The sequence below is a fragment of the Phlebotomus papatasi genome, chromosome 3 (genome assembly GCF_024763615.1).
Source record: "Phlebotomus papatasi isolate M1 chromosome 3, Ppap_2.1, whole genome shotgun sequence".
NCBI classification, from domain to species: domain Eukaryota; kingdom Metazoa; phylum Arthropoda; class Insecta; order Diptera; family Psychodidae; genus Phlebotomus; species Phlebotomus papatasi.
In genome coordinates this window covers 65676415-65748503 of record NC_077224.1, presented here as the reverse complement: position 1 = coordinate 65748503, position 72089 = coordinate 65676415, and the positions used below count along the sequence as shown (strand labels likewise).

The 72089-nt window shown below is 31.8% G+C and overlaps 1 protein-coding gene across 2 annotated transcripts; it reads left to right on the top strand.

The window, feature by feature from the left end:
* Positions 1 to 24911: 24911 nt before the first annotated feature.
* Positions 24912 to 58570, top strand: LOC129807626 (ATP-binding cassette sub-family G member 1). 2 transcript variants are annotated; one of them, XM_055857014.1, is made up of 11 exons: positions 24912 to 25203; positions 29654 to 29772; positions 37413 to 37530; positions 37592 to 37775; positions 40969 to 41114; positions 49880 to 50118; positions 53421 to 53701; positions 54054 to 54222; positions 54295 to 54395; positions 54486 to 54641; positions 58008 to 58570. In XM_055857014.1, exons 2-11 carry the CDS (start codon positions 29697 to 29699, stop codon positions 58350 to 58352), a joined length of 1815 nt encoding a protein of 604 aa, XP_055712989.1. In that variant the 5' UTR covers positions 24912 to 25203; positions 29654 to 29696; the 3' UTR covers positions 58353 to 58570. The 2 variants fall into 2 exon arrangements, with proteins under 2 accessions (XP_055712989.1, XP_055712990.1); XM_055857015.1 differs by having other exon boundaries at positions 24912 to 25348.
* Positions 58571 to 72089: the final 13519 nt, after the last annotated feature.

Sequence of the window (72089 nt, the reverse complement as noted above, 5' to 3'; positions counted from 1 at the left end):
CTATAAATGCATGATTTGTGTGATAGAGGCTTTTCCTACAAAAATACAAACACTCTAGCTTAGAGCAAAATTCACTGGAAATTGTCTAGAGCGCACTGAAAATGTAATTCTATGGAAACTCTATCAAGTGGAATTCTTCAGGGGGCCACCTTGATTAGAATCAAGCGTCAATTTGATCTTTAACATCTACTTATTAAGCACAAAGGAAATTTCTTGAGGACATAGGACGTTCCAAACATTTTATTTTCTTTTTTTTCCTCACTTTTTAAATTGCTCTAAAAAGTAACAAAAAATGTCCTAATGTTTTCTTATGTTTTCAGACATAAGAAAAAGATTGGGCGCTGTTTAAAAGTGGTACAATGGATTTTAAATTGGTTAAAAATTAAGAAAAATAAGTACGATTGTCAAGAAATCAATTTCTATACTGAAACTCAAATAAAATATTTAAGAAGTCTCTTTTTCTTCTTGTAAGGAACACATAGTACTGCATTTCGTTTGTCTATGAACTCCTGCTCTGATTATATAAAAGGTTCCATTTCAGTGATAAAGGCATGGATAGAGTCACCGGAGTTACCTTAAAAATAAAAATTGAAATCTGTCTTATCCCTTTTAGAGAAATTTTGTTTTCCACTTTACTTCAAGATATTTAAAAAGAATGCCTTAATTTCTAATTCTTTTACAGTGCTATTACACAAGGCTTTCCACAATTTAACTTTACATTAAATTTTGAGCATTAAGATGTTACAATGATAATGATTTTACAATTTAATTGTTTTTACAATGGCCTAAAACGCAAAATCCTTTCCTCCTAAGATCTGTCCTTGACAAATTTCTTTTAACCCCCAAAAGAAATCTTCATGTAAATTTTTTACGAAGCTTTTTTTTAATTTACCCAAGTGGCAAAATATTTTTCTTTTATTTTTCTTGACCCGGTCTTTACATCGTCCTAAAACACAATGTCCTTTCATCCTAAGACATATAATAATGATAAATTTTTTCTAGCCCCCGCAAGACGTTTTCAAGTAAATTTTTTACGAAGTTTTGTTTTTAATTTACCAAAGAAGCAAAATCTTTGTTTTTTTAAAATTTTTTTTTACCCTGTTTTTACATCGACCTAAATCACAAAATCTTTCCTCGTAAGACCTGTCCTTGATAATTTTTTTTAGCCCCCAGAAGACGTTTTCATATAAATTTTTTACGAAGCTTTTTTTTTTTTAATTTACCCAAGAAGCAAAATCTTTGTTTTTTTTAACACTGTTTTTACATAGACCTAAACAACAAAATCTTTTCCTCCTAAGACCTGTCCTTGATATTTTTTTTAGCCCCCAGAAGACGTTTTCACGTAAATTTTTCACGAAGCTTTTTTTTAATTTACCCAAGTAGCCAAATATTTTTTTTAATTGACCCTGTCTTTACGTCGACCTAAAACAAAACACAAAATTTTTTCCTCGTAAGACCTGTCCTTGATAATTTTTTTTAGCCACCAGAAGACGTTTTCATATAATTTTTTTACGAAGCTTTTTTTTTAATTTACCCAAGAAGCAAATTCTTTGTTTTTTTTTAAATTTTTTTACCCTATTTTTACATCGACCTAAATCACAAAATCTTTTCCTCCTAAGACCTGTCCTTGATATTTTTTTATCCCCCAGAAGACGTTTTCACGTAAATTTTTTACGAAGCTTTTTTTAATTTACCCAAGAAGCAAAATCTTTGTTTTTTTTAAATTTTTTTACCCTGTTTTTACATCGACCTAAATCACAAAATCTTTTCCTCCTAAGACCTGTCCTTGATATTTTTTTTTAGCCCCCAGAAGACGTTTTCACGTAAATTTTTTACGAAGCTTTTTTTAATTTACCCAAGAAGCAAAATCTTTGTTTTTTTTTAATTTTTTTACCCTGTTTTTACATCGACCTAAATCACAAAATCTTTTCCTCCTAAGACCTGTCCTTGATATTTTTTTAGCCCCCAGAAGACGTTTTCACGTAAATTTTTTACGAACCTTTTTTTTTTAATTTACCCAAGAAGCAAAATCTTTGTTTTTTTAACCCTGTCTTTACGTCGACCTAAGACAAAACACAAAATTCTTTCCTCGTAAGGCCTGTCCTTGATAATTTTTTTTAGCGCCCAGAAGACGTTTTCATATAAATTTTTTACGAAGCTTTTTTTTTTAATTTACCCAAGAAGCAAAATCTTTGTTTTCTTAACCCTGTTTTTACATAGACCTAAAACACAAAATCTTTTCCTCCTAAGACCTGTCCTTGATATTTTTTTTTCCCCCAGAAGACGTTGTCACGTAAATTTTTCAAGAAAGCTTTTTTTTTTAATTTACCCAAGTAGCCAAATTTTTTTTTTAATTGACCCTATCTTTACGTCGACCTAAACAAAACACAAAATTCTTTCCTCGTTAGACCTGTCCTTGATATTTTTTTCAGCCCCCAGAAGACGTTTTCACGTAAATTTTTTACGAAGCTTTTTTTTTAATTTACCGAAGAAGGAAAATCTTTGTTTTTTTAACACTGTTTTTACATAGACCTAAACCACAAAATCTTTTCCTCCTAAGACCTGTCCGTGATATTTTTTTTAGCCCCCAAAAGACGTTTTCACGTAAATTTTTCACGAAGCTTTTTTTTTTAATTTACCCAAGAAGCAAAATCTTTGTTTTTTTACCCTATTTTTACATCGACCTAAACCACAAAATCTTTTCCTCGTAAGACCTGTCCTTGATATTTTTTAGCCACCAGAAGATGTTTTCACGTGAATTTTTCACGAAGCTTTTTTTTTAATTTACCCAAGTAGCAAAATATTTTTTTTATCCTGCTTTTGAATCGTCCTAAAACGCAAAATCCTTTCCTTGCGAGAATTGAAATTTGACAGATATCTTAAGAGTCCAAATGTAAGTAATGCTGAAATCGAGAAATTAACCGGAAGGTGTGTCATACCACTATCTGAAAGATTATAATTCGGTTCAAGAATTTTATGACTGTTGCTGAGAAGCCAGGACTAAGTGGCCGAACCTCTAATATTCAGGACAAGAGGATGTAACAGAAAGTGCAAGAGGTTTTTGAGAAGCAATTCGATCTTTTCTTGTAAAATGTTGGCAAATAAATGGGAATACATTGGAGCTTCGTTCATAAAATCAAGAGGAGGAATGATTTAATAACTTTCAAACTTCAGGCTGTTCCCATTGGACCGACAAACAGCATCAAAATGCTAAAACAAGGTTGCGGAAACTCAAAGTTCATCTTTTCAAAGGTTTCAAGGCTATGGGAAACATATTTAACCCGTCCTACACTCTGGAAGATTAAGAAATACTGGGGAATTTTGAAGACAAAGCTCAGGAAAATGGGTCAGACATCTGAAAGCTTACCAGATTTTGATAGGAAGTGTTAGAAATCCGTTCAAAACCGTGGGTTTATCAAGTCCCTAATTGGGGGAATTAGGAAGAAGGTGTGATAATTCAATGAGAAATCATTGGATTAAAAAAAAACCAAAATTTACATGCTTTTATAAAACATTAGATATGGAGATCTGGTGCCAAAGATCCTTGGGAACCCACGCGAATTCGGTCCTGGTAAGAGTAATAAAGTAATACAGAATAAAATAAAATAAATAAATAAAAATAATTATTTCAATTCAATTTTTTCAATGTTTTTTTTTTATTTGTTCTCTTTTTGCTGCAAGAGCGCTTGAAAATTAGTTTCATTTTTTGTCATTGTATTATACGACTTGGAATTTTCAAGGCCAATGAAAAAATTCCGTATGTATTTTTAACTGATTTAGACGAAATGTAGAAATGTAGTTTTTTCTGATAGATCTTGAAGTTTTACACACGTTCGATCAATTTTAACTGCTCAAACGTCAAGAAAGAACAGTTTTAACAATCGTGTTTTATCAACATATCTCGATCCTGGTTACCAAACGGTAAGAGATATTGACTTCCGGCCTTCGCTGACCCCACCCCCACGAGTCAACATTTTCTATCGAACTAATTTACCAAAATTACCCCCACCCCTTTATCCTCTCCAAAAACATGTTTTTGACTTTGAAAACAATTGGCCTTGGCGATTTCGCTCATTTTTGGAAATGTTTTAGAGGTAGTCCAGCTAAAGATTTCGTCCTTTGACACCTTTTACCGAAAAAATCGTCAGTGTCAGTTTTTAAAGGTCAAAGGCCTAATTTTCACCCGATTTGGTCAATTAATTACTTAAAACTTGAATTTTGAAACCCTCTTCATGAACAATTTTCAACTTCAAGACGGTTTTGTGGTGATTTATAGACAAATTAAATTCGTCAATAATTTTATATGCACCAGAAGAATTTCGAAAATGCATAAAGGCAAAGCTTTTTCTCTGGTGTTCGAGCGGTTCGCCAAGCCTGGGACGCTCTGCCTCCCGTTTATTTGGTTAAATTTTTTATGCTGAAATTCACTGCTGTAAAAGTTTAAAAGCTTATCTCCTACATTCCAAATAGTATTTTCTGAACGATATTGATGTCTGAGGATAAAATGTTCGCCTTAGCTATATCTAAAACATATCCAAAAATGAAAAGGATCGATGGTTTCGATCTGAAGATATGTCCAAAATAGTGATCTCTAGAGGGGAAGAATAGACATTGGGATGAAACTGAAGTTACTGGATCGACTTATGGGGGGAACTCAGAATATTCCAAGTTGATATCTCCATTATATTGTCCATAAAATGGGATAAAATGATTTAAGTGAAAAATTTATGTGAAAATGTTTTTTGGGGATTAAAAGAAATTTGTCAAGGACATGTCTTAGGAGGAAAGGATTTTGTGTTTTAGGTCGATGTAAAAACAAGGTCAAAAAAATTAAAAAAAAAAGATTTTGCCACTTGGGTAAATTAAAAAAAAGCTTCGTGAAAAATTTACATGAAGAAGTCTTTTGGTGGTTAAAAGAAATTTGTCAAGGACAGGTCTTAGGAGGAAAGAATTTTGTGGTTTAGATCGATGTAAAAAAAAAGTAAAAAAAAATTAAAAAAAAGATTTTGCTACTTGACTAAATAAAAAAAAGCTTCGTGAAATTTACATGAAGAAGTCTTTTGAGGGTTAAAAGAAATTATCAAGGACAGGTCTTACGAGGAAAAGATTTTGTGGTTTAGGTCGATGTAAAAACAGGGTTAAAAAAACAAAGATTTTGCTTCTTGGGTAAATTAAATAAAAGCTTCGTAAAAAATTTACGTGAAAACGTCTTCTGGGGGATAAAAAAATATCACGGACAGGTCTTAGGAGGAAAGAATTTTGTGGTTTAGGTCGATGTAAAAACTGGGTAAAAAAATTAAAAAACAAAGATTTTCCTTCTTGGGTAAATTAAAAAGAAAGCTTCGTAAAAAATTTACGTGAAAACGTCTTCTGGGGGCTGAAAAAAAATATCAAGGACAGGTCTTACGAGGAAAGAATTTTGTGTTTTGTTTCAGGTCGACGTAAAGACAGGGTCAATTAAAAAAAATATTTGGCTACTTGGGTAAATTAAAGAAAAAAGCTTCGTGAAAAATTTACGTGAAAACGTCTTCTGGGGGCTAAAAAAATATCAAGGACAGGTCTTAGGAGGAAAAGATTTTGTGATTTAGGTCGATGTAAAAACAGGGTAAAAAAATTAAAGAAAAACAAAGATTTTGCTTCTTGGGTAAATTAAAAAAAAAAGCTTCGTAAAAAATTTATATGAAAACGTCTTCTGGGGGCTAAAAAAAAATTATCAAGGACAGGTCTTACGAGGAAAGAATTTTGTGTTTTGTTTTAGGTCGACGTAAAGACAGGGTCAATTAAAAAAAATATTTGGCTACTTGGGTAAATTAAAGAAAAAAGCTTCGTGAAAAATTTATATGAAAACGTCTTCTGGGGGCTAAAAAAATATCAAGGACAGGTCTTAGGAGGAAAAGATTTTGTGATTTAGGTCGATGTAAAAACAGGGTAAAAAAAAATTTTAAAAAAACAAAGATTTTGCTTCTTTGGTAAATTAAAAACAAAACTTCGTAAAAAATTTACTTGAAAACGTCTTGCGGGGGCTAGAAAAAATTTATCATTATTATATGTCTTAGGATGAAAGGACATTGTGTTTTAGGACGATGTAAAGACCGGGTCAAGAAAAATAAAAGAAAAATATTTTGCCACTTGGGTAAATTAAAAAAAAGCTTCGTAAAAAATTTACATGAAGATTTCTTTTGGGGGTTAAAAGAAATTTGTCAAGGACAGATCTTAGGAGGAAAGGATTTTGCGTTTTAGGCCATTGTAAAAACAATTAAATTGTAAAATCATTATCATTGTAACATCTTAATGCTCAAAATTTAATGTAAAGTTAAATTGTGGAAAGCCTTGTGTAATAGCACTGTAAAAGAATTAGAAATTAAGGCATTCTTTTTAAATATCTTGAAGTAAAGTGGAAAACAAAATTTCTCTAAAAGGGATAAGACAGATTTCAATTTTTATTTTTAAGGTAACTCCGGTGACTCTATCCATGCCTTTATCACTGAAATGGAACCTTTTATATAATCAGAGCAGGAGTTCATAGACAAACGAAATGCAGTACTATGTGTTCCTTACAAGAAGAAAAAGAGACTTCTTAAATATTTTATTTGAGTTTCAGTATAGAAATTGATTTCTTGACAATCGTACTTATTTTTCTTAATTTTTAACCAATTTAAAATCCATTGTACCACTTTTAAACAGCGCCCAATCTTTTTCTTATGTCTGAAAACATAAGAAAACATTAGGACATTTTTTGTTACTTTTTAGATCAATTTAAAAAGTGAGGAAAAAAAAGAAAATAAAATGTTTGGAACGTCCTATGTCCTCAAGAAATTTCCTTTGTGCTTAATAAGTAGATGTTAAAGATCAAATTGACGCTTGATTCTAATCAAGGTGGCCCCCTGAAGAATTCCACTTGATAGAGTTTCCATAGAATTACATTTTCAGTGCGCTCTAGACAATTTCCAGTGAATTTTGCTCTAAGCTAGAGTGTTTGTATTTTTGTAGGAAAAGCCTCTATCACACAAATCATGCATTTATAGTGGTCGGAACGGGGGGTCATATAGTTAATAAGTAATCCTAAGTATCCTTTACGATCAGCAAAAGACAGTACTTCAATATTTTGTTAAGTTTTCTATAGATGAATTTTCAAGTTACCAACTCTAGGGTAAAATTTTGGCAAATTTTACTGACATTTCATGTTTGAGCCACCTTGCGGTGATTTTCCAAACTTGGTATGTTTACAAACATTGTAGTACAACTCATAACCTTTCCAATGAGCTATCATTAATTAACTTCTGATCACTAGAAGATGAATTATTAGCGAATATGTGAGTTGGCACATTCTTATTTCTTAAAGTTTTGAACTTACCAATTGTTTTTTTAAAAATCTATTTCTTATCCGATCTCAATGAAATTTTGCAAAAACATTGTCTACTAAATTAGCAATATTCCACTAAAATATTGAGATAAAATTCTCAGTAGTTTTCCGTAGAGAAATTTATTCCGGGCGAATTTATGAATTTTTGGTGATTTTCACTGTACCTAAAGTGGCCTTGGAGCACCTCTAAACAACGTCCGATATTTTTCATGTCTAAGAAGCATTTAATTGTCTCATCATATAGAACATTTTTCCGCCTGGGCCAAAAAGATCTAAAAAAAAATTTTTATTTTGACACACCCTAATGCACAGGCTAGCCTTAAAAAAATTTTCCTGATAATTTCCTTCCGATATAAAATCTCCCTGAAAGAAAAATTATCCCTCTATTTTTTTTTACATTGTTGCTACATTCAATCAGACCGAAATCCTTCAATTTATACCTTCCATCTTTTATAATCTGCCTTTAAGGTGGAAATTGTGGAGAGTGATACTAAAACTAACATTTAGAAACAATAAAAGCTTCACATTCAATAAAAATAATTTCTTTTTAAATATTTTCGAACAGATTTCAAACAAAATTGAACATTTTATAAGTCGAAAAGTAGGTTAAATACACCAGTGAAGTTCAGTGAGTGATTTTAATCTGGAAAGGGAGATTTCGAATCAAAATATCCTCTTCTAAAGCAGCATTTATAGAGGGGACTTTTAATTCGAAACTGCACTTTCGAAATAAAAATTTCTCACTGAGTTTTCTCGAAATGTATTGCCTATTCTTAGGCGCACAAAAATCAATCTCTTCGAAAGCTCAATCAGCAGTATTTCAAATCTTATATATATTATTATCAAAAATTATATATTTGATATTTCTACACTCAAAAAAATCCACGGTTAAATGGGTATGTAAAACAGGGTTTGTCTATCAAACTGATGCCAAACCCTGTTTCAACCTAAACGTGGCAAGGTTTGACGTACAAGTATTTTTTAAACCCTGTTTCAACCAAACCCTGAAAAGGTAGAAAGTCAAATCCTGTTATGGATATTGATTTACCTTGCCGTCAGTAAACCTTGGCAGGAATGAAGACCAATCCTCGTCACGATTATATTTTAAACCCTGTTTTCGTCAAACCCTGGCAAGAGTAAACCATAATCCTTGTCAGGGGTATATTTTAAAACCTTTTTCTCAGTAAACCTTGGCAAGAATGAAGACCAATCCTCGCCATGTTTATACCTTAAACCCTGTTTCGTCAAACCCTGGAAGGAGTATGGCTTAACCCGTAACACGGGTTACACTCAATCCTTGTTTCCATCAACCCCTGGCAAGCGGAAAAACAACCCTTGTCATGAGTTTATTCAAATCTCGCCTCTTTCAACCCCTGGATGACTATTTTCAACCCTTGTTAAGATTAAAATCAAATTTACTTGGAAAATAATTAAATAAAACTAGAAATTCTTATTATAATATTTTGCATCACTAAGGAAATAAAAAGTAACGGCTAGAATAAAAAGTTTATACTTTAGTCGTTATTTTCTTATTTTCTCAGTGAAGAAAAATATTATAGAAGGAATTTCTAAGCCTTATTTAATTGTTTTACATGTAAATTTGACTTAAATTCTAACAAAGATTGAAAAATGATCTCCAAGAAGTTTACTTAAGTGAGATTTGAATTTCTCATATACATACATCAGTGTAGAAGTATAAAAAAATTATAATTAGGTTAAGTAAACATTTAGAATTTATTACAATAAAATAGTACTTGTTTCTCTAACAATATATCATTATAATTCCTTATTTTACTATTAAATAATTACAATTTAACACAAATATAAGAATTTATAACTCCTAGTTATTTCATTACTTTAAACTTTATTATATTATTATTTTTTAAGGTATCGTAAAAATATCTGTTATTTAAAGCTTTTTTAAACAATATTGGCAAAAACTAGGGAGTAAATTTTACAACAGCATGAGAAAAGTTATTTTCAAAATAATTAAGCAAAAACTTAGGAAAATCCATCAAGAAAAATTGACAGTATTTGTTTACCTATATATTTTTTTCAATATTTAATCTTATCTCAATGAAAAATAAATAAATATATCTAGATTACCTTAACAACTTTATGGCGTCTACACACTAGTAGAATTTTTTTTTAAATGCCTTTTTTTTTTTTTTAAAAATCTGACGTTTCTAACTACAAGGATATAGGAAATTTGCATTAAAAAGGCATTTTTAAAAAAAAATCTACTAGTGTGTATACGCCAGCATGGCGTATACACCCTAGTAGAAATTTTTTGTAGTATTGCAAATTAAAAAAAATATATATACATATTCTTTGATAACAAAGTACAACATGTGAAGAATATTTTTTCATCTCAAAGCTTCAAGCCAGTGAGAAACTTTAGGATAGAGCCTTTACAAATTTATTTAAAGCCAATTGAGAAGCATCAACTGTAAAAGCTCTTTTTAAAATCTCAATTTGTGAGATTTATATGCAAAATTTTTTGAAAACTAATGCATCAATTTCATCGAAAATTTGCATACTTCTAGAGTTGACTGTTTAAAACTTAAACAAGAATTTGTTTTTTTTTTTCCTTGGTCATACCTTATTTTGCACGGCGAAATGTAGTGTAAAATACGCCATTTTTTCTTGTAAAAAATGCTATTGAAAACAAATTTCATGTTTTTAAACTTTCGTTGAAATATAACTTTTACTCAACTGCTAATAGCAAATATTTAGCTTTCTGATTTCAGAGAAAAATTATGTGAGTTAAGTCTCCGAAAATCATTTTAAAAGATCAGCCTCTTAAAATTTGTAAATGAAAATTTTAGAAAATATTGTTCTAATATTGTACTTTTATGTTTCAGAGTTGGATTTGAAGAAATATTCTTTATTATATTTAAAAAAAATTAAAGAGGGCATATTTTTTGGTTTCTGAAACCTACGTAATTCCTTAAATTAATCAATCCTGCTTCAGCCTGCACCACTTCAAAGGATGTGTAAGTTAGGACGGTGACAATTATTTTATTTTGCACTTTCCACTGCTCCCTGGCGTGCTTCTGCTCTCTCCTCTTGAAATTTTAGGTACAATTTCCATGTTTCAGTATGATCCTCTCGTTCGAACTTCTGCAAATCTGGAGTTCCGACATCTAAGAAAAAATGGTATCATAAACTAAAATTACAAAATTTATCTTAACCGTTTAGACATGTAGATAGATAGATAGATAGATAGATAGATAGATAGTTGTTTATTCATTAGCAATAAATGAGACTAAATCCCGTGGAAAATAGAAAACGTATAAAACGGTTAACTCGAGATTAAAAAAAGAAGTTAAAACGTAATTTTGACATAGTTTAAAATTCAAAAGTCTTTAGAATATTTTGTGGTGAACAGCATTTCACAGTTTTTTCACTAAAATCACGAGAAATTTTATCGATTTTTTTTTAGAAAATAAAGATAAAGATAAGAAAATAATAATTTTTAAAATTTCGTAAAAATCCCGTTAAAAATACAGAAAACGCCGCACTTTAACTTTGGATGCGCACACTTTGCACCAATACTAACCGTGGCAGGGATGAAAATCAACCCTTGAGAGATTAAAACACTTAAGGTTAACTCAAGGTTAAAACAGGGGTAAAATCCTAATCTTGACATGGTTTAAAATTTAGGCGTACGGAAAATCCTCAGTGAACAGCATTTTCACGCTTTTTCCACTAACACCTTCAAGAATTTCACCGATATTTTTTATGAAAATTAATTTCTCACTGTTTATTTAGGCATTGATGGTGGAAAATTGGGATAAATTCTGTGAAAACTTGAGGAAACGCCGCACAATGGCTTTAGACGCGCACACATTGCACCAATACTAACCGTGGCAAGGATGAAAATCAACCCTTGAGAGATTAAAACACGGTTAACTCAAGGTTAAAACAGGGGTAAAATCCTAATCTTGACAGGGTTTAAAATTTAGGCGTGCGGATAATCCTCAGTGAACAGAATTTTCACGCTTTTTCCACTAAAATCTTCAAGAATTTCACCGAGATTTTTTTAGAAAATATATTGCTCACCATTTATTTACACATTTACGATAAAATTGAGCCTAAATTCAGTGAAAATCTCATGAAAAAGAGAGAAAACTCCGCACTTTGATTCTTGACGCGCACGTTTGATTACAAACTTGAAAAGAAAATTAAGCACCACTTACCACAGAAGTTTTCACAATTTACTCTTCTTGTCGCTGATATGTTCCTGGGTGGTCACTGTGGGGGCTCATATTGAGCCCCAATCCCAGAAATGTCAACGCGAATGCCTCCATTCTTTGAGGCACACTGAACACTAAACACCTTTTTTCTCTTACTGATTCCACTTGACAAGTTTACACGAGAAACCCTTAAATGCATTAAGAATCTCGCCATGATATAAATATAAAACCATTCAAACCTTGCGCAAGATTTAAACCGATGTGTTAAGGTTAATAGTGAAATCCTTCACTAAAAAAAGGAGTTAAAATTGCTGAAACAGGGTTAACTCATGTTTACAGTTTAAAACCTTTTTAAAATTAAACCGTGACTAACCCTGTTTATAGTCGATTTTAAACCTTGCCTCAAATAAGCTCTTTTTTGAGTGTAGCAATTCAAATGACAATGAATTTTATGGCATTGAATAAACGAGCAGTAAAAAAATAAAATAAAAAAATACCAGTAAAAATGAAAAAAGAGCAGTATTTTATTAAAAGTGGTCAGTAAAAAATAAAACATGATGAGTAAAAAGTAAAAGATGATCCGTAAAAAATTAAAAACAGCAGTAAAAAATAAAAATTGGTCAGCAAAAAATTAAAAACGAGCAGTAGAAATATTTGAGATGATCAGTAAAAAATTAAAAAGTGATCTGTAAAATATAAAAAAATTAGCAATGGAAAATAAAGAGTGGTCAGTAAAAAATAAAAAGTGGTCAGCAAAAAAATTAAAAGCGATCAATGAAAAATAAAAAACTGGTCTGTAAAAAATAAAAAGTGATCTGCAAAACATTTAAAAAAAAATCAGTAATAGAAATATTCGAGTTGATCATTGAGAAATTAAAAGGTGGTCAGCAAAAAATTGAATTTGATCAACAAATAATTCGAAATGATCAGTAAAAATTTTCAATTTCGTCAGTAAAAAGTTAAATTTGGTCATTAAAAACTTAAATTTGGTCAATAAAGTTTAATATGGTTCGTAAAAACTTCAAATCGATCAGTAGAAATATTCGAGTTCATCAATAAAAAATTAAAAAGTGATCAGCAAAAAAACTAAAAATTTTCAGTAAAGAGAAAATATGGTCAGCAAAAAATTAAAATTGAGCAGTAAATATTTGCTATGATTCTAAACAGATTACAACGTTTTCTTCAGTTCCTGACACCCTGCGCGGTGAAACGTATCTAACGATTTAGTTCCCCAACCTCTTCACCTTTTCTTTTTCACTTGTTCTTTAATATTCATATTGGTATTCACTTGCTATCCTTTGGTTTAGACTAGACTTTAGACTTAACCCTTTAACGACGAGACAGTTTTCGCGGACCGAAAATCAGCAATAAAAAAGAAACCTATAAACAAAATCAGTAAAAGGTCTTACATCTAACCTTAGAAAATCCAAATGAGTCTGATGCGGTGTATTTTTTCCTCTATGAGCGATAGGGACAAAAAAATATTATTATTATTTATTAATTAGGACCAAAGTAGCCTAGAAATTTATGTAATTTTTCTGACAATACCAATGAATGATAATTTTCACTGCAACGAAAAATATTATATTTGAGTATTGTAGTTTCTTTTTCCAAAATAGTTTTGATTAGAAAAAAATTGGAAGTATAAAAAATAATTAAAATTTATTTTCATTATGAGAATTTAAAAATTCGTCATTTTGAGCTTAAAAATTTACTATATAACAAATACCTGCAAACTTGCAAAAAAAATCCTAGATCCTTTAAACCTTCTACTTTGCAAAAACGTACAAACATAAGGAAAAAATAAATTTAGGTAGTCAGGAAAAATTATTTTCTTTATGGGACACCGGTGTTCCAATCGTCCTTAACTTTTTCGTCTGTTTTGGGTTATTCAGAACTGATAAAAATCCGATTCTTGTGGATGATTACAAACTATAAGGATGTCCAAATGTAAGATATTTAATATAAGTTAAAGGGTTAAATTTCTATTAAGAAATTTTCAATACCACGTGCCCTAAAACAAGTTCATAACGTTTCGAAAAAAAAAATGAAAATCTGCCACACTTTATATTTCAGTCGAGACACAAATGGGGGTTTTATAACAGTTAACTGAGAGATTTTATTCAGACGCAAACCACAAGGGGAGATTTTCAGGGACTCATTGGTACATAGCACAGTAGGGCGCATTTTTAAAATGCCCTCGTTTAGATGCAGGCTAAATGACAAGAATTTACACTTTGGGAGCAATGTTGTTTGTCATTTCCAGGGATTTGCAAGCAATTTCCTTGAAAAAAAAAAATAAAAAGAAATTTGTGATGGAAATTGTTCCCAATGTGTGAAGGCCTTATGAAAGGATAAATTTACTATGGAAAGACTTTCTCCGATCAAGAACAAATATAGAAAAAAATGTTTAATAATATTCTTGTCCTAGTTTTCATATAGTTAAATTTTGAGCAATCAAACAAAATAACTTGATATAGGGGAGTGTTAGCATGGTTCGCACAGAGTGAACCTTCAAACAAGGCAAATTTTCTCTTTGTTTACAAAGAGCTAGTTCGTCATTTCTTAGCCATAAGATAGATAATAATGAAGCTCATGAGACGAGATAAGAAATGGTAAGTCAGCTCATTGCAAACGAAGATAAACTTCATATCGTTTGAAGGTTCACTTTGTGCGAACCATGCCTACATTCCTCTACACTCCGTGAAATTCAAATGGGTACATTTGAATTTCGTAGGGTGTAGGATCATTTTTAAGTTTTCCAAATTATAAAGAGGAACAAAAATTTAAATGAAAACCACATCGTTACATTCACTATTTTTTTGCACAGGATTTTAATGACTTGTTTATTTGTTTGACAATTTTTCGAAATAGAGTTTCTGTTGTAATAAACACATCCAGATGTGACTGGTAGCGTCGAAATGAACAACTTGTTGAGAAGTGTTAAATGGAATAGTAATTGCTCTGAACACTATACTACCATCAGTCAAAAGAGGTGTTTACAATCGAAAGTAAAGTATCAATTCACGAGACAATCAGCATATTTTTTTTTACTTCTGCTGTCCCATTCATCAACTGAGACGGATGATAAATTGCAGAAATATCACCTTATTTTTCAATCGTGACGCATTTCCCCTCAACAAGAAGAGATTTCCCACAAAAGTCACTCAAGTATTTCTTGAGGATTCATCATTGAGAGGAATACTCGAAGGAGTTTTGTTGCAATGTACTCTATGGACAATTCTTGAGTAATGACAGAGGCTTCCTTTCACATAATCGTCCTCAGTGGAAATTGTGGGTAATTTATTCAAGAATCATTGAGCTTCAATGTTTCCAATGTCTCCGCAACAGTGACAAAGATAAACTCTCAAAACTTGCTAATTACCGCGCAATTATTTGCCTTTCTTTGCACAATTGAATTTTCTGACGATCAAAATTCCAGAAATTCGGAAAATTGTTGATTAAAATTTTTGATTATCTTTTGCGGCACGAAGAAAAAGAATCATATTGTTTAATTTTTTTTTTGCATTAAATCGAGGTTCTACCTTTGATCTCCAAGATCGTAAAACAGTTGTAAGCTTGTCTGGAATACAATTTTAAAACATTGCCTCATAGATATTCAGCCACAATTGTTTTTAGTCATGCCTTGGTGTATAATCATCAAATGACTAGTTTGAACTTGTAAAATATAACATTGGTTTTATTTTGGGAAATTCCAAAAATTTGAATGATGCAGAGAAATTAAAATTTACAAGTCTTTACGATATATTTTTACAATAAAATTCTTTATTGTTTTGTTTGATATTGTTGACCTACAGAGTCATAAAGCAAAAAAAGAAAACATATCAAAGTAAGTTCTTACCTTGATCTTATCAATCATTTTATAAGTATACCACAAAATATTTGCTAGGAAATTTGCACACCGTACTATACAGTGTTTTTTTTAAATGTCTTAAATTTTTTTTTATTTTATCAGAGGTCCTTTGTAGAAAAGTTGTAGAATATGAAGTTATATGCCTTATAACCCTCTAACACCAAATTTTTAATACGGAAAAAATTAGATTGCTTAGAAAAAATTAGATGTTTTCTAAGCTAATTCGACCGCTCAGAATAAGAAACGAATAACTCGGTGTCGACAAATTTTACAGAAGAGCTATGTGAAGCTGCGATTTTACGTGCAGAGTATAGGATTTTTGAGACTTAAAATCTCTATACCTTTGAAAATAATTAACATTCAAGTATAATATTCACAGGGATGCTAGAGGATATAAAGAAGTATCCAATAAGAGAATAAAATTAATAAAACGATTTTAGTAAAAAATCAAGTTATTCGACTTATATTTTGACAAGTCGAATTATGATCAGGATAGGGTCGCCTACAATAGTAGTTTTTACCGTGGTTCCACTCTTCATAAAAATGATTGCCTTTCAAGGCTATCATTTTGTTATCTGTACTTGCCTGTCAGTGACGTCATCTTTAAATAGATAAAAAATTATTATCGCATTGAATGTAAATTTTTGTGAAGCTACTACTGAGAAACCATAGGCGGTTAAAGCGTTAAGTTCAAGATAATTAAAATTGAGTAATTAGAACCAGAGATATATATTTTTTTTAATTTAGCATGAAATTTAAATGCGTGGATAAGTTCTAGAGTGGCCGTAAAGAACAGGTTTTATTATTTGAATTTGGGATTATCTTGTGAATTTTAAACTATATTTGCACAATTCAGCATCGTATAATTCTTATTTCTGAAAATTCTTCTAATTTTTGTTCAATTTCATTGCAATACATCCAATTCATCAAACGATCTCAATATGAACTTAATATGCTTTATTTTGCAATATCTGTTGAATTCTTGCTATTTTTGTGTAAATAATTCTTCAAATTTTCTAGGCATTTATTAGGATAGAATTTTGAGAAAATCTCAAGAATATTTATTCCGTAAAAATTGTCAGTAAAGACTTCGACAAACCTGCGAGTTCAGGATCAAGTATTACAGGTTACCTGCATAAATTTCCCTTATCTGAACCTTTACCATTAATTTTGAGCTTTATAGTTAAAAATGAAAATGTTTTTTTAGAACCTTATTGCTCTTAAGTGCTTCTACGTTATCGATTTCTCTTTGTGTTGATGCCTGTCACGACTGTATTGCGGTTTTAGAACACGGTGAGCACTGGGAAAACAGTCAAGACAGGAACCAACACAAAGAAGAGTCCATAATGCAGAAGCACTTGAGAACAGGACAGTGCTAAAAAAAACATGTTGATTTTTCATTGGAATAGCATCATTAGGTGGTAAAGCTATAGGTTCAACCTAGTTCCCGAAAGTTTCGATTTTATAAAGAACATGCCATGTATTAGCAATGATTTTTCAAAAATAAATCAATTTCTATAAATACTAAGTAAACATTTCTAAAAAAATAATATTGCTAGTTAAAAAATTACAATGGGGCTTATGTGTGAAGCCCGTGTAATGGTCTTAATACGATTTTTTTAGAATCTGCAAACACCTCTCGTGATCTTATTTTTCTTAACGATTTTGATTTTTTTTTATCAAACGCTGAATTTACTATTTCTATGATATTTATGAATTTTTTTCAAACTGTTTTTAAAAAACCCAGTCCTTGTTAGTAAAGGATTTTAACACAAATTGTCCTGGTTTTTAATTTTGCAATATTAGTATAATCATTCGAGGAGAGATGGAACACCTTTTTATATTCAATATTGCGGATACGTTTTGAATGCGAGACAAAGACGAATCTCACTGGTTTATCATTTGAAGACTCTAAATTTAAGATAATATTAGAAAAGCCTAGATGAAAATAGTCAATTCGAAAAATAGGATTTAAAATATTGCATTTTAAGGTACTCAAAAAAAGTGCGGGTGAGGTGGAACACCCCTAATTTTAGCAAAATATTTATAGTTTATTATAATAATTTAGAATAGGAGGGAAGTGATTTTAGACATGAACACTATTTCATTGAATTTATTGGAGTTTATTTTATTTTTTCAGTATATATAAATGATTTATTTTGTGGAATATGTGGCTCATATACTTCGATGGCCATTTCGCTGAGTGTATCAAGTCAGTCTTACTAGAAATTTAGGGAAAATAATTTCTAAGATTGACTTGAAAGGATTTTGAAGATAATTGACCAAAATTCACACCGGAAGTGTTGGCAAAACTATTAAGTTCCATCTCTCCTCAATCCCCGAATACACGTATTCTTATGTCGAAATAAAAATTTTTGGCCATTTTTCAGACATCCAAAAAATTCAATTTCAATTTTCTCGTACAATTTTAAAGGTAGAAAGCTGTAATTTGGGGTTTTTATTAGAATGTTGAAGGGCACAAATAGACCAAATGAGGTGGAGATCGTGCATAGGGTGTAAGCAGGACGCGAAGTGGTCCATATCTCCCACTGCACTGTTCCAACTATCCTCGAATGACTATATTTAAAGTAATTGTAATTCGCAAACGATACTCGTATAATTTTTTTACGACATTTAGTGTGATTTTTTTAGAATTTGTGTAAAGTTCTTACAAACTGCATGATTGCAATGCTATTTTATGCTTTTTTTAGTATATAAAATTAATTAATGAAGATTTATCCCAACCTGACATACACTGGGCTTAGGATCATCCATCAGAAGTGCTTTGTATAAAATCACTTTACTGCTAAATTTTACAGGATAAGTATTCTCGGGGATCAGACTGAGTCTACTAAGGTCGTTGTGTGCTGGAAGTACTTACGACTAAAGCTGAGAGAAGGCTTAACGTAATTATAATCAAAATAATGTTCAGATTACATTTCCAACAGTTTCTGACTAATTCGTTGTTCGGCTTAACCAGAGAAATGGTTTAGGTGGGAAACTGATGGAAATTTAGTCAAATCATTATTTTGATTAAGCTTAACTCGGCTTAAGTCTTAAGTCTTAAGACTTAAGTCTTATAAGTTTTTCCGATTTACGTGAGGTTTCTGAATAATATACGATTTTACAATAGTAGTACTCTTATAATTTTTGAACTCTTTACTTAATTGATTTTATAATATTTCTTGCAGACAGTCAGTATTATCTGAGTTCTTATAGTTTTTGTATCATGATAAAGTTATTTATTATAAAATCTTTATAGTATTTGCAGTATTATTGAGAGAGGTGGGGCTACTTAGAGCTGTGGAGCTACATTGATATACAATTTTTCTCATATTTTTATAAGAAACTGGGCTTTAATGTAATAAATTTAGCTGTACAAAATAATTGTGAAACTATGTGAAATAATTGTAAAGTCCAGCTTCCTTCAGAAATATGCGAAAAATCATATGTCAATGTAGCCCCCATAGTACGAGTATATGAATTATAATACAATTTTGTATATTGAGTGAAGAACTAATCTTCTCTCCACGCGTATTTAGAATTAGAGATTAATTTGTGTTTCTTGGCTATCCCTTGAGAATGACTAATGCTTATATCATGAATATCAAAGTAAAATATTAACTAATGGCGCCTCGAATAAAAATAATGCGTGTTTTCGCTAGTTCAGGGACGGTTTATTTTACAATCTTTAAAAAGTTCTTATGTTTTACAACTTTAATACGTGATTCATAATACATGATTCTCATATAATATTTACGATATTTATTACTTCAATTCTTATTAAACCTGTAATTTTTTGAGATGTTAATATACGATTTAATAAATATTCGCCACTATTACAGTCTCTGAATATTCTTATTTTAAGACTTTTATATCATTTTTGTCTGAAATGTTTGTGTTAGTTCTTGGATCTTTGAATGATCTAAACACGACCTTCACAATTTTACTATATTGCCCAATTCAATAATTAATTTTTTTCTTTATTTTATGGATTCAATTTTCTGTGAAAGAAAAACTTGTAAATTTCCTTAATAAATATTATTAAAAAAAATCTTAGCTTGATTTTGAATATTCTGAAACATTTACTAATTGACTTTTTATTTGAATAAATCAGACAGCCATAACTCTATAAATTATGCATTGTTTAAACATCGATAACGGACGTTTTCCTGATTAATTGAGAATGTCTATATTTTATTTATTCAGTATCTATTGTTTACGGAAATCCCTTTTCAAGTGCCTGTTGCATTTACATTAAAATTCATCTTCAATTATTGGCAAGATTTATCAATTAGGTGCAATTAGTCAGGTGGCAATCGATATTGAGTGCTTTGGATGATCATGTCTTTGAATTTGATAAAATCTACGGGGTAAATATGTGCACTTATGTCGATAAGACGTTCAAACAAGGAAGCATCTCAAGACATGAGTGCCATAGAAATATGCACCTTGCACCATCGTCAAATGGCCTTTCTTTCGAGCTAAAAGCGAAGAACATGCGGTCGAGGCGATAGTTGTGTAAGCAATTGGGCAATTTTTCGAGCATAGCGCTCGTAAGATAATTGCAGAAACCCAATTGACTAGCATTAGACGCGAGGTCATCTTTCAATTTTGGGTGTCTAGAGCTTTTGTGGCTATAGCCAACAGGTTTTTCCTTCGCGAAAAGCATGAATTATGTTGCGACTATTTGCTCAATTTGACGCTTTTTCTGCCACAACTTGCACTTTTGCTGGAAGAGTGGAAAGACAGAAAAATTACCAGGTATTGGGCATTTCGTAAAAATTTCCAGGTTGTACAGTGAAAATGAATATAATATACCAAATTGAATTACGTACCATTTTGCCTTTGTCTTTGCGGCCTTCAAGTAGAACAATGATCAATCTCTTTTTTTTCCAAAAATTTTAATGATCTCCTACATGAAGCTCTCCTTGCGAAATTTCACCCAAAAAAAATCACTGAAATGAATAATTGTGCTTCAGAGAAAACTACGTGTTTCACCATTTAACAATTTGTTTTTATTTTGTATTTTTGTATTTTTCAGACCTTATATACCAATGCTAAACGCAACATATGTAGCTTCCTAATTTCCTATGCAAGTTTGAACAATGCAAAAGTTGAAATAGAAAATTTAATTTTTGTGAGTGATCACTGATCACTAATCACTTCCTCATCTCATAAAACCATAAATCATTAACATGTTGTGGCTTCTTGTAGGGCAGCATTAGTTGAAATAAAAAGTTGTTCTTTCAAACACCTTTCAGATGAACAAGGTCACAAAACATGTACTTTAACTCTTGCTAACATACCACTAATGTTCTTTTTGTTTGGGCCATAACCTCACGATCCAAAACGAGTTTCGAGACCAATTTGATCAATTTCATGGAAGAACGCACTTTTTTGCAAGTTATATCAACAATAAAAAGGTGGTTAAAATAAAACTCAATCATTCGCAAAGAACGGAAATGATTTTGAATTTTATCGCTACAATAAGATCTTCAAAATAGCAAATATTTATTTTATCGAATTCCTTTGTATATGTAAAAGTAGAATCAGTATAAATTGTTCAACCAGTCTTAGTTTTTTCGATATTATCTAGTTCGATCTCAAACTTCAATTGAAAATTAAGAAATAATCATAATAACGGTCAGAAAAATGTAGCTAATCACAAAAACAATATTTTAGTGGTTTTTCCATGACTCATGATACTCAGTTTCAACCGAAATGAGTAAATAAATATTGACTTATTGGCTGGTAATACTTTTTCCTTCGCTTAAGTTCGGATTTTCGAAAAATAAAGAAATTTGAATTTTTGGCATATAGGGGAAACTGGGGCACCACTAAACACGGGACAGCACCAAACACTAATTTTTATTTCTAAACTACTTGGACTATCTCGATCATTTCTTCAGTGGACAAGCATCCCTATAATGCCTATAAATTTCTATGTGTTCTCTGAAGTCGAATATCTGATTAAAAAATCGCACTGTTTGGTGCTACCCCATGTTTGGTGGTGCCCCAGTTTCCCCTAATTCTAAGATCGCGGTAATCGCGCTGATCAGTCTACAAGTGGGACGATTGAAGAGATTTGGATATTGTTTCGTTTACTCTACACTGAGAAAAAAAAGAGGATGCGATTAACCTTTTTTCCTCATAAATTTAACACTTTTTAATGTTACAACATTTTTTAATGTTAATTTTACACCTTTTTAAGGGTAAAATTAACATGAAAAAGGGTAATTTTAACCCCAAATACACCCAAAAAGGGCAATATTTACACCGATTTTGGATCAATACTGCAGGGTAAAATTAACAATTCAGGAATGTTATTTTGACTATTTAGGATTTCTCTCAGTGTAGGAAAGTCATCTTTGAGCCCTCATTATAAAGAAAATATGTTTCATAGTACAAAATCTTACAATAAAATGCTTTTTTTTAATTAAACAAGTTTGATAAATTGATTTTCCCAATTTTTTTTAAGAATCTTTATCCTAAGATATCTCAGGTACTTTGTTTCATAATCTATAAGAGTCTTCTAGTGATATGGTCACGAATTTCTTCGCCAATATTCAAACATTCCAATATAATGTTTCAAAGGTCTCATGTCTTATGCTATATTATTATGATAAAAATCAAATTCACAGAATAAAATTAAACAATGAATTGGATACATTCCCTGATATACTATTAGGAACTTATTGCAGTTTATATTCAAATAGAGTCTAAGAACATTTCTTTCTTTCCCAGGGACATGTATAAAAGAGTGATCTTAAAAGTTACTAAACATTTTTAATTCTGATATAAGCCCCAGTAATCCAAAATGAACAAATAAATAACTACATTTTAAAAAGATAAACACAAGCATATAATTCAGGAGAGAATTCCATAGAGAATGAACTAAATAGAACACAGTACCAAGAGTGAAGTCAGTTATACGGGTTTCGGACTGGAGGTTCAGCCCAGTTTTCAAATGTCTCAAAATCTTAAATAATAAGCAATTTTAGTGGTTTTTGAAAATGTAGTGGATCATTAGCTCTTAATATCTAATCCTGAACTATTTTTTCCAATTTTCCTAAAAGTTTTGATATAAAAAAATTAGAGAAGTTATATGGCTAAACTTTAGGTCTTTAAGATCGCATTACGTGCTATACACCAAAATCACAGGATGCAACTAATGTGCTGGACACACTTACGACTTAAGCCGAGAGACGGCTTAAGCAGAGAGATGACTGGAGAGTGGAGAGAACTGATAGAAATGTAATCTAATAGTAATTATTTTGATTATAATTACGTTATGCCTTTTCTTGGCTTAAGTCTTAAGTGTCCACAGTACATAACGCCATTAGGCGACAGTCACTGAGAAGCTCCTTTAAAGAACATGTACCATATTCTGCTGGAGTTAGTCTCAGTTTTGAAATTTAATTTGAGACGCGAAACTAGCAGAAACTAGTTTAAACCCTATTCACTTAAAAACGCTTTTTGTAATATTGTTTTGAGACTAAAAAATTATAGTTTTCGAGAATCTCGAAATCCTAAATAGAAGTATTTATACTGCTTTTGAAGAAGAATGCTTCCAGACTTCGTACACACTCTGCCTTCGAATACTTCATATTTTTTCCATATTCTTTCAATAAATCTGACCTTAATTTTTCAGGAAATGAACTAAAAGAGAAAAATACTAGTATATTGCCATAGGTCAGATTCGTTAAAGAATATGGGGAAAATAAGAAGTGTTCGCAGCCAGAGTGTATAAAATCCTCAAAGCCTTCCCCTAATGGATAATTTGTTCTTAAATACTTAATCTTGAAGTCCGAAGTAGACTCAGGCTGATCCTCGAGAATATTTAACCCGTAAAATTTAGTGTCAAAGAATCAAATAGGTACTGGAAATTTATACAAAGAATTTCTTAACCATGATCTTAAGCCTTCAGTGGTGGATAATTGCGCTGATAATTAACTACCAAATTTTACAGGTTGAATATTGTCGAGGTTGAATATTAACCTGAGTTTACTTGGACCCTAATGTGCTGAAGAAGCTTACGGATTAACGCAATTCTAATCTAAAATAATGATTAAATTACATTTACACTAGTTTTCCCATTAATAAGCCGTCTCTGGCTTAAGCTGTAAGTATGTCTAGGGCTAAACCTTGGGAGATCGTATTTGGCAAAAGTGTTTATCTCTTTTGGAATATTGGAAATGCCACATTGTAACTTCTGCAATGTTCATTACAACAAATGCTATATCTATAGCGCTTATATACACTGAGAAAAAAACCGGGGTGCGATTAACTTTTTTTTCTTCATAACTTTAACACTTTTTAAGTGTAAAAATATATCAACATTTTTATGCTAATTTTACACCTTCTTATAGGTAAAATTTAACATGAAAAGACGTAACTTTAACCCCTAATACACCTAAAGAGCATAATATTTACACCGATTTCGGATCAATAGTGCAGGGTAAAATAAACATTTCCGGAATGTTATTTTAACTTTTTCGGATTTCTCTCAGTGTACTCCGGATATATGCATCATAGTCTGAGATTTACTTAACTTGAGTGTCCTAAATTTTACCCCTCAGTTGTAACGATCTTTCTGTTGGCAAATAAACTTAAAAATTTGCAATTTGCACCAAGTTTTGTGAAATTAATTATGCAGTACACCGCACTTAACTACTTGGTCTTGCCTTGAAACTTTTCCATATGTATGGACAAAATTCTGCAAGCGTGTTATTCTTGTTTTTCCAAGTATTCTCCCCCACCTCGTGAGGCCCTTATCATATTCCTGGGTGTTAAATATTTGCAAAGCAGGAAACTGGCATCTGCATTTGACAAACCTTATCAGTTATTACTATGTATTTGCAAAAAGCCAATTATGCAGAAAGTGTATGTCAGTATGTCTTGGAGATAGTGATTTTTCTGCTGAGTGTGTCTATAACAATTGAGGGCCTCTATTTTTGCTCCTCAATTGATAAAGAGAAATTGCTAATATTTTCTCTTTCATATCACAGAAATGCAATAATTGTTTAGTTTGGTGAAATGGGATCATAGACCATTGGACTGACTTTATCGCGGGAATTAAGAAATGCAATAAGAAATGTTCTTGATGTTTCTATTTAGTCCAGTGACTTTTTTATTGTTCAGGAATACTTTAGAAAATTATTCGATAGGACTAGAGCGACTAGAGAGTGAGAGTACAAAGTTGATAAGACTAGTTTATAAACGTGAAGCATAAAACGTGAATTTAGCGCAAAAATAAGATAGAAGAGAAAAAAAAACTATGCGCATTTTATGTGTAAACGTCGATCATGGAGCATCTTCACGTGATCGCCTGAGGAATATGATCAACCAAATTCCTCCTTCAAGCATCTCTCGCATTTTGTGCTGATCCCGCCAAATTGAGTGGAGTGTGCGGGGATTGAGATTAATATGAAGATTGGAACGACCGGCTATTTCTTACTATACATTTCTTCTCAGTACAACGCAACACGTTCTGGCTTGAACAACTCACGAAGCTTGGTCAGTCGTTTTGCGTTTTCCGTTGTGTTTAGTTGTGTTTGCATGTGCCTCCAAAACTTGCGCACTCTTGAAGAATTATGCGGACTATTCTAGAGGAACAATTGTGCCTTCGTTGATACCCAAGTGCAATCATCCTGCAAAGTGCCTCAATTTCACAATATGCTTTATTGTCGTGTGACAGTGCCATTGATTGAGTGCTCAACATTAAATTTTATCAATTAAAAAATACTTTTCTGCCCATTTGCTAGGTAAAGTGATTCACTGACAGCTAATATTACAATTAATCGATCCATTTATGAATTAATTATCGATTGAGTTTAGGTGAATTGTGAGAAGCAAAACGTGTCGGTTAGGAAAAAAAAATCAATGAGTGTCTCGTGCTAAAAAAGACAGGTGACAGATTCTTCTCAGAAAATGATCAGGGGATTTATTAAACTTGAATGATCAGTAATTGCATAAGTTAACAATAAAATTGATATAAAAATACAAATTAATCATTCAGTAGGGGAAGGCTTTCAGGTTTCCGCCTACACTTTGGATTCGAACATTTGTTATTTTTCCCGTAATCCTTTAATTAATCTGACCTAATTTTTTTCAAGAAATGTGTGACTTAAAACTGGCTATTAAAGTATATTGCCATTAGTCCAATTCATTAAACAAATATGGGAAAAATATGAAGTGTTTGAAGCCAAAATATGTTCGAAGCTTGAAAGCCTTTCCCTATAGAATTTCCAATTGAATGTGATCATCTTTTTATCTTATGTTTTTCTCTCCTATTTTGATGAGTATTTAAATTATCATTTGAAAAAGAAAACTTAAAAAATGATGTTGTTAATTAGTTATTTAATCTACCTGACAGTTTTCTGAAGAGTATTTAATATTATGTGAGGTAGTTACATCCCTTAGCAAAACTTTGGCTTAAAGAACCATTCATAAATTCCTTACTGAAGCGACTAATGTTACATAAATCCGAAATATTTTGGAATCCTGAGTGGTTAAAAGCTTTCTTTGATAATTAGAAAAGTTTATTTTGCATAATTTGTTTGTAATCAAATATGGTTAATGCACTACAAAGTATATTTTGTCTGCAAACAGTTATTTTGCGAAGAAACAAAGATAAGCCAATCCTCTAAAAATATCAGTATTTTGACTAAAACAAAATGAAAATAATTCCAGATAACACTAAAGTCAAATGGTAATTATTCGATTACGATGAATTCATTAAAATGGATTTTTTTTCTGAGACGAACTTGAAGAATTTAGAATTTTGTTAATGACAACAGTACACAATGCCCATTTTGTCAAAGAAAAACGCGTGTTCTTGGGAGGAATATTGCGTAAATCGTAAGCCATATAAAAAAGTTTGTTTTATATGGTTTTATTGGAAGAAAAAAAACTTTTATTGAGAACGAAATATTTTAGAACACTTACTGGCCATTTCAGGCATTTTACGATATTTTAATTATTTTCATAAATATACGAACTCTGCCTCCTGTTTTTCAATTTTATAAGATATGCTCAAAAATATTCCGGAATTGTAAAGTCGTTAAATGTTAAGAGAAATGTTTCAAAATAACTTTTTATTATTTTGTCGAATAAATTCATTTATTTTGTCAAATAAATTGAATAATTTAAAAAGAAAACTATTTACAAATAAAATAGAGTCCAAGAGTTAGGGATAAAATTACTTGAAATCAATACTTAGATTTATAAAGTCTTTATGTGTTTTTATGAATTTCTTTTAATAATTTTTTTGAAAGTTTTACTTCTCAAAAACTTTATTTAAAATTTGGGAAATATTTTTTTTCAACTTTTCTCTTGAGAATAGAATCTAAAATGATATGGATTTAATTGAATTTAATGATTTATTTAGTATTTAAATATTATGAATGTTAATATAGACCAGGGTATTTGGATATAAGAATACGATATTAGAATGCCCTTACATAGTTTTAGTAGAGTACATTTCGAATTTCGAATTACAATAGCTTAAATTGGCCGTTGTCCTTGGTGGATATTTCGAAATATATCACGTTTCAATGCTCTCCGGTTTATACTTCCAAGTGTGTCTCGGATAAAATAAGAGGTTAATAATATTTTCTGTTTAATTTAAAAATTAAAGAGAAAACTATCGCAACTATTTGATAAGTCCGTGAGTTACAAGTTTGAGAAGTAAATTTTTTGAACGAAACTCTCTTTATCATACCATTTTATGCTAAAACACTCATTAACTTTACAGAAATATCTTAAGTTTTTGATTAAGTAGTTACAAGCATTAATTTTCTCTAGGGGATTTTATACACCGAAAAATAGGCAATTTTCCGGGGTAAAGCTCATTAGAGGATTACTATTTCGAAAGGGAGATTTCGAGTTACAATACTCTCGTGTAGGGTAAAGTGTTTGGAATTAGTGTTACAAGTTGGACAATTCGCCGGTACAAGTTGGACATGGCTTTTTCCTTGATAAATACAGTACAAAATTTGTTTTTAAGCATAAGGAACCAAATTATAAAACTAAAGCATTTAAAATATACAAATAAAAAAAATGAAGTACTAAATTTATCTAGACAAAAATCCCTGTCCAAATTGTATCATTCATTGTCCAACTTGTACCACTTTACCCTAAATAGGCCTTTGAGGAATATTTTATCCAAAAATATCTTTCAAACACCCCAAAATGAAAATGTGTATTAAATAATTTGTTTTCTGCGAATCTTATACTTGAAGCATTTTTGTTCTTGTTTTTCATTGCAGTAGATTTGTCTTTTTGTAGTCAGAGATCACATCTGCTAAAATTAGTTGAAAATCAATTTTATTTAATCCCTGAAAAACAACTTTATAGCAAACTTTCGCTCTCAGTATTTCAATGTCATATCTTTCTATGAGATTAATGTGCATTGCAACTAAAGCCTGTTTTAAATAAAATTTCCTGAGCAGCAAAGGTTTTTGACTCTTTGGTAGGGGGACGTGGGGTGTCTCACGCAATTTAAAGTTTTTTACTCTTTTGCAAAATGATTATAAATTGTATATTTAATCTAAATTTCTGGTTTGTTTTTTTAGGGTATTGTCTATCTAAAAATATACAACTATTCAAAATGTATAGGGGAAGGCCTTCAGGTTTTGCACATACTCCGACTTCAAACACTTCATATTTTTCTCATATTAATTTAATGTTCTAAGTCTTATGTTACACATTTCCTGAAAAAATAGGTCAGATTCATTAAAAGAATATGAGAGAAATATGAAGTGTTCGAAGCCTCAAAGATTTCTCCTACTTATTCCTATAATATTCAAACAAAAAAAAATGTTCTAATCACTGAGAGAAATCCGAAAAAGTTAAAATAACATTCCGGAAATGTTAATTTTACAATACATTATTGATCCGAAATAGGTGTAAATATTATGCTTTTTAGGTGTATTATGGATTAAAGTTACCCTTTTTCATGTTAATTTTACCCTTAAAAAGATGTAAAATTAACATTAAAAAATGTTAATATTTTTTTACACCTAAAAAGAGTTAAAGTTACCAGGAGAAAAAGTTAATCGCACCCCCTTTTTTCTCAGTGAAGGAGTAAAAGTGCCCTATACCTACATGAAATTTTAACAATCATAAAACTTTCTTTATTTTTATTTAATTGCGAAGTTATCAGCCATAAACCGTTTCTTTAGTTCTAAAATAAATATTATTAGAAAGATATTCTTAAGAAATTGGCATCGTCTGGTGTTTATTAAATTTTTACATAAATATTCCCAGTGCTTTTGCAAACATTTCAATCAAGTTGATGCCTTCAACATTAACACTTTCATTCTAATTAGTACTAATGGCAAAGAAACAGTCTATGAATTCCAACATTCCTTCGCTTAAAAAACTTCAGATATTTCTCTTATCTCAGTCAGATGATTTGTTTTCTGTTACTTTTGTATTGGAAAATCACACATAAATAATATTCCTATGAGGCATTTTAAAGCATAACAAGCAAATTGTTGTACAATAATGGAGAGAGAAGTGTTGGAAAACCCTGCCTTTCATTTGCTATTGAACTTGAAAAATGCGATGGGAAATTTATGAGTCTTACACGAAGGAAAAAAAATGAAATATTGTGCAACTGTGATGAATTTGTTGAGGCTTACAAGATCAACAATGTTGCATAAGAAATCTTTGTGTTAGATTTAAAAAAAATGAGGTTTTACATCGAGCTAATAGAAAAAAAGAATGGAAAGTGTCATGGATTTCGGTGGACAACTAAGAACACGCACATTTCTCTTTTACACCAACTTTACTGGTAATATTTAATAAGTTCAATGACAACCTCAGCTTGTGCATTATTTAGTGATTTAATCGATACCATATTGATTTATTCAGTGTCTCATGAAAATTGGGTTGAAGACGGTGAGTGACAGAAAAGAGACCGTTGGCCGCTGTTAGAGAGTAATACTCTGTGTAGACGGCTGTAGACATTATCACCATCAAGATTTAAATTTATAGAAGTAAAACTCAAAATTAATATTTTAGAAAAAAGTATATTGTTATCTTGAAGAATACTTTTTAGAGCTCAATGACGTTGATAGTTTAATATAATTTGACACACGGAATTTATTAACATTTTTTTGACGAATTTTTATCATTTCTTGTCTGTATATTTCCGTACTACTTGATATTTATTTATTTCCTTTTTCTCCATTTTTGCGTCTTTTGTAGTGGCTTCATTTGGAGGTTGTGAATCCATATCTTTGGATTAAAAATGTCACAGTGCAGAGAATCTGTCGATATTATCTTTGAAGATCTTAAATATTCAGTTTCTATCCCCAGACAGAAAGGTAAGTTAATATTTAATTAGCTTGAATTGATTTAATATTTAATAAAAGCTTTTAAAGATTTTTTTTCCTTTCCACTGAATTTAACTAAATACTTGATAAATCCATTCAATTTTTAATCTTTGGTTAATCAGGTAAATTACTAGATAAGTTTATTAATATTGCACGTCTATATGGGCAAAAGTTTTATATAATTAAGAACAAGCGCCTGGCAAGGTGGCCTTTTTATATGGAGCTATTTGAAGCCAATTCCTAAATTGATCTCGGACTCAGCTCACAGTGCTCCAAGGAAAAAATTTATTTAAACAAAAATTTAGTATATTTATCCCTCCATACGGAAAGGTTACTTATAATACGGAAAAACTTCTCACTTTTTAAATATTTAACATAACGATCACGAGTGCAGAAAAATTCCCTTACGAATTTGTATGTGAAAGTAAGAAATTGGCTTCAACTTTGAAGGCCACTCGCCGGGGACTAGATTAAGAACAATGAATATAAAAATCTAACACAATAATATGGATTGAATATTATTATGTCGCTCTTTGTAAATTACAAAGGCTAACTTAGTTTTTGTTTTGCGACTTTAAGATTTTAATGCACTGAGAAAGAGAATATAATAAATTTTCACATAAATTAGTATAAGTCACTAAATTTCGTTATTAGAATTATTTTTTTTTTTAATTTTACCAATTTATTAATTGCTTGCGTAATTTGTTTGGAGGGATACAAAATAGATTTAGGGGAAGTTTTTCAAGTTTCGCACATATTATAGTTTCAAACATTTGATATTTTTCCCATATTCCTTTTATGAATCTGACTTATTTAAGGGAATATAGGGTAAGTGTGCCAAATTTCGGACACCTTTTTTGTTCCTCGAATTTCCGTGAACTTTTAGATTTTACGTACTCTAGAGATTGTACAATGCAAAATAATAACAAAAAATGTAGCTTCGATAAACGAGATGACGTGAAAAAGATATTGGAAGAATTCCCGAAGGGCAAAGAACTATGAGAATGAAGGTGGCCGAAATAGGGTACCAAAGCTATGTCTATATTTTTATTCATTTTAAAATGTATTGAGAATGATTTTAGAGTAAATAAAGACGGTAAACTCTTTACAAGATTCCAAGCAACAGTCTTTCAGAAGGAAGAATAAAAAAAAACATTTTGTATTTAAAATATTACATTTCAAACTTGAGACTTTGACGTTTGCATGCAACTATGCCGAAATTTGGCACACTTACCCTATTTAAATACCTAGTCTTAAGTCACACATTTTCTGAAAAAATAGATCAGATTCATCAAACGAATTTGGAAAAAATACGAAGTGTTCGAAACTAGAGTACTTATGTGCGAAGCCTGAAAGACTTCCCCTATTGTTCGCATTTGTTTGTGAAATAGAGGACTAAACTTAAGCAAGTTCATTTTACGTCATTCTTATTCCGGGAAGATTTGTCCATCACATAAAATTAAAGAGAGGTAACTCAGAAAAAAAAAAACATATTTTGAAACGTAAAACTAAGAAAGTTTCGACATTTATAAAAAATAAATTGTTTTTCTTCCTTCATTAAATTGAGATAATTACAAGGGGAAGATAATTTTGTCGCTCACGGTTCACTGTAGTGCCGATCTGCCGATTTCTTAAAAAATGCGCCGATCTGCCGACGTCGCGTCAATCTGCCAATCTGTCAATTTCTTGCCAAATTATGCCGAATTGTCAAGTTTTAGCCCTAAGATTACTAAGAAGAAGGAAAACTGAGGAGTTTGACTCTGAATTGATCCCTTTTCACTGACGCTTCCGGAAAGGGCATTGATGTCCTGCGTTCATCTTGCAATTTGCTACGTTAGTTTAAAATACAATTCCTAAGATTAAGATTTGTCTATGGGTCGACTTTAACCTTTATCGGTGCCCCTGCATCCAGGCCAGTTATTTGGACCCATTATGCACTCCCCATTACTCCATTCTATCTTACCCCCCAAAGCGGTCCTCCAGCCCCATATCTCGGCTTCTGTATGCCTGAGGTACACACACAGTGCCGTTTCTATATTGCGGAAGACCAGCCTTGGTTGGATCAGTTGCAGTGAATGTGTATTTGTATCGACAGATCTCTTTATGACGAACTCGTTTCTGTACCAACCTCTCATGTTTAGGCGGTTCATTGTCAATGCATTAGGCATTACCTTTTCATTCATTCACTATTCACTGGACTAATTCGATACGGCTGCTGAAAAATCTGCAGCTGCCGAGTTTCGAACCCGAGACCTCACAGTCATAGAGACACTACTCCACTGGTAAAAATAAAAGGCTCAAATTGACCCTTTTCAACAAAAATGGATCATATTTGACCCTTTGAAAGGTTCACTTGAATCTTCTGAAATTTTGTATACACATTTATCAACATCAAAGATGACTTTTTCATTGTTTTTGTTCGTTTATTCCAGAGCTAAAAAGGTGTCAAAACAGTGACCCTTTCAAAGAATCATCGGTGACCCTTTTATTTTTACCAGTGTCTACCAACTGATCCACTGAGGCTCTAATTTTTAGCCCTAGATCAACAATATTTAGCCAATCGCCGCTCACGGTTCACTCTTTTAGAGCCACTTATTCACCTCTTGAATAATTTCTTATACAAAATTTAATCTTTCATGTTTCCTTCTGAAAAATTACAGAAAATGAGTTGGCCCTTGTAATTTCTAAGAAGCGATACAATAGTTAGCTAGTGTTTAATAAAATTAAATCTTAATAAATTTATCTATTAAAGTTATTAATAAGATAGAAACAAACAGTACCACAATATTATAAGCGACATGAAATTCATCTCTTTATTCAGTAAGAAATAAGTTGTAATATCTAATATAGTTAATAGTTAATATCTAATACAGTCGAAGGAACACCTCTTCAACAGGGAACCTGTATTGACGCTTTTGTCAAAATGATAAAATTTATTTAATATATCTGGTGGAATGCAAGTAATATAATGTTTTTTCTGTACATTTCTTATAAAAAGAGATGTTCAAATTTCATATCCTAATCGGTACGGAAAGTGTCAATAAGGATAGATTCTTAAAGTGTCAATAGGTGTTCCTTTCACCCTACAGGGTCTATGAAATGTGTATTTTTTCTTTTTGCATATTTTCCTTATTGATACATAAAAAAAATATTTCGTTACAATGTTCGTAAATGTTTGTGAATTCCTATTAGGGACTTACGAAATGCTCGAACATCGTATAACCCACTAAAAGGTTCGTAAAGCGATCTTCAGACTAGAGGTTTAGCCCAGTTACTGAAGGTCTCACTATCTTAAAGGGCAACCAATTTTATTGTTCTTTCAGAATCTAATAGGTCATTGGTCCTCAATAATCCAATCCTAATTTAAATTTTCCAAAATATCTTGATTGATAAAAAATTATAACAGTTAATCTGTATGGCTAAGCCTTAGGTATGAAGCCCGTATAAAAGTTTGTTTCTTTTCACAAACTTTGTTCGTAACATGATCACTCGACGAGCATTTTTTGTTGTTTTACAAAGATTTGTTTTTTACATTTTCCCTTACCTGGTAAAACTTTACGGACAAATGACAAAATTTGACGAATATTTTTCTGTGTGTTTACAGACACCGACAAATAAATTTTTGAAAAATAACGAAAAGTGCTCGTCATGTGATCATGTTGCGTACAATGTTTGTGAAAAAAGTACAAACTTTCACGAACTTGTTTGTGGGTTACACAATTTACGAACATTTTGTAAGTCCCCTGTAGGAATTCACAAACATTTACGAAATATTTTTTTTGTGTAGTCAGATAAATATAGCAATTCAGGAAGAGATATGGGATACTGGGGTAGATTTATACTGGGAGACTGGGTTTATATTATATATGGGATACTGGGAGAAATTACAGTAGACTCTCGCTAATTCGCCTCTTTTAAGATCGACCTACTTTTTAATTCGGGCAGAAGTTAAAATCGAAAATAGAGTTTGTTGACTTTTCACGTTTACTTATGATTGTCGAATGAAGTAAATATCATCTTATTTTCCATGTTTTTTTTTTAGTTATGATGTGATTTTTTATTATTGAAGGGCTTTTATGGAATTGACAATAAATATTTTGAATGCTTCTAAAACCTTATAATTTATAAAACATCTTGAATATTTATTAGTATATATTTAGTTATACTAATAAATACTATAGTTATATTTAGTCTATAGAAGAACTTGGACAATGAAAGTAAGAGAATAAATTATATGCAAAACGTGGCAAATTCTGTAGCAATGAAAGAAAAACTTGGATGACTAGCAGAAAAGAAAATGTATAAGCTAACGACCTAAATTCTTGTGCATTTTGGGTATTGAGAATGAATTTTGAAGAAGAAACGTGATGAAAGAGCCGCACAAGCAAAAGTTGGAGAAAATGTGGTGCTCAAAGCTAATATCGTGTTCCACCACTTTCCATTTTATTGTAATTTCCTCGGCTCTGACAAAGGCTTTGGTCTCTCTGTAGTGTTGCATCACTGGAGTACGACTGATTATGGTAACTGTTGAGAGTGATGGCATCGAGTTTGTGGCAATGACATTGCTTGGTCGGGTCGTCATTGATGCATAAATTCACCTTTTTCGATGGAAAAGTGATAATTATTTGCTATTTCTCTTTCTCATCGTGCCCAAAAAAAATGTCAGTTGCAATGCTATTTCGTTTGGACAAATGTGCAAAAAAAATACATAAAACACTCGGCTCTACATAACAGAAAGCATATTGCTCACATTCCACATCAGACACACATCAGACGTCTGTCTTTTTTTTGGACAAATAGTATGGCATGCTAATAAAATTAAACAGACAAGCTAGGACGTTAAATATATAGCGAATTTATAGACTTAGTGTTTTTATTCTTACTTTCTCAAAAGTTTGTTACTGGGCTTTATGCTAAAAGTGGTAAGAGATATCGACTGCCCGTCATCACTGACCCCCTATAAAATTTAATTCACACAGCGTTCTTTTTTTTTAATTTAGACAACGATAAACATAAAATATTTAGATAGGTTACCACTTTCCGAATAATTTTTACTTTTCCCCCCGTAGTAACAGCAAAAAGTTACAACCTTCGTAAAGCCATATCTTTTGTAATCAATTGGATCAATCTTGAGTTATGTGCTGGAGGGGAATTCTGTAACGCTCTGGCAATGCCATATGACAAATTGGGTTCGAATTTTAGGAGAGCTTTTTCGAAAATGCGATTCTGTAGCCGTGACATTGTCATTTAAGCTCACGTGGCATTGTCAGAAGTCACATATTTGAGATTTCTGGCAATTCAAATGGCAATGAATTTTATTGAACAAATCAACCAAGACGTACTGTATTTTCACAAAATCATCAAGTAAAGGGATTTCATTAAAAAATCAATGAATTGCATTTTCGAACTCATATGATATGACAAAAAAGCTCGTTTGGTATTGTCAGGTTTCGAACTCATTCGTGACAATGCCAGGAAAATTACAGAAATTTCCTACAGATTACAGTCCCAACAATTTCCCATTAGGCCGTCTCTCGGCTTAAGCCGTAAGTTTGTCCAGGACATAAATGCAGTTTTAACCATTAAAGCTTGAAAGCTTTGAAATTATCATAGAATTTTAATTTCGACATTATAGTTTTGTGTAAATATGTTTGAGAATGGGATCAATGTATAAAAAAATATAAATCTATGCCAATCTGCTTCGATTATACACACTGTTTTTATACAGTAGAATGCCTAAAATCTGAATCTCTCAAATTCGAACGACTGCGACTGTTGAATTCAAAGTTTCGAAAGTGAGGTTATATTAATATATATTGAGAATCATTATTATTCTCTGTTTCTTTCTGAATATTCATACAAAGTATAATCACATAAAATGAAAAGAAGATGCATTAACACGAAGAGTTTGGAGAATGTACGGTCATTTGATAAAAGGTACAATTTGATATCACATAAATTCTGTTATTTTTTAAAACGGTTCCCGGTCAAAATCCCGAAAGCCAAAATCCCGAAATCCAAAATCCCGAAAGCCAAAATCCCGAAAGTCAAATTCCCGAAAGCCAAAATCCCGAATGGACCAAAATCCCGTAAGCCAAAATACCGAAAGCCAAAATCCCGAACGCCAAAATCCCGTAAGCCAAAATACCGAAAGCCAAAATCCCGAACGCCAAAATCCCGAAAGTCAAAATCCCGAATGCCAAAATCCCGAAAGCCAAAATCCCGAAAGCCAAAATCCCGAACGCCAAAATCTGGAATGCCAAAATCCCGAATTATTAGAAGTGTCATATCTACTCCCACGATTGCACCCGCACTTGCTGGACCCAAAGGGAAATCTTCTGTGTCTTTGGAAATTATTCTAAACATTTTCCTCCATATAATTTCTTTCAGGATTTTGATCATTCGGGATTTTGGCTTTCGAGATTTTGGCTTTCGGGATTTTGGTCTTTTCGGGATTTTGGCGTTCGGGATTTTGGCTGCTACCGTTATAAAACATCTTTCGAATTTGAGAGATGAGAAATGTCATTTATACCCCTCAAATGCTCGAATTTAGAAAACTTGAAGACTTTCGGATTAGGATTTTAGGATTGTTATAGCATAATTATATATTAATTTTCATAGAGGTTATAGAATTTTTTTTAGGTTATAGAATTCATAGAGGTTTATAGAATAGAGGTTATAGAAGAACTGAACTTGGTTTTATATAAATCTGTCCTGCTAATATTTTTCAACGACATGAATAACATGATTTTACTCTATAAAAGTTATAAAACTTTTAGATTAGGATTAGTAAAGAAAATCATAACAGAATAAAGAATGAATTATCATAGAATCATTATGTCATCATAAAGTTCTATGTCAATGTGTTTCTGTTTCTTTTTTAAATAATTACTCAAGACAAACTTCAATCATGTAGAAATTGTCGATTCAAAACTAATTGATTGCAGGCAAACCGTTACAATATTTCTAAAGTATGCGCGAAGTCTAAATACCATTTCAGTTGTAACTAATCGTTTAACAAAAAATTACGGTTGATTAAACAAGACATTATGTCACAGTTTAATCGCAAGACAACCTTGAGAAAGTCTGTTGCAATACCAAAAATCCACAAAAGCAATTGAATTATTAAAAGGTTCAACAACTTTTTAGACAGCGCTAATTGTTAGAACTATTGACCTTATGTGTCCATCCAAAAACTAGATACTATCAATACCGGGCTATTCCTGATGATCTTGTTTTAGGTACCGAATTTCTTGTTGAACATTCCCAATGAAAGTAGGTCAATTTGAGATTTAAAAATCATCAATTATATGAGATTCTCTGGAAAAGCCACAAAGAATAATTTTCCATAAGACAACCATGCACCTGCAGAGTAAGAATGAAAAAGTTTTGAATGATCAACTCCCTTGGTGCTCAAACTTGCTAAACCGATCGGTGCCATTGGGTCATTACTATAGTCAGTGTCGGTTACCTTGACAGTAGTGCTGGGTGGCAAAATGTTCTTATTGCGGCTCTCACGAAGTGCAAGAAACAACTTTGCCACTCGACACCAATAACATGCAATTTTCGTTGACTTGTTTCCAATTGGAATTGAGGCCTAAAATGTTGTCTCTTCGTCCTCGTACTTGCAGATAAGAAGGAGATCTTGAAGAAAGTTACGGGGAAATTCAATTCTGGTGAACTTACGGCCATCTTAGGGCCATCTGGAGCTGGAAAATCCAGCCTCCTCAATGTCCTCACAGGATTTATGTGAGTTTCTCTACATTTTTAAAGCAGCCTTTAAAGATTAATTACTCATTCTTATTTGCAGGAAAAAGGGTGTTGAGGGTCATGTGATGTTTTTGGATGGGAAGAATCCTGTCAAACTTAAGGGCAGTCGCAGCTATATCCTCCAGGATGACAATCTCTTTCCCTGGTACACCGTTAATGAGACCATGATGCTCGCGTGTCAACTTAAAGTAGCCAATACAAGCCAACAATCGCGACAGAAAATGGTAATTAAATTCAACTCTTCCCTCAATTGCTCTCTAATTACTAATCTAGGACAGGAAGTGGCTCATGTTATTTCTCGGTTTTAAAGTCACACCGTTGGTCATTGTAATTACGTGGACAGGGAATTGTCTCTTACATTGGTCATTAGAGGGAAGTTCTTTCTGATACCAGTATTGATATATGCATTTAGAAACAAATTCTTGATTAGAAGAAGAATTTAGGTAACTCACAGATTTTTTTTTAAATATTAAGGTACAGTGGGGCAATTTTGTAGAGAATCTAATTGGAAATTTTGATTATTTTATTGTCTTTTAATTGCCAAAAGAAAATTGTGATGTTTTCCTTTTTCCAATCTGAAACTCTGAAGAAATCTCAAAATTCAAAATTACATTTTGTTCAAAATTACCAGGGGCCTCTCAACATTTCGTTTTACCATACGTTTTTGCATAGAGGCACTGAAGATTATTGGCAAGTTTTTTTCCGAAAGAGAATTGACTTATCAGTCTGATGTATTTCGAAATCGTGCATTAAAAGCTATCTAAAAATACATATTGCATAATGTTCGCCGAAATAATACAAGAACTACGAGCAAATTTGTTTAAGTCGCGGTGTAATATCTGCAAAATTTTTACAAGGAAAAGTGAAAAATAGCTTCACTTTTTATTACGCTTGATGGGCCCCTGAAAATTACCCAATTGTGCTATATTTTTCAATTAAAAATGAAATTCAGAGTAAGGGCAGAATCACATTGACAGTAAAATGCTCACCGTCACCGTCAAAGCCCTCACCGTATTTCGTTAATTTACGCATTTTCATTGCAATTCTTACGCAAATTCTGAATTACCGTGTTACATTATCTCATACTCGGTGGCACTAGGTGAAAATAGTATAAGAAAATTGAATAAATAAAGCGAAAATGCGATAAACGGTAAGCAAAAAAAACTGTAGGATTTTTTTGCTACAGTTTTTCGTACAGTTTTTTTGCTCACCGTTTATCGCATTTCCGCTTTATTTATTCAATTTTCTTATACTATTTTCACCTAGTGCCACCGAGTATGAGATAATGTAACACGGTAATTCAGAATTTGCGTAAGAATTGCAATGAAAATGCGTAAATTAACGAAATACGGTGAGGGCTTTGACGGTGACGGTGAGCATTTTACTGTCAATGTGATTCTGCCCTAACTGTACGAACTGTACCACATTTTGGCATAGTTACATACAATCAACAAAGTCTTAAATTTTAAATGTATAATATTTTTAATGCAAATTGTTTTTTTTATTAGTTCTTTTTTAAGGAGTGTTGCTTGGAATCTTGTAGATAATTTGTCGTCTTTATTTTCTTTAAAACCATTATTAATATATTATATTTTAAAATGAATAGAAATAGAAATATAGACATAGCCTTGGGTAATATTCCGGCCACCTTGATACTCATAGTTCTTTGTCCTTCCGGAATTTTTCCAAAGTTTTTCTCACGTTATCTCGTTCGTCGATGCGAGATTTTATTTTTTTGCATTGTATAATCTCTAGACCTAAAGTATAAATAAAATTAAAAATTTATGGAAATTTGAAGAATCAACGAAGTGGTCGAAATTGCAGGCTGGCCGAAATTTGGTACAGTTATCTTAGATACAGACGTTTAACCCTTTAACGACGAGACACTTTGACGGACCGAATATCAACAATAAAAATTTAACCGATAAACAAAATCAATGAAACGTCTTACATCTAACCTTGGAAAGTCCAACAGAGTCTGATTCGGTGTATTTTGTGCTTCTATGAACGATAGGGACAGAAATAGCCCAAAAGTTTAAGTAGTTTTTCTGACAATACAAATGAATAATATTTTTCGCTTTAATGAAAAATATTACGTATGAGTATTGTAGTTTTTATTGCCAAAAGGGTTTTGCTTAAAAAAATTGGAAGTATAAAAAATAAATAAAATCAGTTATTAATTTGAGAGTTTAAAAATTCGCCATTCTTGAGCTCAAATATTTACTACATAGCGAATAGCTAGAGACTTCCAAAAAATATCCTAGATCCCTTCAACCTTCTACTTTGCAAAAGAAAAAAAATAACTTTAGGTAGTCAGGAAAAATTATTTTCTTTATGGGACACCGGTATTCCAATCGTCCCTAAAGGGTTAAGGTCTTCAAGGACTCTTTAAGGGCAGTTTCAGTTTTTAACCGATTTGCTTAAATTTGTTTTTTTTTTTTTGGAAAGGTATTGAAATTTTGAACCGAGTTGTGTCGTTCTTCATTGGTAATAAAACGGTTAAGCACCGATAATGAATATTTCTTTTCGAAAATTATTTTTTTAATTTGAACTTAAGTTTGTTCCCGGGTTAGAGGTAAAACGGTAAGACATAATGACTTCTTTCCTTCGATGGCTCCCCCATATGTGGACATTATCTCGGACAGTCTTATTTCCGTTTTCCTCTAACCTTCCTTCATTCCCTCCAAAATCGTGTCTTTTATTTCAAATTTTGGGCCAAAATTTTTCAATGACTTTCGGATATGTTTTAGAGGTAGCTCAGGCTAACGTTTCGTTCGAACATATCCAAGACCAGAAAAATCGCCATTTTGGTCAAAGATCAATAACTTTAAAGAGCTCAATTTTTAATCGATTTGGTTATTTTGTTTTGGAAATGTATTGAAATTTCAAAACCCACTGCATCGGTCTTCGTCGGAAATGAATTAGCCAACAGCCAATTTTTCTCGAATATCCCTCAAAACTCAAAAACCTATGAAATTTCCAACGGTTCTGTGTTTTTTATTCATTGTTTTTGGGCAACTAAACCTCTTTCCTCCAGAACAAAATTATGATTATTTTTTTTTAATATGTTATAAAGTTATAAGGCTGAAGAAAAAAATCATTAATGGCGTATATAGAATCGTTGAGTTATTTTTCTGAGATTTCTCTTTAAAAAGCTGAAACGAGAAAGCTAAAACCCATTACTAGATAGAGTACTAAAAAAATCATGTTTCCTCTTTCTATTTTCAACATTTAGTGGTCCATTGCAACATGTGCGGTTGAGTTCTTGATGCAAGAAAAAGCTATACACATTTATTTTTTTTTCATTTTATATTGCTATTAAAAATATCACATAAAATGTTAAAAAAAACATTGTCTGTACTTTATGTTTTTTTTTTTAATTTATTAAGTTTCTGATTCTACTTTCTCTTATTACAGATAGACAATATCCTCAATACGCTTCACCTAATCCACACAAAAAACACAAGATGCAAAAATCTATCCGGTGGACAAAAAAAGAGGCTATCAATTGCTTTAGAACTCATTGACAATCCGTCTGTGTTATTTCTGGATGAGCCAACAACGTAAGTTTTCCCATTTTCCACACAAGAACACAAATGTGTGTTTCATTGATGTCAGTTAAATTAATTTCGTGACTCTTTGTGTCTGCTAGTAACCTCAAGTCACGAAATTAATAGTAATGTTGCGAATACTAGCAGAAGTGTAGGGTAAAATTGAGGAAATACACAATTATAGGGAGCTTTAGATAGTTACAATATCATTAAGGCATGTTTAGTAAATTATTAGTCATTTTACCCGAAAATTTCTCGACTGATGAAGATGAAGGGGTATGTTTCCATCTTAGCATCTGTACTTAACACTCCCCAACAATTGGAATTGATGAATATTGCTTGTATTTGGAGATGCTAAATTAAATCTATATACGTATTCCTTCAGCAAATATACATTTTAATGCCATTCCCAAGTCACGTTTTTGGTGATAAAGAAATACATTATTTCCACTGTTTAAAGATCAAGGTTCGAACAATTAGCTCAAGAATTTTTATTTTGCATGCTAAATTAGGATTTGTACAAGTATACGAGTTAAAATAACAAATAATCTGCTAATTGACTAATTTGTAAGGTTTATACGGTTTATATTTAAAAAAAAAAATACTTTTTGTTATGTTTGAAGTAGCAGACAAAAAAAGCTCATATGTTCAATTACGCGAACCCACAGGAACTAGTTAAACAATGGTAATTAAACAAATTATCCTTGTTTATGAGAAACTTTTTCTTAAATTATCTGCACAGGTGTTATACAACACAAAATAAATTTAGATGATTTTTTTCTTTAGTTTGTTAAATTAATATATGTGTATATTATAAAATATTATCTCGCTATTTTTTGCTACATAATTAATTACCAGTTACATTTGTTTTTCTTAGTAGTTTAAACTCTCTTTTAGATTAAACCAAACATATTCTAAAAGTGATACTAAATCAGATCCGTTCATACATATCCGTCATAGATAATACATATTAAAATTTTAGCATAATTCTCTTCGAGTAATAAAATCATATTTTTGCCTTAAACCTTTTTTCCCTTACTTCTATTAAAAATACTTTTTGATAAGTCTGTTTTAAAAAATCACAAAAGAAAATTCTTAAAACTTAGAAAATTGTTATTGCAAAAATTCGCTTTGTGCCGAGCAAAATTTTAGTTCAGTATAATCCAATCTGAAGACTTTCATGTTTATATTACTGCGATATAGGGGAAACTGGGGCAAAAAGTCACAAATTGAAAATTTGAAAATTCAATATCTTCCAAGATAAAAGAGATAGCGGCTTAAAATTTTTTTTCCATAGATGGCCTCCATAGACCTTCCTCAAAGTCGTAAGTTTCTTGGAATTCGGACAAGGATTTCAGAAAATAAAAAAAATATTGAAATTTTTAGCCTTCTTTCTAAAATGTTTTCCTTACAGCAGATATCAATTTTGACTTACTTATTTTTCAAAATTGATGCACTGGTAAATATTACCTAAATGATTTGGACTCTTTGAATACGAAATCACTAACTATTTTAGAATTTCACAAAGATCCTTTTCTCCGGAAATCCTTTTATTAAAAATGACCACTTGGGGTAAAAAGTAACAAAAGGTTTGGAGCAAAAAGTAACAAAGACTGAAGCAATTTCTGATGTCTGACTGCGAGAAGAAATGTCATTTCCATGTCTCGCCGCTTTTTGTTTGCATTGGTCAAACGATTAGCAGTCTCTTGTGTGTTTTTTTTTTTCTAAAATAGCTTGAAAAGCACTTTTCTCGTTCAGATAGAGAAACTGTGTTTTAAAAAGGTGAAGAGGAATAAATTTTCTATAAAAATATGTCACCTAGCTATTTTTTTTTTAAATTTACGGAATCCCGTAATAAAACAAATCAAAATATGATAATATCCCATACTTGGTTCTATTTGCCCCAGCATTTTCGAGAATGGTCACAAAATTACCTTTTAGAAAACAGGTCGATAAATGTATTTCCCTAAAAAATAGAGGAAAATGACTTTCACAAAGTTGTAGAGCAATAAATTTCCTATAAGACTTAAACTTAACTTATAATGTAACTTGTAAAGAAATAAAATATCCGTTTTGTTACTTTTTGCCCCAGTCTCCCCTGCCTATAAAAGTTATTGGTTTAAGATATGTATTTTACTGTTTACATTAAGTAGAATTCCTAAAGAACTGCCCAATCAACATTTTCTTTCCGATTGGAAAGCTGCCCAAATTTTGTCGACACAGTGTCGACAGATATTGGACAGATAATTTTCCAAGCGATTGGAAAAATTTCTGTCCAAATATTTTCCAATTGGACAGAAACTGGACAGATTTTCGAAATTTTTCTTTCGAAATAATCTCGACAGAATCTTTCGAAATTTTGTCGACAAAAATTGGACAACTTTCTTACCATGTTCGTTGCATTCTTCTTCTTCTTAACTTTTCTGTTCAAGAAGAAATGCTTTGAATGTAAATAGAAACTACTCTCAGCATATTTTACAGAGGGAAGCCAACCTTGGCAAAAGAGCATGCCTCGAGACGCTCTATGAATGTCTCTCCCAATGCCCTAAATCTCATATCACCAGAACTGCTGCTTGTGATCCATGATCTCCGCGAGTATCTGAAATTGCCTCATTTTTTTTCATGGGCTTCACATATGCACAAACACATCCATGTCACATCATAATTTTCATAAATTTTTCACGTTTAGCAGATTCACTGGCTAACACTGATCATTCCTGATTCAGCACTTGCCCCATGGGCTTCACAAAGGCCAGTATTTGGCAGAAAAGCGCCTCTTTGCAGACGCTGTTGTGGATAGTTTGTGTTTGTTGCACATATTGACGGAAATCCTCGCTGATTAGTATTAATTACGCGTAATAATTACTCTGGAATTTATTACGTCTTGTAAATTACTTAGCGTTATATTATTAAATACAAAAAGTTTTAATTCTATTATTTTTTACCGATATTATTGCTCAATGTATCTGACATCACGCTCCGATAACATAAATTATTATTATTAACTAAATTTATTTAAATTAATTTATTTGTAAATTATTGGTCATTTACATTATCATGTTTATGATCTCCTGATCGATTTAATGAATAATCTCAACATTTATGTATGTCTCACATAAGTTTTAAAAAATGTTTTCACAGAAGTCTTTAGGAAATTTGCTCCAAAATAAGTATTTGAAATTTTTGAAAAATGACAAAAACCAACAAATGAGGCATTTAGAATGATAGGAGCGCGACATGTTAGATGAACAAATTTGTAGTCCTAAGTGGTGCCTATCGTCTGGTGTCATTAGAATTTTATTATTTTGTTTAGTTTATTTATTACAATTCTTTATAACCTCACTCCAAAACCATTTTCTGGTATGTTTTAGGCAAACTCCAATTTTAGACCCCGAAGGAGTGGTAATAACAAAGTTTTTTTTTTGTAATTATCAAAATTGAAGCATAAATAATGATCTTTCCAACGGATCAAAACTCTTTAAGTCCTGTCCACCAGAACCTGAGATATAACGAATGATGTAAGGCAAAACACAAAAAATATAAAAGTATTAATAAAAAACTGTGACGTAAAATGTGAATACCCTGGACAGCAATTCAGTCCTTCGTCTTCTGACTTACATGAATACTGGCGTTGTCTTGCTGAAATGTGTATATTTCTCAGTCATTCTCGTTCAAGTATGGTAGCATACTTCTTCGGAGGACTGATATGTAGTCTCGACTCTTTATTTGATGGGAGGTAAAGAATAATTTCAGGGTTCCTCTCGCACCAAACGCTCCCGAAATCATGAGTGATCCTCCTCTAAAATTCCTTTTAGAAAAATACTGCGGTTCTTTCCTTAAATCTCTCCAGTAATACCTGAATCCGTCAGGTCACATTCCTCTCAGAACGCGAGGAAAGCTTCCTTTTTCTTCCATGATTACGATTAGAATCGTAACTCGCAGGATCCTTCAAATAATTTCTGACAACGCGATCACTGCGACCAATTATTCGGGCAATTTCACGAAATGGCTTCTTTTCACTGTTCATGAAGTCTATTTGGCCTTTTTCATATTCTGATAAGATTTTTCCGCGCGCCATCTTGACGTTTTTGACACATAAGTAAACGCTAATAAAACTAACAATGACATTTCAGAGAATAGACTTAAGATTTCACAAATAGGGAGCGTGTCGTTATGGTTTTGTCACTTCGAAAAGGGCGATTTTCTAATATTTCTTTCAATTTAAAATCTCAATCAAGCTCAAACGACTAACCAATACAATTTTTTTTCTCAGATGATGAAATGGAAGTATTAAGATAAAAACTACAATAAAATTTCTATAATTTGTTAACAATTCAAAAAAAATCTAGGTGCGGTTATAGTTTTGTCGTAGAAATTCGCTACGACTGTGCATCATGAATAACTTTTCAATATGGAAAAATAATTCTCTAGTGTGTTGAGGCCATAAATGTCCATTACCGGCAAAATAGGGTAAAATAGAGATTTTTAACAGGAAAATATGTAGAAGACTCACGATATAAGATGAAATGAAGATTATCAGTCCACATTACCAGGGGTATAAGAAAAAACGGAGACTTTATGTTCATCACAAATGCCCGAATTACCACCAAAATAAAGCAGTACGGAAACTTCAAGCGGTAAAATCCTAAAACACTCCCGATATAGGACAAAATGAATGATATTAGTCCGTAAACATCTAGAAATTGAAACAATATAGAAGAGAAAAAAAACAAAATGGGGACTTATAGTCCATAAATTTCAAGAATACCGTGCACATAATACTAATTATTGTGTGTAAAATATTCACAGCATCCTCAGAAAACCGTAAGGATTTTATATAAAACACGCATTTCCTCTGAATTAAACAATTTTTACGATTGTGTAATGAAGCGCAACATATCCCAGCAGCAGCAGTAGTAAGCTAACAGTTCTTCATTCATATACTACATATGTAGCTGGTACAGTGCGCGACAAAACAAATTATAGAAATTTTATTGTAGTTTTTACCTTAATACTTTCATTTCATCATCTGAGAAAAGAAAATTGTATTGGTTAGTCGTTTGAGCTTGATTGAGATTTTAAATTGAAAGAAATCTTAGAAAATCGCCCTTTTCGAAGTGACAAAACCATAACGACACGCTCCCTATTTGTAAAATCTTAAGTCTATTCTCTGAAATGTCATTGTTAGTTTTATTAGCGTTTACTTATGTGTCAAAAACGTCAAGATGGCGCGCGGAAAAATCTTATCAGAATATTAAAAAGGCCAAATAGACTTCATGAACAGTGAAAAGAAGCCATTTCGTGAAATTGCCCGAATAATTGGTCGCAGTGATCGCGTTGTCAGAAATTATTTGAAGGATCCTGCGAGTTACGATTCTAATCGTAATCATGGAAGAAAAAGGAAGCTTTCCTCGCGTTCTGAGAGGAATGTATGGCGTATGGCTTCGAATTCATCTCGCACCTCCAGGTCAATTAAGGAAACATTGAACCTCAATGTGTCGGTTAGAACCGTGCAAAGGACCATGAAACGTTCGCCGGACATCGTGAGAGCTAAAATGGCTTCAATACCGCGACTAAAACCCCACCCCATGGAGAGACGCTTAGTTTTCGCTCGAGAGAATTTAAGGACAGATTGGACTAAGGTAATGCATATGTTTTATCCCTGTCTTTTTTCATTGTGATCACTTTGTACTTTTACAGATCATCTTCTCAGATGAAAAGAAGTTCAATCTTGATGGACCTGACAGATTCAGGTATTACTAGAGAGATTTAAGGAAAGCACCGCAATATTTTTCTAAAAGGAACTTTGGAGGGGGATTACTCATGATTTGGAGAACGTTTTATGCGAGATGAACCCTAAAATTATGCTTTAACTCGCATCGAATGAAGAGTCGAGACTACATATCAGTCCTCCGAAGAAGTATGCTACCATACTTGAACGAGAATGGTCGAAAAATATACACATTCCAGCAAGGCAACGCCAGTATTCATGTAAGTCAGGGGACGAAGGACTGGATTTCTGCCCAGGATATTCAGATTCTACCCTGGCCCGCCATTTCTCCAGTCCTTAACCCTATTGAAAATATCTGGGGAATACTTGTGCGAAATGTTTACAATGAAAATCGCCAATATCAAGACGTGGAAGAAATCAAAGTTGCGTTACTTGATGCTTGGCGTAACATACCGGAAAGCATCATCCAGAATCTAATCAGGAGTATGGCAGACCGGATTTTTGAGCTGATTCGTAAAGATGGAGCTACCACTAAATATTAAAGGTTCTTTTTCTGCTGATTCGTGCGTTTTCTTTCATAAAATTAGAAGTGCGGTTATGGTTTTGTCACTTTGAAGAAGGCGATTTTCTAACATTTCTTTCAATTTAAAATCTCAAGAAAAATCAACCGACTAACCATAACAATTTTCTTTTCTCAGATGATGAAAGGGAAGTATTAAGGTTAAAACTACAATAAAATTTCTATAATTTGTTCAAAATTCGAAAAAAAATCTAGATGCGGTTATGGTTTTGTCACGCACTTTATTCTAGTAAATATTCTTCTATTATTTCTTCCCCATTTTGTTTCATGTCGTGGATATTGGAGATGGTTTTTAGTTACAAATTTAAATTTTCTCCTATCTTGCTAGTATTTCAGTTGTTTATGGACTAACAAGCCCCCGTTGCATTTTAAGAGTGGGTATTTTAATTTGAGAATTTGTGGTTATGTCTGTATAACAAATTTCCTTGCAAATTTACATTAAAAATGTAATGATAAGTACATAATAAAGAAAGAAAAAATTATTAAAAGAAAAATTTACATAGAAATATTCAATTAATTGGTGAAATAAGTACATTGTTTTTTAAGTAGAACATTTAAAATCAATATTTGCTTATTATGTGGTCTTTAAAACGGACTATGAAGCTAAAAATACAAAATTACTGAAATATTAGCTTTGTTAGATATTTTACCCCAATTATACGCGATTATTATACCGCGTAAAAAATATTCATTCCGTATTTTTTCTGCAAATGGCGAAATTTCAAGTAAATGAAATAAAGAGGAAAATTGAAACTCTTTTTATTCGTCTTCTTTTTGCTTAAAAATTCTAATTCATGCTTTTTATGACTCAATAAAAAATATAGATTTTTTTGGATATAATTGGAAAAATTATAAAAATAATTCCACTTTTTAAATAGATTTTTCCAGAGAAATCTATATTGTTTGTGTGAGGCGTAAAACTATATGATTCCTCACTCAATTCCCTATCGGAAAAGCACTGCTGCATTTTCTATATAAATATAAAAATGATTGTATTCCTGCGTAAAAGGAATCATAATTTCCATTCATTTTGGGAGATGGAATTATTTATCGCTTGATGTGGTGCCAGGTGAATATCTATTTTGTATGTGGAATATATTTTTCACAGCTGGCAACTCGCTGTGGAATTTATTTTGACTTTTGTGGACTGGACAGATATTGGAAAATATTTGGGGAAAAATTTCGAAATATTGTCGACAGCGATGTCGACCGTATGTCGACAGATTATTCCCCATTTTCGACAATCTGCCCAGCGTGTGCCCAGTTTTCGCCCATTTCTTGACCTCGTTTTTCGACATTTTGTCCAATTTTTGACCAGAAATGTTTATTGGGTGAAGAGGAACAGAGGTTCAATTACATTTCAAATTCTCATAAGGAAGCCCATTTGAAGCTTTTCCTATTTACTTTAAATTGTCTACATTTCTATTGAATCGAAGTATTTTTCTAAGTTCGCTTTAACCTCAATAAATGCTTAAATATCTTTAAACTAATGATTATTTTAATTGTTCATGCAGAAATTTGTTTTTGTAAATTTGTTTGTAAATTCCTTCTGGGGACTTACGAAATGCTCGTAAATCGTATAACCCACTATAAAGTTCGTAAAAGTATGTACTTTTTACAAACATTGTTCGTTACTTGATCACTTGACAAGTTATTTTTTTCTTTTTCTAACGTTTGTTCGTAAATGTTCGTAAAGTGTTGTCATTTGTTCGCAAATTTTTGTCAGACAAACAAAAATGTACGAATAAATGTTTGTAATAGAAGTAAAAATGGTCGTTAACGATGCTGCACGAACAATGTGAAAAAGTTTTGTAATTTTTTGTGCGTTATACGATTTACGAGCATTTTGTAAGTTTCCAAGTGAGATTCACAAACATTTACGAACAATTTTACGAAACATTTTTTTCCTCTGCAGAGAATTTCTACTAGAAGCGACATTATAACGAAGAATACAGATTGGCTCTAAATCTGTAAAGAACAAACTTAGATTTTTATTATAATTGTGTTATATTTTAATGGGAACTCTTTGTACAATAAAAATAAACGTTAAGTTCAAAATATTGAATTTTTTCAGGACGAGGAGTTAAGAAAGATTTAAGAAAAAATACTCTTTCTCACTATTGAGAGGAAAACGTAACTTTCGAAGATCGTAGGAAATTATTTTTTCTTTCCGAGCCAATAATCACCCAAGATCATCGAAAGAGCCTTATATTTTTCGAAAAAATTGAATATATAGAAGCAAATGCGAAAAGCTCTGTGTCTGGAGTGTACAATATGATAGAGAAAACTCTAAACGGGCTCCCTGACGAGAATTTGGAGCGTAATTGAATTAGCTCTTCTGTTTTACGACGAGGAATGCTATTTGGCTAGGATGCGAGGAATTCAGATATTATTCCACATGCCCCATAAATACCTGGTATGGACAATGCGGGAATTGAAAATCACGGAGCTATTGGTCTTTTTCAGGGGCTTGGATAGCTCATCATCGGCACAGTGTGTAAGGCTGTTGCAGAATTTGGCGCGTGAGGGACGAACAATTGTATGCACAATTCACCAGCCATCAGCCACTATTTACAACACCTTTGACCATGTCTATATTATGGCTGAGGGTCAGTGTGTGTACCAGGGCAGTGCCGACAATACCGTGGCTTATCTCAGTTCACTTGGTCTATATTGTCCTCAGTACCACAGCCCTGCTGATTACAGTGAGTTCTACCAATTCAGCCTTTTCTCGATTCATTCTAATAATTCATCATTGTTTAGTCTTTAGTCAAATTATACTATTACTATAGGAGAGTTAAAAACATATAGAACAATCAAATTTAAATTTTCCATAAAATTTTCTTCTAAATACGTTCGTCTAAATACGTTAGCAAGGGTTTATAGCTAGACACACTTAAGATAATTTTGAATAAGTTACAAATCACCTTTGCCTCCAAGGTTTAAGCTGGAAAAACCTAATTTGTGGTAGTAGATAAACCGTTTGGAAAACTTAGGAATTGGATCTACCTTATAAGGAGATGTTGGGCTATTTTGAACTATGGGACTACATTGATATACGATTTTTCGCATATTTCTAAAGGATAGGGTAAGTATGCCAAATTTCGGCATAGTTGCATATAACCACCGAAGTCCTAAGTTTGAAATGCAATAATTATAATTCATATTGATATTTTTTGTTACTTCCTTTTCGGGAGGGTTGTGTGGAACCTTGAAAACTAGTTTATCATCTTTGTTTTCTATAAATCACTTCCTAAAATATTGAAAAATTTATAAAAATATGGTCAATGCTTTGGGTAGTATTCCGGCCACCTTTTTTCTGGCCATCTTTTGTAACGCAAGAAATAGAAAATTTAAAAAAGTCAAACGGAATGAGTTTAATATTTAGTTTAATACATTTATATGACCCACAAGCCCTGAGATCTTCCGTGTAATTTATCCTAAAGACTTGAAGAGTAACATCTCAAACTCTTCCAAGGCCTTTTCCACATCATCCTTTTTAATGAAGCGATGGTTTTTTTCTCTGGACATTGTAGAACTCAGAAATTAAAAAAAAGAAACACAAAATTAATAAGAAATTTAGGAAAGCAAAAGACGTTGCCGGAATAGGCAACACTACCTCACCGGAGAGACGCTCCAAAGTACCCGTCAAATAATATCTGCAGATATCTTTAAGATTTCTGTAGAGAAAATCTACACCTCTACAGAATATCTGCAGATAAATTCTGTAGATATTCTTACGAATTTTATTTGGGCTTGGGACAAAATTCGTCAGAATATTTCGGCAGATTTATGACGAATCTCTGATGAATTTCTGTAGATATTCTGTAGATTTTTTCTACATTCCAGACTTTCCAGACAAGATGTGTCAGAAGAGATGGAAAAATTTTTCAGTGAAGTTTGCAAAATTCTATAGAGTTATTCTTAGTGATATCACGGTGTTTATATAAAATAAAGAATTCTGCGACGCCGTGTTACAAGTAGAGAAAAGTGAAGTGAAAACTTTAAACAGAGTGTCGACCAAAATTTCGTGTTTTTGTATCATTCGATTGGTGATTTTTAAGAAATTAGTATTTTTGCTCGCAGTTTTTTTACTTATCTAAAATGTGTACTCGGTAATGCTTGTTAAGCAGAGCATACAATTTTCTTTATAACTTCTACAGTTTCTTCATAAATCAACAATATTTTTGTGAAGTAATGGAGGTTATGCAGATTTTCTAGGGAGAAATTCTGCCGAGAATCTGCAGATTTTCTCTGAATGTACTAGAATATACCGTTAAAATTCAAAAAACCTCAGAGTAAAATCGGCAGGTAGAGCAATGATTTGACGGGTATATACTTTTTTACGCGAAATGCAGGATCCAGCTGGGAAATTTTACCCGAAATTTTAAGATTGATTCATTATTACCATAAACAGAAACAATCTTTAATGAAAACTAATCAATTTTCATGGAAGGAAAACCTTTTGCACTTCACCACAAATCATAAGACTGCTAAAAACACAATCGATCTGTCACATTTTTTGTAAGACTCTTTCCACACTGAGTTTTTACAATGCAATTTAAAGTCAAATTATACCTAAAATTTAACGGTCTTTGTGTTAATACATTCTAAAATGAATAAGTATTTTAAACCAAAATGAATTCATTGACTATTCGAAGATTACATACATAATTTTAACTCTTTCGTCTCCTTTGGGACTCTGGGTACCCATGGAAAAAATAATTTTTTTGGACTATTTAGAATCGATAAAAATCCGATTCTTGTGGATGATTACAAACTATAAGGATGTCCAAATCTGGAATATTTTTTGCAGGATCCCAATTAACTCCTGAGCTTAGATATTTTTGGTCAAAAATCGTGAATTTTCGATTTTCTGCTTCCTTGGAGGTATTGTTACTTTTTTGATATTTCTAGACCCGAGTAAGGAAAAACCTTTCGGGGCCAAGAAGTATGATAACTAACAATAACAGATTGCATAAATTCGAAAATAATTGTTTTCTTAAATTTTCAAAAAACTTGTTCAAACTTTATGGGTACTCTCGTCCCCAAAAATCTAGAGGTCAAATGTAAGGTTATCCCGCCAATGCCCGCCATTTGCTTTTTGACACCAACCTTGTAAGAAAATTCCAAGCGGGAGCAACATTTTTGCCAATATGGCCGATAATTTTGACATTTGGCAGCGAGGGAGATTGCTTTCAAGGAAGTTTTTCCTATTCTTCCTGATTTTGGTGAATTCTGATTGTCCAGGAAGTGTCTTTTATGCTTTTGAGAAAGCTTAATGTGTCTACAATAACATCGTGTTGAGAGAAATGTGTTTTAAAGTGTTTTTGTGTGAAATATGTTGAGGAATCTGTTGGCAAGCAGGAACTTGGTGTCTTCTTGACCACTTCCTGGACATCCCACAAGATACTGGTCAATAATTCTTCTTGTTTTAGTGATCAACATTGTAAAGGAGTCATTTGACACGCAAAAATAATTCACAAAATTGATATTATTGGCTTTTGGGAAATTGAAGTTTGTCTCCTTTTCGTTCTTTTGGGGACGAGAGTACCCATGAGTTTTCCAATTTCCCAGAGGCGGAGAAAATTCTTTCTCTACAAAAGTATCATATTTGACCACAAAGACTTACAATAAAGTGAGTTTTACTGAAATTCGTTCGCTGGATATGTTGTGGTCCGGAAAGAGTTAATTAATTTATTTGCATGGCCGAAATTACACTCAAAGTGGCCGAAATTTGGCACACTTTCCCTACTGGGCCTTACAATTATTTTATTTAGTTCCACAATTTTTCTGTAAAAATTGCGAAAAATTTGTATATATCAATATAATAGCCCCTCAGTTCAAAGTAGCCCCATATCCCCCTATATGAAAATCTCAAAAACTTAAACTTAGTCTGCGCTATAAAATATTTTGATACCATTAATAACTTTGTTATAAGATAATTTCCATAATGAACAAAAATGATCACAATAGGATCTTGAAAATTCTTTTCTTTCGCCCGTAGTTATTGAAGTTGCGAACGGCGACTACGGCAACTTTACGTATACGTTAGCTAATGCGGCCTTGGACAATCGATGGCGTTCATCACAAATGTGTATTATGGATAGGGCTATATCGATTAAGACAAATCGATCTAGCTTTATCAGTGACAGCAGTAACAGCAGTTCAGAAAATGCCCCATCTACTACTTGCATCACCAGCAGCAGATACATTGAAACTCCTTCGGAATGGAGTCGTCTAAGGACTTTGATGCAGCGCTGCAAGTTGCAGTGCTTCAGAGATTGGGTAGGTTAAGAAAGCTCTAAGAATTTATGGTAATGGTATAAAACATTCTATTTAGATTGTTGACTTTGAACCTCAATTTCAAAACCACTCAAGTTGTACTCTTAGTCTCAATCTACTAAAATGCTCTTGACTCTTAGGCAATGTAATTCATTGGGCTGTTGGTTGGGTTTTAATTGAGTTTTCGCATAATCTCTGACAAAATGCATAAACATCACTATGAGTCAATTATTTTGTTTCTGTTAGGTTGGAGATTATTATATTTTGTGGGTATTTTTCATTTATATTAATGTCATGTAGTTTAGGTGATTATTATTTGTGTGCTCAAAATGTTTATTTTTTCTTATAATTTCAGACGGTGACTCATTTGAAAGTTCTGTGCCATGTACTATGTGCAATTCTCATTGGTTTGATCTATGGTGATTCTGGCCTGAATGCCACAAAGTCAATCAACAATGTGGGCTTCTTGATAATCGGTGTGGTTTATCTGTGGTATACAACAATGATGCCGGGTGTCCTGAGATGTAAGACCAAAAGAAATTATTCCAAATGAGAAAGAGTTGTAATTGCTTTTTTTTCTTTTTTTTCTATGCCAGTTCCATCGGAAATTGCCATTCTCAAGAAGGAAACTTTCAACGGTTGGTACAAGCTGCGAACCTACTATTTAGCCACAATTGCAGTAATGGCACCAATTCATGTAATTAATTTACTATTTCCTAAGCCATTAGCAATATTTGCAACTAATGAACATTTTTTTGCACCATTTCTTTTTCTTTTTTTTCTGTAGATAATGTTTGCCATTCTGTATTCTGTGATAGCTTTTCTTATTACTCAGCAGCCTCTTGAAACGATAAGATTGTTTAAATTTGTGCTTATTTATGCCATTACTACAATAACAGCAGATGGCTTTGGCATCTTCCTGGGCACAGTGGTTAATCCTGTGGTAAGCAAATTTAATTTATAAATCTTCATTAAATATATTTTTTTCATTAGTAAGGATTAGTTCAAGGGGCAGATAATACAGGCAGAAGTAGGAGAAAGTACTCTCCCTTCGAACGTTCATGCCTTCGAATAATGTGAATTTCTTTCATTTTTCTTACGGACTTAAACATAATTAACACATAATTATCAATAACTGATGATAAGCTTACTAATATATTTAATAGAAATGTGTAAGTCTCTTACAAAAAGTAAAAGAAAAAACACATTATTCGAAGGCATGAATGTTCGAAGGGAAAGTACATTCCCCTATTGTAGGGGAAGGCTTCCAGACTTCGCATATAGGGGAATGTACTTTCCCTTCGAACGTTCATGCCTTCGTATAATACGAATTTTCTCTTACTTTTCCTAAGAGACTTACACATTTTTATTAAATATTAGTTAGTTTATTATCAATTTATTGATAATTATGTGATAATTCTGTGCAAGTCTCTTAGGAAAGTAAAATAAATTCACATTATTCGAAGGCATGAACGTTCGAAAGGAGAGTACTTTCCCCTACTTTGGTTTCGAACACTTCATATATTTCCCGTAATTCTTTAATGATTTTGAGCTAAGTTTTTTTTCAAATAATGTGTGACTTAGCTATTAATTTATATTGCCACAGGTCAAATTCATTAAAGGACTATGAGGAAAAACGAAATGTTCGAAATCAGGGTGTGTACGAAGCGTGAAAGCCTTCACCTAAATATAAATTGCGAAAGTCAGATAAAAGTATCATAAGAAAGTTGATTAAATATTTTTCCCATAAATTGGTGTGCTCATAGGCCTAGGAGTTTAATTCTTTAAAAGTCTCTCGGCTAAAAGGCATAGAGGAAACTGGGGCACCATCAAACACGGGGTAGCACCAAACACTAATTTTTATTTCTTATCTTCTTGGACTATCTCAACCATTTCTTCAGTAGCCAAGTATCCCTATAGTGCCCATAAATTCCTATAGGTCTTGTCCCTAGAAGTCGAAAATCTGATTAAAAAATCACATCAGTGTTCGGTGCTACCCCGTGTTTGGTGGTGCCCCAGTTTCTCCTTTAGCTTTCTATTTGCACATTATATCGTTGATGTTCGAAAAATTCTAACAGGCTTTCGAATTCTTTGACTGAATTTTCGCAAAATTAAAAAAAAAATGTAATACCACAATAAAAAAGAGTTTGAAAAACTGTTTTTGAAAAAACAGATTTGCTCAGTGATTATGTGAAAAATTTCAATGGGACTTTTTGCTTTGCATCGAAATTTCGAAATTTGAACAGGAAATAATTTAGCCACAACGCGGATGCAATGAGAAGCAAAAATGTTTTTTTTTGGCTTTCGGAACCGATCTTCGAATATATTTTCTCTTGAGGAAACTCCGGCAGTTAACACTCGACCCCCTGGAGACAGTTGTTAATTTGATTATTTTTTTCTCTTCTTCAGAAATAACTTTTAATTGTAAAATTAACAATTTTTTATCGATAAATTTGTTATCATTTCTTGTACAGAAAAAAATATTTCGTAAAATTGTCCGTAAATTTCTATGAATTCCTATAGGGGACTACGAAATGTTCGCAAAACGTATAACTCACAAAAAAGTTGGTAAAAGTTTGTACTTTTTCACAAACATTGTTCGTAAGATGATAACTTAACGAGTGTTTTTTTGGTGTTTTACAAACATTTGTGCGTACATTTTAGTTTTACGAACAAATGATAAAATTTTACAAATATTTTTATGTGTGTTTACAAACATTTACGAACAAATGTTTGTAAAATAACAAAAAATGCTCGTTAAGTGGTCATATTGCGAACAATGTTTGTGAACAAGTACAAACATTTACGAACTTTTCGTGAGTTATACAATTTATGAGCAATGCATAAGTCCCCAGTAGAAATTCACAAACATTTACGAACACTTTTACAAAACATTTTTTTCTGTGTGTCAGAGTTCTAGCTCCACAGAAAAAAATATTTTGTAAAAATGTTCGTAAATGTTTGTAAATTCCTATGGGGGGTTACAAAATACTCGTGAATCGTATAACCCACAAACAAGTTCGTGAAAGTTTGTACTTTTTTCACAAACATTGTTCGTAATATGATCTCTTGACGAGCATTTTTTATACTTTTACAAACATTTGTTCGTAAATGTTCGTAAACATACAAAAAATGTTGGTAAAATTTTGTCATTTGTTCGTAAATGTTTGTTTTCCGGTCGAACATTTTACGAACATTTACGAACAAATTACATTATGAACATTTGTTGTGTGTTTATGAACATTTACGAACAAATGTTTGTAAAAGTACAAAAAATGTTCGTCAAATGATCATTTTACGAACAGTGTTTGTGAAAAAAGTACAAAATTTTACGAACTTGTTTGTGGGTAATACGATTCTCGAGCATTTTGTAACTCCCCCATAGGAATTGACAAACATTTACGAAGATTTTTACAAAATATTTTTTTGTGTGGGTTTTTTTGAAATAAAGCCTTAAGAACCTCTTTTAAAAATATTTCTTAATCGATTGAGGCCAATTGTGATTCATTTAAAAGGTAATAGTATCACAAATAAATTTGAATTGAACTTAAACGATTTAATGAACTAGAAGATTGGTTTAGTTTGATAAATCTTTTACTATAGGTTCGAAATTGTGAGCATATTAACAAGACTTTACATTTAGAATCTAAACAATATACGTAATACTTTTGACCCACTTATTCTTTGATGTGTCATAAATTTTTTTCTGGGTCGCAATTATAGACAATAATAATATAAAGTTATTTAAGTTAATGAGGTTCAAAATCTGAAGATCTTCACAAAAAGTCGTTTTGTTTCCTAAATAAAATTTACACTTAAATTATAGTTATAACTTTTTTATTAGTTCAATATTGCTTTTTAATAATTTTATTCTCTTCACTAATTACTTTTCTTGTTACTTCCTTTAGATATTCGTTACCTTGTCCGTTAATATTTCTGGTTATATTTTAGAGGTCATAAAAGCAGGCATGATATTTTGACCTTATAAAATTCTTTTGAAGAAATTTTCAAGGTTATTTGATGAAGCCTTTCTTGAACAAATGTGTATCAGGCTATTGGTAATAATTCAGAAATTCAGATAGTTTTTAGTCTATGATTTTCAGTTAAATAACTTTGAGCCTTGGTATCGCCAACCAGGGTCTAATGAAGCTAACGGTACGAAATTTGGGCGTTTTTTCCATTAGGACATTTATTTTAGATTATCATGTCAAATATACAATATATTTGTCAAAATGTTTTTTAAAAACGTTCTTTAAGAACATATTATTACATTCTAAAGTATCTTTTATTTATTTATTTTTTTTTTTAGAATGGAACATTCTTTGGAGCTGTTGGCACATGCTTCTTGCTGGTATTCTCAGGATTTTTGGTTCTTTTTAATCACATGCCCGAAGTGATGAGAATTCTATCGTATTTCTCATTCAAACGTTATTCTCTGGAAGGTCTTGTCTTGACCATTTATGACAATAATCGATCGAGCTTGTGGTGTCCAGACAGCGAAATGTACTGCCATTATCGCAATCCCATGTACCTCATCAATGAACTTGGCATGACGCCGAAGAATTTCAACTTTGACATCTCAATGATGATCATTCAGATGTGCGCCATCAAGACGCTGACGTACTTTACGCTAAAGCGTCGAATGACCAACTAGGACCATTTATTTCCGTAAACTATTTATGAGTATTTATAGAAGGGCACAGAAATTCGATTTAGGTTTCATTGAGTGCCCTTTCTAAATGTGGAATGTGTGATTTTTATTCCTTTTAGAAATATTTTAGTAAAATCTACTCGGTGGATTATTGTGAAGAATTTTTACCTTTTCTGAAGCATTTTTTTTAAATAAACAAAGGGTTGTACAAATTGTAAAAATGGATTTTAATATTGGTGATCGATTAAGTCCTCTATTTCACTGTTCACTTTGAAATCTACTGGTCAAACGGGTGAAGATAGCCACTTGAAGTTTTTTTATGCTATCTTCAGATGAAACAATTAGTCATTTGGCTTAATTTAACGGTGTTATCACACTTGCACATTAAAATTTTAATGTGATTCACATTAATTGTCACTTGTGAGCGTCCAAATATGTTATTTGTATCATTGAGTCACTTAATATTTGGAGTTTTTCTATTTATTGATAAACAAGTGAACTTGGCCTGCAAAAATAAGTTTAAACTTACCTAAAACATAAATATTTTTCACATTAAAAAACTAAAGAGAGAATCGCATTAATTTTTCGCATTAATGCTATAAATCAATTTATATCAAATTTTGCGGGTCAAGTCTACCTTTTTATCAACAAATAGATCAAATTTTGAATATAAAATAATTCAAACACACAAATTACACATTTGGACTCTCACCAGCGACAATTAATGTGAATCATATTAAAATTTTAATGTGCAAGTGTGATAACACGGTATCTCTCCTAGTTCTCATCAGGGAAGATTTCTAACAAAACGAGAACAGTTTTTTTTTTAATTCTGAGAAAGCACTACATTTTCGAGATCTTCAAGAACTAAGATAAATTTCCAATCTCAAACATACGTAAGGCTTCAGACCTAAGGCATGTCTATTTACTTTTTATTCCATAACATTTAAAAAATTAATTTTAAGGCCACCGGTGACCTATTTGTTCTCAAATTAAAGGGTTAAACAACTTTGTTCTTTCAAATAGTTAGTCCGAAACCAATTTTGGAGAGTGTAAAAGTCACGAATTTGATCATTTTGCAAAGTCAGTGTAGTCTCGCCACCCTTTTGCATCAAAGAAAGTGACTTTCAAATGTACTTTAATTTCAATTAACGTCACTATAGGTAGTGACTAGTTCAATGCTTTAGCAATGACTGATGTGAAAATTCAAGTGTGAATCAATATTCATGAGTGGCAGAGAGTCTTGATAGATGAAAATACGTTTCTGAGAAGAAGAACAATAAGAAAAGACAAAAAGCTACCATTGCATGAGCCAAAGAAGTTGAGTATGGCAATTTTTCTTCGTCTCCCGGTGAGCACAATGAAAACTTTAAAGCTGGTGAAAAGGTTCATGGTGTAGTGTATGGTTTGTGAGAGAAAAGAGGTTCAATTTCTCAAACCCGAATGTAATTTTGTACATCATTAAGTGCATTTAAGCAAGTGGGGAGTTGTAGAAACTTTGCCTTGGACGATGCGAGACAACCAATAAAATTTTATTGAATTACCCCTGATATCTTTGTGATATTTCACCTGCCAATTCCATGATCTGCACGACGACAGGCATAGGGGATGGTCATGTTTAAAATTCTATCCTCGCAGTCTTGTAGCTTAAATCCAAATTTATAGCATTTCTCCCTTAATGTCACACTGTTCCACTTTGTTTTCATTTTCCCACCCCAAAAGCTTCCCTTCTAAATTCATTTTCAATACATTCCCCCAGTCGATATGCTGCCATTCTTTCTGTCGTTCTTTTTTTACCATCTTCAACCTTCGTTACACTGTCTTTCTGCATTTTGTACAATTGTGCAAGTCTTTCTTTTTTTTCTGCCCCAAAGAGTTGCCTCTCGATGGTCAGTCACTTGAAAAGCAGCACATTCTGCAAGTTAAGGGGTCAACTAGAACCAGGGTGATTTATAGACTTCTACCAAAGCGAGAAGTTGCATTATGTGCAGTAAACAAGTGACTTCTTTCAGTGATTCTCTCTTTCATTTCACGAATTCAATTATTTTAAAAATAAACTGTTTTAATTTAAATAAGTTTCTGGGAATGCTAAATTCTAGTAAGATTTAATTTAATTTAATAAAATATATAGATAAATAGATTAATATATTTTATTTAATAAAATTTAATTTAAGCTTTAAAACATTTTAAAACTAATTTTAGTGAAAAAAGACGATAAATAGCTTTGCCAAGTTTCCAAACAACCTTGAAATGAGAGTGACAAAGGAAATCAATTAGTATTGAAAATATCGTTGTTCAAACTTGGAACATCAATGCTTATAAGCAGACTGTCCAAAATTATGAGCCTTTACCCTATGGCTTAAAAAATTATTAAACCATTGAGAAATCAAGCTTCGAAATGAACGTCTACCTTCTACTAAAATTCTAAAATGTAACACTCTACAGTGCATTTGACGTGTTTCTCCGTCGTATTAATACAAAATCAACGTACGTGTTCTTATAAGAATATATCAATAGCATTTTATTTTTTTTATTGTTTTTATCATCCCAGCAGATATTTTTCTCTTAATAATTCGACCCATTTAAATTTAAATAGTTTACTATACTGTTTTGTTTTGTAGTGGAAAATCGTTGTCATACGATTTTCCATAGATTTAGTGACAATGTTCAGAAAAGTGATTTTAAAAATTTGAGTTTAGAAAATTTAGATTTTAGAAAGCACAAAAAAAAATTGAGCTGTAAACCCCCTGATACAGGAAGAAATTCGCTAGAAAAGGAACTTGGAAATCGAGGAGTCAGTAGTGGACACATCTGTTTCGTTTATTCCGGCGGAAAGTACTAAATAAACGAAAGGTATTGGAAGCCAGAGAGACAGTGCAACAAAAAGAAGCTGATAGGACAAAAGAAAGAAAGTCAGGGATGCAGAAAAAATGGGCAACGGTGTAGGACACAGGAAGCAAGAGACTGAAAGTGAGTTGGTTCATGGGATATGTGCCTACCTCACAGGGACACAAGTTGGACAGTTTTCCTCTTGCTCAGTGAATTTTTCCAGGAGGGACAAATAACAAATTTAATGGTGCACAACTTTGGGTGAGTTTTAACGAGATAATGTTTTATTGTCACACGTTGTATGGGCCCCAAAGTGTTGGGAAGTTGAAATAAAACACACCCATTCTGCTAAAGATGTTGAACCAAAGCCTAGGATATGGCTTAAAAGGTTGATAGCTAGCCAAAATAGGATTTTGCGAATATAAATTTCAATTTTGAAATATTTTAGTTGTATGCAGTATTACGGAAATATAAAAAAAATGTGAATTAATTGTGTTAATAGTAAATTATATGTTTAATTATAATTTAAATGTGAAGTAAAATAAGGAGAAAAATCGTTGTAATATTCTCTACATCTATATAAGCATTCTTTGTACCAAAATGAAAATACACAAACTACACAGGAATCACTGATTTGGGTGATGATTAAGTTACGACAATCTCTGATTCAAGCGACGATTTGTTTAATTTGTCACCAATTTTACTAAATTGTCACAAAGCTTAGTGAAAAATTTACAACATTTCTTTATAAAATATTGATAAAATCATGAGCTATGCGTTAATTAAATTTTTGCATGATTTTTTAGCATAGAACGTTTTATTTGGTTTATTTTGGTTTATTTCCGATCAAATTGATTCACATTTATAAATAAAGTCCGAACTAGAAAATTGGTTAAGAAATGTGAATGTTAGAATATTTTTGACATTAGTAATATACCTACACACAAATAAAAAAGAAAAATAGAGAAAAAAGGGATCAATTACGATTACTTGACCAATTCATTACCTATTGGGACTGACACAGCCGAGTTCGAAATTTCAATACCTTTCCAAACAATCCAAATTTAACCAAATCAGTTAAAAATGAGTCTTTCCAAGCGATTGACTTTTGACATTCAATCATTTGTACACTGAGAGAAATCTGGAAAAGTTAAAATAACATTCCGGAAATGTTTATTTTACCTTGCAGTATTGATCCAAAATCGGTGTAAATATTATGCTTTTTAGGTGTTTTAGGGGTTAAAGTTACACTTTTTAATATTCATTTTACCCTTAAAAAGGTGTAAAATTAACATTAAAAAATGTAACTTTAACCCCTAAAACACCTAAAAACTGTTAAAGTTATGAGGAAAAAAAGTTAATCGCACCCTCGTTTTTTATTTAGTGTAATAGCGAATTTTCTGGTAATAATAAAATAAAAAACAATAAAGAAAATCTTTGATAAAGCTTAAATAAATTTTGACACAGATCGAAAAAACATGGTTTTGGAAGGCTTGGATGAGAGTTGGGGGAAAAGGAAAAAACGTCTGGAGATATTTTTTTTATTGAGGGTTACCGAAGACCGAAATTTGATATCTTTTACCGTTTAAGCTCCAGAGCGGTGACAAGTTGGGAAAAGGTGGATAATATAACTGATTTCTCTTTGAATTCGAACAGTAACTCAGGAAATTATATAAGTTTAATCTGTATAGGGTAATACGGGCTTCAAATCTAAGGTTTAACCATCTAGCTGAACTCCTCTAATTCCTAATCAGGCATGGTTTTTTAGGGAATTGTTGTTTAGGATTAAATATTAAGGGCAAAAGATCCATTAGATCTTGAAAAATCAATAAAATTGTATGTTATTTAGATTTTTGAGACCTTCGGGAACTGGGCTAAACCTCCAGTCTGAAGCCGGCATAAGATAGGGTATTTCAGAATTATGTGTAATTCGGATCTTTAGGATTTCCTAACAATTTTTGGATGGAGAAGGAAAAAAACAACTAAGAAGTACTCTCAAATGTAAATTTTTTGTATTTCGTCGTTGTTTTCTTTTTTTTTTTCTTTTGAACATCAAAAATAATGAGAAAATGTCAAAATTCCAAAACAGAAATGATTCCAAATTACCCCATCTTACCCTATTCGATCTTATAAGCCAAATAGTAAGAGATAATGATTTATTGATCTTCGAGGACCCCTTTAAAAAATTTTATTATAAACAAATTAAAATTTTAATATTAAAATTGATTCTCCAACATCAAAGTAATTTTGAGTTTGAGCGCTCGTTGCATTTTCCTTTACATTTTTATTTGGGATTTGCTACCCTCTTAAAAACATAAGCTGGAGATCTTGGTACTTTTTCACCTGCTACACCGAAAATGCGAGATAACAATTTGCGATTGTGGCAAAGACGGAGAAAATGATCCATGATGAAAAAGTGCGCCTGAAGAAATATGCCAGAAAACTCTTGAATTTCTCTCCTCAAATTTATGTCCTTCGCCACATTAGAATTATTCCTCATGAGCGTGTTGTTTTTTCTGGTCCCCAACATGTTCATCATGTACAGGTCCAGGGAAAAAAATAGCAAGAAAAGTTTATGGGAAGAGGAAGAAAAATCCCTCTCTGCAGTGTTAGTTAAGTTGACCCCGACGGAAAGTCCTGAGGAGAGGGATTTGTGTGCTTTACTTGAACATGAGTTAGTCAGAAAGCTGAGAGGATATACAAGTTTATAGGAGTCGTACAACTAATATTTATGAACTCCACTGAAAATGACAGTCTCTATTATCTAACTAGCCAAAATCACATCATTGTGTCCAAAGAAGGATTTACTACAAATTACGTATTACGGGATTATGAGACAATGAAAGTCTTTTGAATTAGTTGAAGTTAACGCTCCATTTTCTCTTTAAATTAATCTTCTTTTTTTCCTTTCCAACGTTTTGGTAAAAGTACATATATGTGAATTGTAGTATGATTAATCTTAGTACTTAGAATAATTGCTAGTGAGTAACCTTGTGATTCGAAAATCAATTTGGAGAAGTCTTTGGGATTCGTGGGTGGCGGGAAATACAAATCGACAGAAGGGATAAATTACATTCCATCGTGAATTGATTGAAGACTTCCTAAATTAATGTAAGACAAATACAGTGGTGTAAATAGTAAACATATTCCCCAAATCTCATCAATAGAAAACATTTCGCTCATCAAACCTGCTCAATCTCAGAAATTAACGAGAAATTTCCAAAGTAGATTGTGGGAAGTTTCCCAATTACCCTATCATCCTTAAATTCTATCTACAGAGAAAATTTGACTTTCAAAAACCAGTAGAAAACATGGTGCGACAGCGTTGGTATTTATTTATAAAATATTCTTCAAGTTTATGTTTAGTAAGTTGAAAGAAGAAATACCAAAAAATAAAATCTCTGTGAAGTATCGATTTATGAAGGGTCCCGTAAGTGCGGAGCTCGATATTTCTACCCGTTTGACTTAAGCCCAGATAATATAGAGAATAGAGATAAGTGGAAAAATAATTTTAAAGAAAATAATCCAATTATTTGTATTTTACTGATTCATTTTCAATTGAAATTATTCGAAATATGTTCAGAATTTCAATTCCTTAAAATATAAAATTAAGTTTTGACCTAACCGTTCGTAGAAAATATTATTTTAATTTGACCTTCATGAAGCCTAATGTGCTGGACAGATCTACGGCTTAACATAATTATTCCCAAAATAATGATTAAACTACATTTCCATCAGTTTCCCATTAGGCCGTCTTTCGGCTTAAACTATAAGTCTGTCTAGCTAGGGCACAGATTATGTAATAGTAGAGATTATGTATATTCGGAACCATTTCGAAGATAAGGTGCAACACATACAAATTTTTTTTTCTTTAAAATATACATAAATTTTCTCTTTAAGTTTTCTAGACGCCTTAACACTTATCTCTGGTGAAATAGAAAATTGGGTCGTTTTCGAGTTTGAAGCGATTTCTAGAATTTAACTAATTTTTCCCCCTAAAATTGTCTATTAAAATTGCCTCACGGTGTTCTCTAAATAATTGCTCACATTTCTCAAAACAGTTTTTGCTAATAAGATAAGTGTATTATATCAATTAAGAACTTTAAGTACCGCTAACGATTACACTTTTTTCCACTGAAAATTTGTCAAAAAGAATTCGAAAAAATGTCAATAAAATAAAATAAACAAAAAGTCACACTATCAATTCTTATGGTAAATTTATTAATTTATTTTTTGACGCACTACTTTATTGAAATATGTAGAAGTAATGCAATAAGCAAAATGATCAAAAGCAAATTTATCAATACGAATGAATTTTTGCTTAATCTGGAGTACAAGGAACTAAGTATTAAGACTTCAGCATAGACAGTACACTGAGAGAAATCTGATAAAGTTAAAATAACATTCCGGAAATGTTTATTTTACCCTGCAGTATTGATCCGAAATCGGTGTAAATATAATGCTTTTTAGGTGTATTAGAGTTTAAAGTTACCCTTTTTCATGTTATTTTTATCCTTAAAAAGGTGTAAAATTAACATTAAAAAATGTTGATATATTTTTACGCCTAAAAAGGGTTAAAATTACGAGGCAAAAAAGGTAATCGCACCCCCATTTTTTCTCAGTGTATAGAAATAAGTCAGTGAATAAGCTTAGATCAGCTTAGAAAAGTATAATTCTTTGATTGAGAATTCGGTTTGGTAGCAGTCTTCAATGGTTCTTATTTAGAAAAATAATGTTGATTTGGTCACTAAGAAAAACCTAAAAAGTTAAAACAACTCTATGGAAGAGTTTAATTAACTCTATGAATATCGATGTAATTGTTAATCTTATTCGTTGTAAATTTTAGTAAATAGAGTTGAAACAACTCTTCGTGCGAATTGAATTAATTCGTCGGATATCGTTGTAATTATTACTCTTTTTCGATGTAAAATTTCATCTCGACTGAAGTATATACTTAAGTGTTTTCTTTTTAAGAATATACTTCAGTCAAGAAGATTTTCGTGTGATAAAGTTCATATGGAACATCAACTAAGAATATGCCTAACAGTGTTTCATGAAGACATGTGCGTGCATTATACGTGATATTTTGCTCGGAACATAGGAAACTTGACGTCAAGAAAATATTAATAAAGAAAATTATAAAATAGAAAAAAAAAACATAAAATTGCTAAACATATTCATTTTGGGATTTGAAAGAGTTATTTTAACTATAAAAACGATTTTTTTTAACTCTTGAAACGAGTTATTTTAACTCTTAAAACGAGTTATTTCCAGTCTTAAAAAGAGTTATTTACACTCTTTTGTCATGTAAATTTTAGGAAAAAAGTTAAAACAATTCTTCCGACTATTACATCTAAATAGAAGTAAAATCAATTCTAAAATATAGTTAATCGAAAATCACAATGAAAAAGAGTTAATTCAACATCGATTCGAGTAAGTTTTACTCGATTATTTTTCTGAGTGGTTTAATAATTACTAATTCGTAACTATTCAGACATTCTACTTTTTGTTTCTTAAAGTTATAGTGTAAGTGTTACCCAGGGTCAGTATAATTTATGGCTTCTATCTCTCAGAGTTTCCTAAATAAGTGGCTAAAAGCCTTCAAAAACTAGAGATCCTAAACTTGCTAAATTTCTCTTGAACATAGGAATAATTCGATGAGTAACAGGAGTAACTCTTAAAGTTGAAGCTTTGAAATCGAATTTCTCTGAAACTATAAGTTACAGAGGCCTTTTATATACTTTAAAGCTTCTTTTAAACTAGAGAGGTTCAGAATTTCACTTGAAAATTAAGACAATTGAATGAGAAGTGTACAAAAGAATTTAAAAAGTTTCTGGATTGAGGGGTTCCACGATTCGCGCAAGCATTCATGAGAAATTCCGTGCCCGCAAAATATACTGCAACGTCAAATTAAAACGTTCTTTAAAATCTTTAAAATTCTTTAAAATTAAAATCGCACAAGTATTTTTCGAGCTAAAATAAAAACTAATCTGGGTCCCGGTCAAAACCCTGAAAGCCAAAATTCCGAAAGCTAAAATCCAGAACGCCAAAATTCCGAAAGCCAAAATCCCGAACGCCAAAATTCCGAAAGCCATAATCTCGAATTGCCCAAAATCCCGAATTCTCAAAAGTGTCATAGTTACTCCCACGATTACATCCGCGCTTGCTGTAGACAAAGGGATTTTTGTGTCTTGGGAAAATATTCTACAGATTATCCTCCATATAATTTCATCCCTTTCAGGATTTTGAACATTCGGGATTTTGGCTTTCAGGATTTTGGCTTTTGGGATTTTGACGTTCTGGATTTTGGTTGCATCCGTAATCACTACCTCTTTTCATTTTATTTCTAATCCAGAAACAGTGGGAAACTAAATAAACCCCATATTAAAATTTTAAATTGTTACACATATTGTTTTCTCTCTCAAATCCAGCAATAAAAGTCTAAAATTCAATCATTTGCTTTTCTATGTATCAATTGGATTTATTTATAATAAGCAATCTCTTTTGAATAATATGTATGCACATTGGGTTTAATGGATTTAATAGCCATGAAACTAATCGATAAATTTAACCATTTTATTCTAATTTTGCACCAAAAAAGCCAAACGGAATTCAATTGGCTATTTCCACATCATGCATTGAATTTGGAAAATGTGTACCCATTTGATCCATTTGATTAATTAAATGTAGAAGCTTTGTAAATGAATTAATTTGTATCAGTTAACAATTTGATAATCTACTAATCAAATGTCATATAAAATTTATTTTATACAGTTAAATTGAGAGATATGAATATTAACCAAAAAAATACCTAATTTCAAAAACAATTTAATTTTAGAACAAATTGCAAATGAATATATATAGAATTCAAATAAATCAAGAAACTGGGTCATATGAAAGATGGATTTTGAAAACTAAATATGAGAAAACTAAACTTGAAGTTGACTTAAGAGTATTGTGAAAATTAATTTTGAATAAATATGTACATATGAAAAGCCTCAAACATGCATAGCATCAAAATTGGTTGAATTGTACCAGATGGTGGGGGTGTTGATTAAAAGACGTTGGATTTGTTGAATTAGAACTCTGTTAGAAGAGATGAGTATGTGGTTTAACTTTTGAGAAATGTTTAGGGGAGAAAAGCCCACAAAGTGGCTTGGCCTTATTAGGAGCAGCCAAAAGGATTTCCAAGACGTGATGATTCTTCTAAAATGTTACCATTGGCCATTTTGTAGTCTGAAAAATATGTATTGCATCCACGTCGCTGTAGTTCTAAAGAGATGTTTCACGCCTTCGAGTCTCATTTAAGTCTAAATAGTTATCCTTCACCTGTAACAGGGCAGTTCAACATACGTCTTACGGTTTGAATGCAGTTTTAAATTCTATATTTTGAAATATGTGTACATATTTTGAAATTTTTGGAAAATATTGATTGAAATTATATAAAAAGATTCTATAAAGTTAACAAAAAAGACTTAAAAAGACAGATAAAAACCCATAACCCGTCTCACACAGGGTAAGGGGAACTCAGAATTAACCCTTTTAAGGACGGGTAGGACACCGGTGTCCCAAAAACAAATCCATTTTTTCTGACTATTTAGAGGACATGATAACGTCCTATAGTCAAAATGTATTTATTTGTTGTGGGACACCGGTGTCCCATTCGTCCTTAAGGTGTTAAGGCTTTAATTGACACCCAGCTTTGGGCAGTCTTTTAGGCTTTATTATTAAGATCTGAATGGTAAGCCCTAATTAAGAATTAAATTTTCCGACTTACACTAATGGCAGGTGAACAAAACTGTCAAATGCACCTCCTGATTTCGCTACCGAATATTCTTCAAACGGTTGAAGTTATAAGTTATAGTAATGTTTTATTTTTTCAGGATAAACGATTTAACATTTTAGAAAAGTATAAAGTATTGTACAAAAAACAATATCACAAAAATGCCAAAAAAAAAGAAATAAAAACAGATATTTTAGGGTTATAGAGGAAAGTGACCATGCTTGATACTGTAAAATGATGTCCAAGGTTTGTGATTTTTTTCTGATTAACACACAAACCGAAGCGATTCTTCCACTATGACAAAAAAATGTCTCACTTATTAGGTTTATAGTCCTACCTCACATAGTTCCTGGAAATCCTTAGATTTTCCTCAAGAAGAAAATGAAAATTCAGTAGCGATTTTTATACAAGTTGGGTCTGGGGCCTTCCTGTATAATAATTGATTCGACAATTCGGAGGCCCATTTTCACTGCAAAAATTTCACCGAATACAAAAAATTGCAGATTAATATTTAGACGGAACTCTAATCTATCTGCTTAAATCGTTTGTACGACTGGTTATTAGTTTTAAAATCACTTTTATATAATTTTTCTAAGCCGTGTTTTTATGACATTAGGGCACTAGCGAAAACCATTTTTTCACTTTAAGTCCATGAAAATGTCACTCTACAACCTTAAAATTCAGGCAACAGGATTGAAGGCTATGCCAATTGTCGATAAAATTGACGGATTTCAATAGGTATAATTATGAAAGAATCACATCTAATGATAGAGTTGACACAATTAAATTATCATTCATGGACCCTTTTTAAAATATAGGATGGACACGGATAGAATTTATGAATTTATCACCATTCACAAAAACAGTGTCCCCAAGTAAAAATATTTTTACATAAATATTAATACTGATGAACCCTCTATGTGCCTATGATAGTAGTTTTCCTGAACAGCGACATTAATTAAGAAATACTTATAAAACATCATGTATCAAAATTACAGTTTTGGACCTATTTTTGATTTTTGCTTCGTGGAACTAGGAAAAAAGAGCTAGGATCCTATTTTTTTTAGGAAATGTGAGGCTTAGCACCAGCTATTGAAATATATTGCGATAAGTCATAACTATTGATTAACATAGAAAATAAATAGTTATTATTAAGCTTGGATCGTATCAAGCATGGGCACTTTCCCCTAATCTGCTTAAAGTTCTCACTACACTCTTCTCTACGCGAAATGCATCACCGTAAAATAATTATTTATTCTTAATAAAAACACTAGCCGTACTCACTATGGCGTTGTTATCTCGTAATCTCCGTAATCTGTTATCTTGTTATAATTTTTCAATTATAAAATACATTACGAGAACATAACGAGATAACGAGATAACGATATTACAAGATAACAGCGCCATAGTGAGTACGGCTACTGAAATCACTGAGGATCTTTTTTTATAAATTTTAAAAACAAATAAAACCTCTTGGAAAATATTCCATCTTATCAATGAGTTTTTATATTTCGTTTTGTCCGCGTAGTGGCTGAAGTCCTTCCAGTTCGAATTTTGAACTGTTTCGAGTCGCAACATGCGTCTCTGTTCCTTATGTTCATTTTATTTTGAAAAATAAATAATTAAATAAAACAACGAAATGCTCATAATCTGCCTGTTATGTTTGAAAATTCGAAATTAACCCGTCTGATACAGGATAAGGGGTCTTAGCAATAATGCTTTAACCCTTTAAGGACGAGACAGATTTCTCTGACTGTAAATTAGCAATAAAAATGAAACCGATAAACAAAATCAGTAAAAGGTCTTACATCTAAGCTTAACCCTCTAACAGTGTTTTCTATAATATGCAAAAATAGTAGTTAAATAATTTTGTCTAGGGTATTTAATGGTCCACTGAACTCAAAAAAACCATCCGTTCTTCATTATCTCATTTCGTTTGGGCGCCAGGTGAGAAAAGGTAAAGACCGCCTGGAGGCGGTCATATCGGTTTAAGGCATAAAAAGACTGAAATATTTTTTATTGAAAAATAGTGAACAAATAGTGAAACAAATGAATTTTAAACGTTTTTTATGGATGAATGTTGTATTATTATCTAAGAAATGATAATTTTTAGGAAAAAAACGTTTATAATTTGTATAATTAGACGTTAATGAAGCTCAAGGTATGGCAATAAGACCGATTTTAAATGAATAAGTCACAGGCTAAGTAAGAAAACGTCATCTTCTTGTATAATTTGAAGGTCCTTTGAAATACATTGCTCATTTTCGAGTTTTATTTCACGATCTGGGGAATTTAAGGACGAATTAGGGAATTCATTATCACTGTTGAAGTCTGCTTCTTTATCAATTTCGGTTAATTCGCAGAAATCGACCATTTTACTCATTCTGGACAGTCTTCGTATAATCTCAATTGTTTTCCATGCTTAATATATTACAAAATAATAATATATTTTACTAGAAGAACTAAAACAATTAAATAAAAATATCGGTAATTTTTGAAAATTTTACACCTAAACTGATAAGACCGCCCACAGGCGGTCTTCCTTTTTGTATTCTTACACTCAAACTTCAAGTTTTTTCACATTTATCAATCGAAATATACAAACTAGAACAGCATATCTTTCAGAAAATAATATTCTTATTACAGTTAGATTACTTTAAAACAATCTTTTTTGCACTTGAAAATGAAAAATGTTGCGAACGATATTTTGTTGTTTTTTCTCTGACCTGTCACACAAAAGTGAAGATGCTAATCAAACGAAAGGTCAAAATGAGTTCATATCTTCAGAAAATATGTTAGCAAGACTATAACTGAGGACACTGTAGATGTTTTAACTTCAAATAAGTAATATTACCGCAGTAAATACGATTTATAGAATGACCGCCTGGAGGCGGTCTTACCCGTTAGAGGGTTAAAAAATCCAACAAAGTCTGATTTGGTGTATTTTTTGTCTCTCTGAATTGAACAAAAGGGACAAAAATAACTCGAAAATTTAAGTAATTTTTTTAAGATACTAATGACTGATAATTTTCAATTTTCACTCTTATGAATTATGTTTGAGTATTATAGTTTTTTTTTAACAAAACGGTTTTGCTTAAAAAAAAACTGGAAGTAGGGTAAGTGTGCCA

Bases quoted from the DNA above. Each gene is read 5' to 3' on its own strand.
- LOC129807626 (XM_055857014.1), top strand. From the start codon at position 29,697: ATGTCACAGTGCAGAGAATCTGTCGATATTATCTTTGAAGATCTTAAA. The intron at 50,119-53,420 runs GTGAGTTCTACC...TTTCGCCCGTAG, and splicing joins CCACAGCCCTGCTGATTACA to TTATTGAAGTTGCGAACGGC. The intron at 54,223-54,294 runs GTAAGACCAAAA...TTTCTATGCCAG, and splicing joins GATGCCGGGTGTCCTGAGAT to TTCCATCGGAAATTGCCATT.